Genomic DNA, 72,089 nt, shown 5'->3' on the forward strand with positions numbered 1-72,089 from the left:
ACAAATGAAAAGCATTATAGAGTCTTAACTAGGTTTTACAATAAAATGTCATATATAATATTAGGAAAAATTGAAGTTAAAGTTAAAATTATAATTGAATTAAATTACTATTTTGTCAATTTAAAATTACAATGAATTTTCACTTGTCAATACAATAACCATAAGGAGACTTAAGATTGTGTATCAGGAAGAAGCAAAAACAAGTTTCTAAATGGAAGGTGTGACAAGGAGTCCAATAGAAGATATATAAATGCAAGTTTATATGGCGTGAGTTACATTGATGTGGAAGTAAAACACGTGACACTTCTCTTTTAAAAAAATAACAAAGAGGAGTAACAACAATATACATCATAAAAAATGCTACTTCTTGTTGAGAATTTAACTGTGTAAGTAACTCAATTAATTTATAAAAAATAAAATAATGCTCATTGTTGAGAATTCTCTATGGTTTCCCGTTTATTAATTAAAATAAATAATACTAGTCATGGATAGTTGAATTGTGTAAATGCCCAACAATTAATTAAGTTGAAAAATAACTACTCTCATCTCAATACTCTATTGAAATCTACAAATAAAAATGATTGTTGGGTTGGCTTGCTGGTTGTAAAGAAATGAATTGTGTGCCCCAAAACAACAACTAATAAATATTAATTGAAAAAATAAAAATTGTGGGAACACTCTTGAGGGTGACTCTGAAAAGGGAATGACTGGGAACTCCTTGAGTTTCAACAACTTGTGTGGAATTTTGATTTATTTGGTTAAGGAGGTCTGTGAAGGAGTGTTCGACTTGGGTCAAGGGCTTGAAGAAAGTTATAAAATGTTGGTTTGACTAAGGCATGTAAGGCACTAAGAGAAAGAGAAGCACCAAGATACTTCTAGATTACTCAGGGGATCATTTTTGTGATGTGTAGACCATGGGTTTTCATATTTTGTTGTTTTAATAGGCCTCGAATTATCACTTGAAGTGAAAAATATCAAACTATGTATGTAAAGGAGAGAATGAAAATGAAACACTCAAGCTTGAGAAATTTTATTTGTTTACTTTTAATTGCCATGTGATTTTTCTAAAATGAGTGCATTGATATGGAATGATTATGTAATGCAATGATGATTCCTCTTAATTTTCTTTGTATGCAATTGAACCATATTAAATGATCGATTATGTGATGGTTTTGAAAAAAACAAGTGTGGTTGTTATAAATGATATATTGAAAGGGAATTTAAGCCTAAGAAACTAACATGTTGTGAATAAATGATAATGCATTTTGTAGCTAGAATTCCTTGGTTATAGCATGGGATGTAAGCTCGCAATGAAAGATGAAAATATCACCACCTACAAATAGCTAAGTACTATGAGAAGAGTTTGATTTTTTGTGAGACCTGGATTCTATATCAAGAAATTTTGTCCAAGAAAAATGTTATTTAAATTTTTGTGAGTATATCTCATGTAACTTGAATGTTGTGATATAGGTGAAATGATGTATCACTCATAAAAGGTAGATAAATTGTGAGAAATAGAGAGCTCTAGAACACGGAAAAAAAAGTGCCAATGGATACCATGAAATTTAAACCATGATAAGAGAAAGCCTATGGGATATTGTGACCATAAGAATATAAAAGTTCCTTCACTATTCCTATCAAGGAAAACTTTATTTAAGTATATTGCATGAAGAAGGGGATTGGTTGGACCTAAAATGGTGAGTGACTTCTAGAAAGGGGAGATTTGTTGCATACCCACTGGATCAAGAGTGTGGATCAACATGTTTGATGCAAACAATGAGTCGAGCTTGTTACCTCTGTCATCTTGATGAAGTGAAGGATAACTATAAATATAAGTATTATGGTTAAATAAATATTCTATCTAGATTTGTGAAAATTCACATGAAATCTTATGCTTGAACAAAGATTTTACCACACTTATTAAATGATAAATATTGTAGGAATGTAAAGGGTCTATAGGTGGCTAGACAATATTAACATAATGACAAAGAAAAATGGATGAAGAGGACCATGATGTTGTTGTAGATGAGGAACCATTGATGATCCCTAATATTGAAACAAGAATTATACAACTCCCAAGTCTATTGATATAAATTATCAACCCGAGGTTCGTACAAACTTAAAAGGGGTCGACATTGTATGTGCAATAGACATCTTCCTCTTCCTCGTCTAACTCCCTTTGATGCAAGTGAAAGAAGAAAATGAAACAACTTCAAATGAGAAAATATCTAGGTAAGCCGCCAATCCTAAGTTGCGAAAGGTAAGTAACCATAAGAAAACTACTTTTGCTCGAAAGTAAATGACAGAAAGGAAATCTATTCTATTTGAAAAAATGTAAAGCATAATGACAACTAAGTAAATATAATATGTCTTGCTGGAAAGGAAATGGAATTAAAGGAAAGTTATTCTATTTTACAGGAAATTAAAAGTCCTAGATTACTCTTGCAATAAAGAAATCCCACTTTGCTTAAAGTAAATTGTGGAAAGGAAATCTAAACTAATTGCAGAAATAAACATTCAAGAAGCAAGCAATGTAAGAGCTAAATGGTGATCTGAACAAGCCTCATATGAACCAAAGTGGTCTCAGATCATTCATAGGGTATAAATCTACTTCTAACATGAATTTGGAGTGAATTTGGGTAAGGAAGATTTCAAAAGCACATTGCTACGGGATTGATACAGGATTGCTACAAGATTGCCACTTCTCAATATAACTTGTCGAATGCCCAAGAAGATCAAATGAAAATGATATGGAGAATTATTTTTTTATTAATTAGGATGTCCTAGGACTTCATTCCAAGTGGAATAACTCAAAAATACCCCTATTAGCATGTGCTAAAAAATAGCAGAAAATTACTACTTTAAAAACCATAAATTCAAGAATTAGTGAGCTAGTTAACCTATCAAATGTCTAACATAATTAAGTTAAAATGATATGGGGTAACTTTGTTTACTAACTTGAATGTTTTTATGACTCAATACAAGTGGAATTAGCTCGAAAGGAGCTCATTAACATGTTCTAAAAATTAGCAGAAAATTATTACTATGTTGTTGCAAGAGCCAAGTTCTAGAAATTCTAGATTTGTGAGCTAGTAAACTAATCCAAGTATTTCAATGATGAGTATGATTTTTGAAAGTTTTTATAAGGATGCATCATGCTTTTGAATCTGTAAAGAACTTGCAAAACCACTTATTTCAATCATTTAAGTAATATGACCTACAACAAAAGAAGCATGAATAGTAAATGTTGAAATAAGAGATGCAAGTGAAAAAGACATTCAAAGGAAATAAAGAAATTGTACAAGAGGGGTCTAAGGCTCCTGGGATGGCTAAGCCCAAGGAAAATCAAATTTTTATGAAGGAAACCAAGCCTCAGAAGCTGAAAATGACACCAAAATTCATTGTTTGAATCAATCCAAGTACATCCCTGCTAGAAATGGAAGTGGAGCTGTTAAATAACAAGTTTTCTCCACAAGAAGACTAAGGAATACATGCCCCCTAGAGGTAAATTCAAATTAGTACTTACACAAAGTGTTGAGGAAACATTTCCCTTGAAAGGAGGTAGATTTCCCCTTCAAAATCACTCAAAAAGTGGATTTGGTTCCCAACACTAAGAATCTTCATTAAATGGCATGGAGCACATTCCTAGATTTTCTCAATCACTGGAGCTCCAAAATTTGTGCAATAATTTCATAATATATTTTTCATTTATTATCCAATATTGTTCCATCCTGTAGTAGGGAGAAAGTCCGTAGATTATATCGACCTCCAAATCTTCATAATCTGCCCAATATTCTTACAATATTCTACAAAAATCAATAATGCTAGGCACATAATATGAAGTTATCTCTAACCCTTCCTAATGAACATATTAAAGTTAAAAAGATGTAATATACTGCAAAACTAGAGGTTTAATGTGTTGAATGATGGTCATATGGGCCTTAATTTATGTCTAATTTGGAGGCCCATCATACCCCCTACTGAAAGTGTTACTCATCCTCTGAGCAACTTAGTGACCTAATTGTGCCCCATTCATGGCCATGGTTGCCTCACTCTTGTACATTTCTCAGTCCTTTCTCTTAAGAATCTTGGTTGTACGTTCTCTATTGCATTCACACCATCTCTTTTGACACCTTCATTCCATTTTCACTCACTTTCCAAAACTGTTTGTGCATAGAAAGAGACCATTAGTCTATGTTTTTCCCTTTGTGCAAGATGGGTTCTTGAATATTTCTAGTTTTGGTAAGGTATTCCACATCCTTTTCCAACCTCCTACTACCTTTTTCCACCATTTTACCACCTTTGGAATCCTCAAAACACCCTTAGATGCAATCATGTAGCCATACAGAGCATCCTGTAACATCATGTAGCAAACATGTAACATCCTTTAGCAGACCTCTAATATCTTGTAGCACCTCACAACATCCATCGAAACTTGACTATAATTTCCCCTCAAGCCTAATTTTTTCATCTTACACTTCTATAACATCTTCTAGGGCTTGGATACAACCTGGATGAGATCAAGACCCCTTGGAAAACCTCTTTTAATCACTTTGGTTTTATTTCTACGGTTATGGTTATATACTTTGATGGTGAATGCCTACTTCTTCTTGGTTGTGGGCTTTCTATCATTAAATCCACCCCTCATAGTCTTCATTACAACTTTGAAAGTTGGAAAGGAAATTCCCCCTTTCTACTATAAGTTTTAGAGATTTTTGTGCAATGAGGGTTTTTGAGACAGATATAAAAGGAACAGTTTTCTTGTTGCTTGGAAGAGGGAAAATTTCATACTCAACTCAAAATAATTTCAATTTCCCTTCTTATCATATCTAATTCAAAAGAAACATCCATACTTCATCTTCCTTTCATTCTCAAACTTCTATCAGAAATTGCTATAGGATGTATTGTTGAAATACTAAAATATTTTATAGGCTTTTTGTTCAAAAGGGGCAAGGAAAAATGTGTAATTACTTCCATTTTGATGCTCCTCGTTATAATTCCAGGGTTTTCGTGACAAATTTGCTCAAAATCACAATTTTTGCAGCTCTTTGGACTCTTTTGTACCACATCGTTTTATCTTGTAGAAAATTTGTCCCTTCTTATAGCAACATTTTTTCTCATGTAGCAAGGAAATTTGTGCTTTAAGTTGCTTAGTTGTGGTTTCTATAGTGGCAGGTATTATCATGGGTGTCAAGGTTTGTTTACCTTTATCTTTAGGGGAGGTGACACCCTCAATTTTCCATTCCCCTGACCCTAATTATTTTTTCCTGGTCCCTAGTTGACTCTTCAATTTTGATTGGGACTGTTGAAGGAGGATGAGGCTTCCCTTGCTTGATCCTAGTTCTCTTTTGAATTTTAAAGTACAAGGGGCCCTACTTGGGCTTCCTTCTCTTGGGCTTGACATGTGTGCTAAGTGTGGCCAAGGTAGCATCCACCTCTTGCTTTGTGTTTCGTGGTGAGAGGCTTATTTGTTTCCCCTATTTTCCTGTCTTCTAAGATCTAGAGGGCTCTCCATGGGTCTCTTATTCTAGTTTTTTTGTTCCTTCTTCTTCTTTCCTTTCTTCTTATTCTTCCGTATTTTCTCCTTCCTTTTCCTCTTCTACTTCTTCTTCATCTTCTTGCCTACCTTCGACACTAGATTTTGGTGTTTCTTCTTGTTGTGTTGTGGTAAGGGCTTGTCTCTCATTTAAGGAATCATGTTTAGTTAGAGAGGGAGAATAATTATATCCCCTGATTCAAGAAAAACTACCTATACTCCCACTCTGCCTTTCTTATGTAAGAAAATAAATTTTCAAAGAAATTTAACTCTACAGGGGTTTGTTACAAGATCCCTGTAGCAGGCATAATTTTACTCACAATTACATGGAGAATGCATGGGGCATTCACTCAATGAACTTCTGACATATCACGTGCATTCATGGAATATTAAAAATACCCTTAATTTGATTGCGTATTGGAAATTCTAAAAATCACATTATTTAACCCCCTACCAATACGAACCCAATACACCTTCCCAATTTAAAAACCGCTACTTTCACTAGATATTGTAGGTATCCATTTTTTCATTAAAAATTTTATACCCCTTTATATTTTTTCATTAACTTCGCGCCCCATTTTTTATACCTACCAAAATAAAAACCCTCTACCCTGTATATATCCCCCAATACATTATGTAATTTTTTTCCTCAATAAATATCACCCAATATGAACCCATGTGGTATGGTATTTCTCCCCCATTGATTCCCCCGTGGGAGAATGAGGAGAAAATATGCCACTTACCCCTTTAGGGATGAATTATTTATGTTTGAGGAGTTTTGGAGGAAGGTTCTCAATGTTTTGTACCCCTTTTCACCTCTCAACCCAATCTTATAGCATCTCCCCTGCGATCATGTAGCAGTTCTGGTATTCCTATAGTAACACCTGCAAATTAATTTTGTATCTCTTATGTAGCACCCTAGACAATCCCTGGTAGCATCTAACTCGACCTTTGACGCCTTAATCAGCCTCTCTAACTATTTTGGGAATGAGCATTGGTACAACTAAAGTTGATCCTTGTCATTATATTTCTTTTTGTGGTAGTGGGCTTGGTATGCTTGGTGATATGGCCTCTACATGTATTTCCTTTTTAAATCGTTGTCCCCACTCCTTGTAATTATCACTTTCCCCACTTTGAATTTTCCACGTTGCATGGGTGGATGAGTAGACTGCAATTTATTATTTGAAGGTGGCTGAGACTATTGAACCATATTTAGCTTATAAAACATCATCTCTCATGCAGTGATAATAATTTTTTAACCATAATACACTCAAGAGGAGAGGTAAAAAATAATGCATACATGTGCCTACCTGGAGGCTTCTTACTGATGGTGTTGATCTTGTGGTACTTGCATGACATTTTTTGGACATGGAACAAGTTGTTCTTGAGTGTCTTCTGAGAGATCATTTCCATTGCATGCCACTTCAGGAATAACAGTTGATTTATTGACTCCTTGAGGTGTTATCTTACCATGCTTTTTGTTTCATGCATTGGTCCTTCCTCTGAACAAAATATTTTTGTAGATATTCTCTGATAGGTGTTTGACTGATGAAGTCTTTTTTGTGTAGGTTCTTCCAGTGTTCCATTTGTTGTTGTTGGAGTGGGTTGGTCACATTGTAGCTTCCTCTCAGGGATGGTGCATCTTCCTTAAATCTCAAGGATTGCCTCTTGATGCTAAAGGGTGGCCAAATATTCATTTTGGATTTGCAACGGTCCTTTGCTTATGGTTTTGTTGGATTTGTGCACGTTGCTACACGATTGGTCTCCTTCCCGTAGCAGTCACAAAGTTCCTTCCCAAAACTTCATATTGCTTCTTGCACTGCATTCAGTGACTTGGATAAATCATGATGAGCCCAAGGATAGGAATGGGTGCTCTGGTGGAGGTGAAAGCTTGTGAATAACGGGTGAAGGCAATGTCTCTACTTTTCTGTTTCTCGTTTTTTATTATTAGGAACAAAGGTGGAATTTTGAGGAGGTTGGTTAAATGGAGTGGATGAGAGGTTAAGGAGGATTGATGAACCCCTCCTTAAATTTCCCAAGGAAAAAACATAAGTTTTTGACCCCTTTTCCTAAGCAAATCTAAATCTTGTAGTAAATCTCGACAATCTTGTAGCAATACAGGACAATCCTATAAAAAAATTGTTTAATCCATATCTCTCAAATGCTAGATTAGATTCACCTGAAATTTTTGAGCATGTTTCCATAATCGTTATTCACCTCCCCATACAAAATCTTGGCTAATGGATGCACGAACCTTGAGAAAAATAAAAAGTTGTTGTAGGTGATGGAGGCTAATTGCTCGAAAATTGTGCACTAGCATTTGCTAAAAAAATTTGAGCATGTTACCATCATTCTTATGCATCTCCTGGTAGAGTCTCCAAAATGTATTCAAAATATCATCCGCTTTCACCTTTATCACCACCATTTCGCTCACATGTCACAACTCCATGACCATATAACCTTTCATTAGCCTCCATTTTCATAATTATATGGGTTACCTTTGTGTTTTCCAAACGTTAATGATTTCTAGTATTATAGGTGAATTAAATGGTTAAAAGTTAGAAAAATGATGTATACTTGCTAATACTTAAAAGTGTCTTGAGTTTCATGACATGTGTAGGTCATTTGGAAGCTTCCAAGGAACCTTTGTGTGGCCTCCAATCCTCAAATTAGAATTTCCTTGAAGATGTGGAAGAAGATTTGGATAAAGGTCAGAGAGGATATGCGTCTCATCATTACCTATTTGAGTTGTAACTCTATGATATTTTCTAGGGATCTAGGGAGAGAATAATGGACCTCCATTAATGAGGCAGTTTCTTATGCTTTTGTATAAATGGGAGAGCCTCCTCCTTCCAAAGGCATGTGTAAAGTTGGGGAAATGCTCATGTTTTTAATATAGAATTTGGATTTGGCACCATGCTCATGAGTGATGTTCACATTGATTTGGTTATTCTTGCATTTGGAGCCTCTCAACTTGCCATCTCTCATACCTTTGGATTGGCCACCTACAATGTGTGAGATTTATTGTTTTTCATAGATTAATATTTATTGCTTTCATAGATTAAGATTTATTTATTTCATATCTTTTCCTGTGTGAGAGGTTAAGAGTGATTGTTTTTATTTTCTTTCTACCTAAAAGTTAAGAGCAATTGTTTTTATTTGCTTTCATATCTTTTCCTATGTGATATGTTAAGAGTGATTGTTTTTATTTGCTTTGCACCTAGAAGTTAAGAGCATTTGTTTTATTTTCTTTCATATCTTTTCCTGTGAGAGAGGTTAAGAATGATTGTTTTTGCTTTCATTTCTGAAAGAGTGGTGTGCTTTTCAATTCCTGCAAGATTTAAAGATTGAGATTTCAATTCCGCGCACTGTACTATAAGTGTACTATAATTTCTTTTGAGTTGATTGTTGAACTAGAATAGGTGAATTTGGTTTGTCATTATTTGGTTTCGTAGTTAGATTGATCTAAATTGAAAGTTAATTTCTAACATAAACAGTGCATGCACGCTTCGCAAGTTTTACGAAACCCCCAAATCGACAATTAAATGATAGGTAATTAATTTGCCTCAATATTTTGGCGTCGTTGCCGAGGAAGTGTGCATAGGAACTAGCTTTCAGTCTAGAGTTAATATTTTTTTTTCATTTTTTTCCTAGATGCATGATTAAAGCATGTAGATGCATAAATCAATTAGCTGCATATCATTAAAAAAAAAACCAATACTAACCATTTATGGACAAAGGATCTACAATGCAGATAAAATATTCTTTGGAGCACAAAGACTACATTGAGGAATGGTATCGAAACGCAATTGTGCCACGACATTCATCCGTTCTTCAAGAGATCTTTGCGACAAATCTAAAGGTTAAAATGATTTCTCATGTCCTCATGCACAATCAGGTACATTTCGCAAATTTGGATATGAATATTTTAGAAAGTTTAATCCGTAAATGGCTCCATTGGAAACATTAATATACTTAAAAATAAAATAAAAAAATTTCTTTCAAGTAGATAAGTTAGGAAAAAAAAAATCAAGCTTGATTGCATTTTTTTTTTAAGTTTTTAGAACTTAAAATCTTTTAGAATTTTATTTGTTTTCTTGCATTTTTTTCACTAACATCACAAATATTTTCAATAAAAATGTCATGTTTTAATTCTAAAAAAAAATTAAAAAAATATATAAAAAAATCACGTTAGATTTTCAATAAAAAAAAAATAAAAATAAAAAATCATTTTTTTAATAAGGGAAATGTAAATTTTTAAATAAAAATGTAAATTCTTTTTTTAAGAAGAATTGACAAATTGATAACTGGCTCTCATGCGACCTGTAAAAAAAATAAATTCAATTGCATTAACTTAAAAATCAAAATCCAAAATTCATCATTAAAAAAAAAAAAAAGATCTTGCTTTAAATTGCTGCATATCTATTACATTTTGAAGAGTTACAGAAACGACTCGTTTCTACAGCCGAACTTGATTTAATTCCAATGCATCCATCACGATCCTGGATCTTTCCCAAAGTGAACTCCTCGCTTTAAGGATCTCTTCTTCCCATGGCTTTAGAATCAAAAACACTGGATCTCTTGTCAAAGAAGCGATGAACGAGAGACATGCCTACAAAGAATATCCACTCTACCATAATCAAGAATTGGAAAATTGATAATGCAAATATCAGATAAGCATTTCTTCTTAGTTTTGAATAACGAAAGGATTTGATGGACGTGTTACAATTGAATCCAATTAACCATCAAAATAATGTAGGCACACTCCATTCACAACCTGTTTAGTGTTAGCAAGAAAAAAAATATACTTTTTCATGTCTCTGGTTGCTACCGTTGTGCCATTCACTTCCCAGAGATTCATTAATATCTTCAATACAATTTCTTTCAACCTTTGGCCTCGAATTCTTGAATGATGACTCTGTTGTGCCAAATCATTTACAGGATATTGTGGTTGATAATACTTGAGCAGGTTATTACTTGAGTCAATATTGACAAATATTGAGGCTATTTGAAATTACGTCTCTACATTGCTCTCTATTTAAGCCTTTGCCATGGTCTGCCTCTTCATCTGGTCCTGATGATGAATCACACTTGTTGGTTCGAAACAAATCGGCCAAAAAATTCTCTCATGTCATTTCTACCGAAAAACTTTGTTTAATTCATTATGGATCACAGAAGCTTGAATACAGAAACATTGTGACGATCAAATTCGTTTCAAGGAATGGTACCTTCACCGAAATAGGCCATTCATGTAAGAAAATAGCCTCCATGTTCCACTAAGAATTCTCCCTTGTTTTAAGATCTTCATTCAACTCAGCAACCCGTTTTCCTAACATTGTAACCTATCTCTTATCTAGCTCTGTCAAAAACTGTGAAAATCGAGATTCTGCTAAATGAATCGATGCTTCACTCGCATTTGGTGAAGCTTGAACTTTGGACAGTTTCAACCTAACATCTTCCAACTCCTCAATGTATTTCTTTCCAACAGAGGCTGAGCTTTGTGCTTCATAGCAGCTTGAGATTGGCAGGAGAAGCAACAACCATTATTTAATTTCCAGACTCAGCAGTTACCTAAGCATTTGCCAGAAATGCATAGTAGCTTAAAAACATCAGTTTTAAAACACAATTTCTAGCCAAATGAGAATGAATTTATAAAAAAACAAACATGGGTTTTTCTCAAAATAGGGTCAATTATAAAACCCAGAAACTATTTTAGCAAATTTGTAACCGATTGGGAGATATTTTGGGTTCTCTGGAGCCTTATTTGGCAAATTGCATGAGAAAAAACGATTTTTGATTAATGCACAGAGACAATTGCGGCCATGCAAGGATCAAATCCAGTTTTGAATGCTATAACTGTTTAAAAAATCAAATTTGTGATTTTCTTAACCTAAATCTATGGATTGGTTGCAGGGCGATCTCCTTAATTCCTCCACTGAGGCAAGCTCTTCTACTCGTTTGAGAGCTTCTGCATGTTGCAAGCATCACCCAGCTTATGACATGGATAACTGAAAGGGCCATACCCACATATTTTTTTTGATGTTGTGATTAGCCAACAAGACTTGTTGGATACATATCAACCGTTGTTCAAGAGCTATGTGCAGGAAGGGTGTGTCAGTGGTATCATGTGTTCTTACAACAGCCTTAATGGAGTCCCAACGTGTGCTGATTTTAACCTTCTCAACAAGGCCGTGAGAACTGACTGGGGACTTCAAGGTTATATTACATCAAATTGTAGCATTTTCTACCTTGTTTACACTGCTCATCAGTATGCTCAGATTGCAGATTTCAGTTTTGGCTGATTTTCTGAACGCGATTGTTGTACACAATTCTGTTTGATTTCCTTCAAATTCACAGCTCCAGCGTTATCACAAGGAGCAGGAGGAGAAGAAACAATAGGGCATAAAGAAACCTTGGTGAAGAAATGTATTAGAAATAAGAGGATCGAATGTCTACCATGCCCAATACACAAAAAAACGTTTTTACATGGCAAATTTTGTTTTTTTTTCATTTTTGTTATGTTTTTTTTTTTTTAATGTTACGTTGTGTTTTTTAGAGTGTTTTGTTATGTTTTATTATAAGTTTTTTTTAAGAATGTTTTTGTAATGTTTATATATGTGTTTTATATATTTATATATGTTATGTTTTATGAAAAAGAATTTTTATATATTGATTGTATATATAATATTTTTCTTTGTATATATTTTATTTTGTGAATATTTCTTTAATTTTTTTTAGATTGTATATTTTATTGTTTTTCAAGAAACTTGCCATGAGAAAAATTGTCGAAAAATTTTGATGCAAAATATGGAGAAAATTGAGAAAAAGATTGTTTTGATGGTCCACTCAAACACACATGTCGAAACAAGAAATAATATATATATATATATATATATATATATATATATAAAGAAAACAATTCTATTTGCTAATTTTTTGGGAAGAAGTATTAATCAATTTGAAGATTGGGTTGGTTATTTGTTCATAACAAAAATGCATAGATGTGTGTACTTAACTATTTGTTCAAGATTTTAGCTACAAAAACTGCAGAATTCTGCAGTTGAACCACACTTTTGCAGCTGAAAAACAATTCTGCAACTATGTATTTAACTCAATGATCTATTAATCATCAATGCATTCTAATCATAAAATCATGATCAAAATTTATTGGTTTTGTCTAATTATTATGTTTTCAAGCATGATGCAGGAAAGAAGAAGAATTATGAAGGCGCTTTATCTGCAAGATCGATTGATGAACTTTTTATTGAGGATTCTTTTGCAGGAATCATTAAGCATTCACAAATAAAATTCCTTTATCTTTATGAAATGCTATGATTCAAACATAAGTTGAGGAAATTGTTTTCTTTTAGAAATTGGATTTATTATCACAATTGCGAAATTGGACTAACTATTGTTGGCATTATGATTCAGGTGTTGTCCTTGATGGCAAACTCATTCAGGTGATAAATCAAGAAGGACGCAGAAAATATGTTCAGCAAGTGCGTCCCCGCAGGTAGACCATGCAGAACCCGCGTCCAGGGACGCAGGCCAGCCGTTCAGGAGGTGCGTCCGCCCAGTGCACACATTTCAAGGCAGAGAAAAGCACGTGGGGGTTTCTTGTGTGGTATCTAGCCGACGGTTTTGTGTTTCTATGGTGTCGGCTCGTGGTATTGTTCCACGCTTTGGGGAGAAGCTTGCCTATATAAAGCAAAGGAGTTCATTTGGATTAAGCACCATCTTTGTTGAATATCTTTTGGTGAGATCTAGTCCAGATCTATGAAGGCGAATCTTCTAATGGACTATGATCGCTATGGCGCACGATCAGATCTGTAGATATGACTGTTTGGGTTAGTCTTGAAGTCTTTATATCTTTCATATCTAAAGAGACGCAGGTGCAGTAAGGGTTCAGGTGCGTCCGGGACGCAGGAGCGAACCGGTTCAGGTGCGCCGGACGCAGGCGCAGAAGGGTTCAGGTGCACCGAGACGCAGGCAGTTCAAAAGACTCAGAGCGAGGGACGCAGGCTAGCAGTTGAGCAGAGTGCGTCCGGGACGCGGGCTAGCAGTTGAACAGGGTGCGTCCAGGGACTCAGGCCAGCAGTTGAGCAGGGTGAGTCCGGGACTCAGGCTAGCAGTTGAGCAGGGTGAGTCCGGACTCAGGCTAGCAGTTGAGCAGGGTGCTTCCTTCTCTTAAAATCTTTGTTTATCATTGTTGCATCCTGGGTTTGGTCCTATTATTGTTGATCTAGTTACTACAGTTGATTGGGTGTTTCAGAAAGTTGTTTGAGCTTCAATGTTGTTGTTCAGTGTATCCAGTATGAAAATTGATGAAACGTGGTACATGAAGGAGAGAAGATTGTAGGCCGGCGCCTACGTACTAGTATCTAAGCTAGTACAAGAGCTAAAGGAAATCTTTGGAGTATTGTAGCAGGTAGTAGCCTGCGTACTAGTAAATGGATCGGCTAGTACAAGAGCAAAGGGGGTTGTAGCTCCCGTACTGGTATAAGGCTGCACCAGTACAAATATTGTAAAAGAATTTTCTTATTAAGAAGAAGATTGAGATGACTTACAGCAGGTGGTTTTCTCCCGCATTGGGTTTCCACCTTACATCATTGTGTTCATATGTGTGCCTTATGTGTGATGATCTACTTTATGTTACTGCATCTGTTAACTGATAATATGGTTGATAATGTTCTAATGCACTCATTGAAGATCGATTAACTTAATCATAAGAAGTTGTGGAAGTAGCATATATGAATCTGATTATGGAAATGAAAAAGTTTTATTAATATGATAATACTGATTCACCCCCCCTCTCAGTATTATTTCCAACAATTGGTATCAGAGCAGGTCCTTTGATAGAAGCTTGATCGCTTGAAGGAGATCCGTGGAACAATGGGAAAGAAGCTTAAGAAGAAAGCTAATAAGAAAAAGAAGTCATCTCAGAAGAACTATGATAGTGGAAGAATCGATTGGGGATTAGGCATAAGAAGCTCTTCAGATTCAGAATCAGATTCAGAATCAGTATCAGGTATGAATGTGTTATCCTCTGATGTTCCAGCTATATTTCCTTGTGAAAGAGATGAAAGTGATAGCGAAACTATTGAATTTGCTCTTATGGGTGAACAAGAAAGATATCAAATAGAGGCAGAATTTAAAAAGCTGACAGACAAAATTAGAGATCAACAAAATCTATTGAACAAAAGGGAATGTGATTTCAAAGAAGAAGCTACCAAACTAAGGGCCCAACTAGAAGAAGGAAACAAGGTAAGAAAGCTACTCAAGGACAAGGAAGACCAATGTCAAAAATTGCAGCATGAAGTGACATCATTAAGAAAAGAAGTCAACGAAAGAAGCACAACCATCAAGAAACTCAAAGATAGATCCAGCTACTATGAAAATCTTGAAGCTACAATCCTCTCACTAAAAGGAGATCTTGAAGAATCAAAGAAGCAGAATACAGATCTACTCCAAGCTATTGCAAAACAAGAAAACGAAGTCACCAGCTTAAAATCTCAACTGGAATGTGCCTTCCGAGTTCGTCAAATGCAGCAGGATCTGTATGAAGAACAAGAAAAAGAAATTCTCAAACTAAGGGAACAAATGGAAGAAGGAAGGAAAGCTGAAGAAGTTTTGAAAAAGAAATCTCTTGAAAAGGAAGAACAGCTTCAGGTTGAGGTAAATATCTTGAAAGGTAAACTAGAAGAAAAGGATAAGCTTTTACGATTTCAAGATAGCTCTAAAGTATTGGATGATATTCTTAGTAGTCAAAGGTCCCCTGCTATAAAGACTGGTCTTGGTTTCCATGAATCTGTTGAAGGTGAATCTAGTTCACAAGGTGAGGCAAGAAACTCTAAAAGGAAATCTAAAGTGATCAACGAAGAAGTGAAAGATCAATCTCATCATCAACCAAGGAAAGAGATTCCTCAAAGAAAATCCTTTACTCCTCCTATGAATAATGTTGAATGTTATGTATGTCATAATCTTGGACATGTTGCAGCTAGATGTAGAAGAAGAAGAGTTCAAGACCATTATGCAGAAAGGTCATCTCAATCAAGGTACTTTTATGGATATTGCTTTGCTTGCAATATGTTTGGTCACAAAGCTACTGATTGTTACAGGAGGAATATGAAACATGTAAGATGTTATGCATGTAACAAGCTTGGACATATAGCCAAGGAATGCAGGAACAAAGTTTGGGCACCATATCAAAAGGAGAAAATGTCATCATCACGCTTGAAGATATGGAGAAGCATGAGCATAGGGGGAGCATACCCTTTGCCCTTGATGTCAAAGGGGGAGAATGATGAAGCTGAAGATTATGTGGTTGCCATCAAGTCCAAAGGGGGAGTTTGTTGGCATTATGATTCAGGTGTTGTCCTTGATGGCAAACTCATTCAGGTGATAAATCAAGAAGGACGCAGAAAATATGTTCAGCAAGTGCGTCCCCGCAGGTAGACCATGCAGAACCCGCGTCCAGGGACGCAGGCCAGCCGTTCAGGAGGTGCGTCCGCCCAGTGCACACATTTCAAGGCAGAGAAAAGCACGTGGGGGTTTCTTGTGTGGTATCTAGCCGACGGTTTTGTGTTTCTATGGTGTTGGCTCGTGGTATTGTTCCACGCTTTGGGGAGAAGCTTGCCTATATAAAGCAAAGGAGTTCATTTGGATTAAGCACCATCTTTGTTGAATATCTTTTGGTGAGATCTAGTCCAGATCTATGAAGGCGAATCTTCTAATGGACTATGATCGCTATGGCGCACGATCAGATCTGTAGATATGACTGTTTGGGTTAGTCTTGAAGTCTTTATATCTTTCATATCTAAAGAGACGCAGGTGCAGTAAGGGTTCAGGTGCGTCCGGGACGCAGGAGCGAACCGGTTCAGGTGCGCCGGACGCAGGCGCAGAAGGGTTCAGGTGCGCCGAGACGCAGGCAGTTCAAAAGACTCAGAGCGAGGGACGCAGGCTAGCAGTTGAGCAGAGTGCGTCCGGAACGCGGGCTAGCAGTTGAACAGGGTGCGTCCAGGGACTCAGGCCAGCAGTTGAGCAGGGTGAGTCCGGGACTCAGGCTAGCAGTTGAGCAGGGTGAGTCCGGACTCAGGCTAGCAGTTGAGCAGGGTGCTTCCTTCTCTTAAAATCTTTGTTTATCATTGTTGCATCCTGGGTTTGGTCCTATTATTGTTGATCTAGTTACTACAGTTGATTGGGTGTTTCAGAAAGTTGTTTGAGCTTCAATGTTGTTGTTGTATCCAGTATGAAAATTGATGAAACGTGGTACATGAAGGAGAGAAGATTGTAGGCCGGCGCCTACGTACTAGTATCTAAGCTAGTACAAGAGCTAAAGGAAATCTTTGGAGTATTGTAGCAGGTAGTAGCCTGCGTACTAGTAAATGGATCGGCTAGTACAAGAGCAAAGGGGGTTGTAGCTCCCGTACTGGTATAAGGCTGCACCAGTACAAATATTGTAAAAGAATTTTCTTATTAAGAAGAAGATTGAGATGACTTGCAGCAGGTGGTTTTCTCCCGCATTGGGTTTCCACCTTACATCATTGTGTTCATATGTGTGCCTTATGTGTGATGATCTACTTTATGTTACTGCATCTGTTAACTGATAATATGGTTGATAATGTTCTAATGCACTCATTGAAGATCGATTAACTTAATCATAAGAAGTTGTGGAAGTAGCATATATGAATCTGATTATGGAAATGAAAAAGTTTTATTAATATGATAATACTGATTCACCCCCCCTCTCAGTATTATTTCCAACAACTATTTGAAATAAAATCATGTCATGAACTTGTCAATTATGAAAATTTTTTGTATGTACCTAAAGAAATTGATCACTTATCTTTGAACACACTCACGTTTGTTGCAATGTTAGTGCCATGTTTGTTTTCAGGTTCTAGGGCAATTAGAGAATTGAAGGAAGCCAATTTATGCATGGTTGGTTTTCTACGACCAATTTCAAGAAACATGAACCAATTGAATCCATTTCTATCCTCCATAAATGTCATCATTTTTCCTCTCCAAACTCACAAGATATTCAAGCATTTTTGCTAAGTATCGTCATCACCATTTTCCTTGCAAAGAGTCACATGATTCCTTTACATTTTCCATTCACATTTTCCATAATTTCCATTCATTAACCCATTAATAGAGACATTCATCTCGCTTACATGATGATTTGTCCTTTTGCTTTCCGTTCGCTTGTTTATCCTCTTGTCATTTTCCTTTCCATTAAATAAACCTTGATTCACTATAAAAAATTTCATTCATAGTCCTTCCGAAATCATCATTTCATACTCACGTTATATGATGGAGGATTCATTAAGGCCTCCTTTCTAACAGGTCTTGGCCTATCGATATCAGCACATTATCTAGGTTCAGGGCTAGAGTCCTTATTAGTACCTTGAGGCTTGTATGCATCAATGACAAGTTCTCTCGCTAACAATCATGGGAATACATCAATGTCCCTTGATCGTTAGATCTTTCAAGTGGCTCGACATCAGCTCACCTATTCGCATTTTGCAAGATGTACTTAGGTAGCTTGGCACTCATTGACATTAATGGCAAGTTTGCCTCGCATTGGTTAATGACATTCATCAATGGTCGGTAATCTAATAACTTCTCTTCATGCTCGACAACAACACATTCATTCGCATGACTAGAATAGTACCATCGGGTTTTGTAGCAGGTGAAGACTATATCATTCAGCATTTTGCAGCAGATACATCAGATTTAGCAACAACAATAAAGAATCCACTTTCACCACCTCATCAACTATTTATGCAACCAAGAAGCAGATGAAATTCTACATTCTATTCCATGATCTAGCAGCAGCTACAACTTCTCCACATATGCACAGTTTGTCCACTTCCTAGGTAAGTAAAGGTATGCTATTTTCTAGCTTTTAATCATAAAATTCCTTGAATACTGAAGTTATAATTTTGGGAAAATACTTCATCATATTTCCTTTCTCATTTGAAAAAATCATAAACACCTTTAATTGGGGGCAAGGGACATCCATTTATTATCACATCCATATCACTTCATTCCATTTCACTTCATTTCATCCTAACATACTTGTCCTAATCATTATGATTGCATCATGGTTCAAAAGTTATGTGATTTGCAAATAAATGCCTAAATGATGAGCATATTATATGGCTGATTTATGCATTCTTAAACATGTTCAATGAATCTTGCTGCAACAAAAAAAAACAAGGCATTGAAACACAAGAACCAATACCAATTAAGATTTGGTTTTCACACAAGAACCAACCAAACATGTTGCAATTCAATGTATGACAAGGAATACTTTGCAAAACGAAATAAAATTGTCAAATACTATCAAATGCAAAGTTTAAGGACATATGATATAAGCCAAGCTCATTCAAAAGAAAATCATGATTAAGCAATGTAGTAGATTGCATGAGGACATGCAATAACATCAGTTGGGGGGAATGTAGAGTCTCCAAAATGTATTCAAAATATCATCCACTTTCACCTTTATCACCACCATTTCACTCACATGTCACAACTCCATGACCATATAACATTTCATTAGCCTCCATTTTCATAATTATATGGGTTACCTTTGTGTTTTCTAAAAGTTAATGATTTCTAGTATTATAAGTGAATTAAATTGTTAAAATTTAGAAAAATGACATATACTTGCTAATACTTAAAAGTGGCTTGAGTTTCATGACATGTGTAGGTCATTTGGAAGCTTCCAAGGAACCCTTATGTGGCCTCCAATGCTCAAATTCGAATTTCCTTGAAGATGTGGAAGAAGATTTGGATAAAGGTCAAAGAGGATATGTGTCTCATCATTACCTATTTGAGTTGTAACTCTATGATATTTTCTAGGGATCTAGGGAGAGAATAGTGGACCTCCATTAATGAGGTAGTTTCTTATGTTTTTGTATAAATAGGAGAGCCTCCTCCTTCCAAAGGCATGTGTAAAGTTGGGAAAATGCTCATGTTTTTAATATAGAATTTGGATTTGGCACCATGCTCATAAGTGATGTTGACCTTGATTTGGTTATGCTTGCATTTGAAGCCTCTCAACTTGCCATCTAAAATACTTTTGGATTGGCCACCTACAATGTGTGAGATTTATTGTTTTTCATAGATTAATATTTATTTCTTTCATAGATTAAGATTTATTTATTTCATATCTTTTCCTATGTGAGAGGTTAAGAGTGACTGTTTTTATTTTCTTTCTACCTAGAAGTTAAAAGCAATTGTTTTTATTTGCGTTCATATCTTTTCCTATGTGAGAGGTTAAGAGTGATTGTTTTTATTTGCTTTGTACCTAGAAGTTAAGAGCATTTGTTTTTATTTGCTTTCATATATTTTCCTGTGTGAGAGGTTAAGAATGATTGTTTTTGCTTTCATTTCTGAAAGAGTGGTGTGCTTTTCAATTCCTGCAAGATTTAAAGATTAAGATTTCAATTTCGCGCGTTGTACTATAATTGTGCTATAATTTCTTTTGAGTTGATTGTTGAATTATAATAGGTGAATTTGGTTTGTTATTATTTGGTTTCATAGTTAGATTGATCTAAATTGAAAGTTCATTTCTAGCATATACAGTGCATGCACACTTCACAAGTTTTACGAAACCCTTGGGTTGACAATTAAATGATAGGTAATTAGTTTGCCTCAACACTCCCCATGAAACAAATTGGAAAAAAGATGAATATTTTTTTAGATATGGTCAAAACAATTTATGCCATGTGTATATTTTCAATCTTGTAGCAAGATAGAACTTTCTTGTAGCACTTCAGGAAAACAAGAAAAATGTGTGGGAAAGGCTTGGAAATGATGAGAAATGTCATGGACATGGATGAGGGTGATGGATTGACATGGCCTTGGTCTAGTTGGAGCATTTGGGTGTTGGGTAAAAGCCTAAGTTTGACTTCCTTTCACTAGATTTTTTATCAACTTTTTATTTTGGTGCTAACTTATTCTTGTTTCTTGCAAAGGTTGGAGAACATCTACATTCATCAAAAAGAGATATATGGAACAAATAATTTTTTCTTTCCATTTTTTTCATTTTTTCCTTTTTTATTAGGCATACTAGATGTCTCAATGAGGTTTTCAAATAGTAGGTCTGTGTAGGCACCTCAAAGGAGGTTTTCACCTAGGATATTTTCCTTTTTTTTTCACTTTTTTATTTCCAACCCATCGATAGCCTCAAGTGGGTTTTCAATTAGTGAGCCAATTGCTAGTGCCTTAAAGGAAGTTTTCACCTAATATTTTATTTTTTCCTCTTATTTTATTTTCCTCTTTTTCATTTTTTTTATTTTATTCCTTTATCCTACTCTACTTGAAAAAAAATAGCTTTCAAGTATAGGAATAATTCCAATGGAAACATGTGCATAAAAATTTGACAGGTAAATCATGTGTAGGCTCGAAACATATTCTTTGACATGTACCTGAATATGAGAGACCAATTTCTTTGACTTGTATGATGTCAAACATTGTTGAAGATGTTGGCATTATGATACAAGTGTTGTCATTGATGGCAACTCACTCAGAGGTACGATACAGGTGATGGTAACTCAATCAGAGGACAGATCTTAGTACAACAGGTTAAGTGAGATATATATGCAGGTTCATCGTGACCAAGCCGCGTATACACGCGGGTTAGATGTTCCAAAGACGCGTATGCGTATACACGCACTTTCACGCAAGGAAAGGCGCTTACATGTTGAAAAACTAAGTTTTGGTCCATGGTATTTTGGTATTGGTCCGAAGTGTTGATCCCAGGTATTGGGTCCAAGGTATTGTTTCTACATGCTTTTGGACCATGGTATTGAGAGAAGCCTAAACCTATACAAGGAGAAGATCATTAGGCAAAGGGGAATGAGCAAGTAATGAATGTCTGACAAAGTGTGAAGATCTAGTATGTTGGTTATGGGTTTGTGATGCTTCGCTCAAGTTGGAAATGGCAGCGAAGGTATAAGTAATTATCTTTAGATCTGTACGCGGGTTCTCTCTGGTGAAAGTGCGTATACACGCGGTTTTGATATAGTCACGTATCGTATGCATTATGAGATTTGGTGTTTCAGGTTGTTGTTTGGTTCTAGTGGTTGTTGCAGAGTTCTGGGCTCTGATCTGTGTTTTGGTAACTGTGTTTGGATGACAGGGTTTCAGTGATTCAGTATTGGGTGATTGAGAGATTTATGATTGTATTGCAGCAGTGATTGTTTTGTATTTATGGATCCAGTCTGAAAATTTATGAAACGTTGTCCCTGGAAGAAAAGAGAAGGTTGTATTCTTCTGTAGGCCAGCACCTACGTACTAGTACTTCAGCTAGTACAAGAGCTAAGGGGGTTGTAGCTCCCTTCTAGGAGAGTCTGGAGAATGAGAGAAGGTTGTAGCCTTCTGCGGGTAGAAACTTGCGTACTGGTATAAGACTACACCAGTACTATTGTAAAAAGAAGTTTCTTATTAAAGAAATATAGAGACGAATTGCAGCAGGTGGTTTTCACCCACATTGGGTTTCCACCTTATATCATGGTGTTCATGTGTGCTCCTTATGTGTGATGATCTGTTCTGTTTTACTGCACCCGTTTACTATTAATATGGTTAATTATGTTCTAATGCACTCATTGAAGATCAACTAACTGAATCATAAGTTTACTGGATATACGCTAGTTGCATTAAACACAGTTGCGTATATACGTGGGTATCCTTAACTGAAGTAGCGTATATGAACATTAATATGGAAATGAAAAAGTTTTATTGATTTGATAATACTGATTCACCCCCCCCCCCCCCCCCTCTCAGTATTATTTCCAACAATTGGTATCAGAGCAGGTTCTTCAGAAGAAGCTTGACCGCTTGAAGGAAGATCTATCATCATGGGCAGCTACGAGAAAGAGGCATCGATCAGGCCACCAATTTTTGATGGGAGCAACTTTTTCCACTGGAAGATAAGAACCACAGCATATCTACAATCACTTGGAACGGATGTTTGGGGAATCGTGGAAGGAGGATACACATATCCATCAGCAATTCCTACAGATACAGCAAAGAGAAAGCAATATGAACTCAATGCCAAAGTTGTTACTGTCTTATTGGGAAGTTTGTCACAATCAGAATTTATGAAGGTCATGCATTTCAAATCAGCCAAAGAAATTTGCGACAAAATCATTCTAAGCTATGAAGGAGATGAACAGGTAAAACGAGCAAAGCTTCAAACTCTCAGAATACGGTATGAAAAGCTTAAATGCATAGTAATGAAAGCGTAGCTAATTACTTTCTGTGTATAGATGAGATTGTCAATTGTATGAGGAATTTGGGTGAACAATTTAAGGAAGTTGTCTTAGTTGAAAAGGTTTTAAGATCCCTGTCTGCTAAATTTGATTCCAAAGTTTCTGCCATAGAAGAAAAGGAGGATCTACAGAAAATCACTATATCACAGCTTCACGGAATCTTAATTGCTTATGAGATGAGAAAAGTAGGACCATCAGATATGAGAGAAGCCGCATTCAAAGTATCAGCAAATGAATCAGGATATATTTCAAAAGGAGAAGATGAGGTAAATTTTGTCAAGAATCTTGAACGAGGATCTAGAGTGTTCCAAGGTAAGCTACCTTTCAAATGCTTTTCATGTGGTAGAGTTGGTCACTACGTTGCTAGATGCCCTCATAACAAAGGAAAGATGTCTGAAGTAGGTAATATAAGTTATTATACCCATGTTAAAAGTAATGACTCATCCAACAGTGATGAAGACATTAGACTTCTCATGGCATATGAAAAGAAGGACATAGAAACAGAAGAAGTTACCAGATTAAAAGAACAATTGGAGTCAGTAACCAGAGTAAGGGAGAAATTGCAGGATGTAGTAAAAGATCAGAGCATAACAATTCAGAGACTTGAATCAAAGATCCTCTCTCTAAAGAAAGATCTTAAAGAATCAAAGAAGCAGAATAGAGAAGCTCTTGAAGAACAAGAACATGAAGTGATCGAATTAAGGCAACAAGTGGAAGAAGGAAGAAAAGCTTGAGAAAACATAAGGAAGCAGTATCTAGAAAAGGAAGAACACCATCAGGTTGAGGTAAATATCTTGAAAAGTAAATTAGAAGAAAAGGATAAATTGTTACGATTTCAAGATAGTACTAAGATTTTGGATGACATTCTTGGTAGTCAAACACACCCTACTATCAAAACTGGTCTTGGCTTTTATGAATCAATTGAAGGTGAATCTAGCTCACAAGGTGAGGCAAGGAACTCTAATAAGAATTTTGAAATGCTCAACAAGGAGATGAGAGGACAACCTCATCAACAGCCAAGGAAATAAATTACTCAAAGAAAATCCTTTACTCCTAACTATGGACGTGATAGACAATTATTTCCTCCATTGGATAATGTTGAATGTTATGTATGTCATAATCTTGGACATGTTGCAGCCATATGCAGAAGTAGAATGGTTCAAGACCATCACACAAGATCATCACATTCCAGGTACTTCAAAGGATATTGTTTTGCTTGCAATATGTTTGGCCACAAAGCAATTGATTGCAATGGAAGGAACATAAATCATGTAATATGTTATGCATGTAACAAGTTTGTACATAAAGCAAGGGAATGCAGGAGCAAAATTCAAACTCCAAAGCAAGAGGATTATACATCATCACAACTCTAGGTATTGAAGAAGACAGAATTAGAGACAGAAAGGTGTGACATAACTCAATTAGCTAACATAACAAACACAGGGGAAACTGAAAGTGAAGACCTTCAGTATTCCATTTTGCATACACTGATATAATGAAGATAAGTCGCGTATATACGCGATCTAGAGGTTGCAGAGTCGCGTATATGGAGCTCAGAAGAAAAAGGCAGCAGAACGGACTCAGGAAATGGTTCGGCCATGGTATATGATGGTTGGCACAGGCTCAGGGGGATCATATTGTTACACTAAAAAATGTCACCATGACTATTTACAGTTAGTATGGCTCTATCAACAGTCATGCTATCCTCCTGGGCAAGTCTTATGCCTCTGCTCTCCATGTCAAACTCCAAAAAGAGAGAAAGACTTTATAAATGTATTTATCTCTGGGTACGCAGGTTCTCTCAACCTTACCTGCGGGTACGCACCCAATGTTCACAAAAGTTGCGTACTTGTACGCTCTGTATGTAAAGGGGCAGGTGCGTCCCCCTGTAAAGGTCAAAATGCACAAGTTTCATCTTCAAAAAGTTACTTGTGGTCATTTCTAGAGCATTCTAGAAGGTTGTTCGACGTGTATTGAGTGCCTCCAGATGGTTCATGTACCCCTATCAAAGAGGAACTTATCCCATCAATAAGGGAGCTATCCCATCCAAAGAGGGGATTATCCCATTGATGGTGGACCTGAATAACTTCCTCTAGACCACTATAAATATAGGCATTGGGCCAGAAGGAGGGGAGGTTGGAAGCTAAACATTTCTAAGGGTAAATGCTGCTGGAATTAGGACTCCCATTTAGAAGCTTGTGAGGAGAGATTGCCATCTTTGCTTGTTCTATTTGGAAGTGGGTGAGCTTTGTCAAAGTAAAGGAGAACTCTTGATGGACCCTGGGAGGGACTTGCACAACACCAAGGCTCAGGTTGTAATTTTTCCTTTTGTTTCCTATTAATGCAAATGAGTCCATTCTTCTCAATAACTTGTTATTTATGAGTTGTTTCATGTACTCCTTGGTCTATGTGTTAAATATGTTTTATTCTATGAGATTATCAAGTGCTATTTAATCGTTTGATTGTTAGTGGATGCAGGTTTCAAAGTGAAGGAGGAGCTCATCCGGATCAGCGGAGCTAGACTGCTACAACAGCGTTGGACTACAGGTAGGATCTAAACACTTGATTTCTTATATAGTAAATGCATATTTAGAGAAGGATTGCTCTTGTTTGTCTTGTTTGTCACTAGAGAGTCTTAGGCTCCTAGGGAGGTTGGTTGTGTCCGCACTATCGACTCTTTCCGCCTGACAAAATGGCGACTCCGCTGGGGACTCCATTGATGTGAAAGTCTTTTCCTTTGTATGCAACTTTGATCTGAGAAAAGTCATTTCTTTTCTGGTTTTTGGCTCTGTGACTTTGTTTTTGGGTGGGTTAGCTTAGGGTTAGATTCAATTTAGTTTTTCTTGGTTTTTCCAGTAGGACGCACCCTCTGAGTATTGCACAGTGCGTCCTTGTACGCACTGTTGCTGTGTGCACAGAGCGGGCCCGCACCTGGCTTAACTGGTTGCCTGCGTCCCCTGCTAAAAATTAAGAAATTTCCATTTTTTGCATTTTTTCTCTTAGATTTTTCTTTTTCTTAGTTTTTACTGCCCAGATCCATTAGTCTCTTGTCAAAGATCTTCACCTGAACTTGTTTCGATAGCATTGAGTGTTTTAGTGGATTTCATAGAAGTTTAAGCCCTAGGGTTTGATTTTTGAGTAGGTCTTGTAGTGACTTTGGCGGTAGAAGTTGTCAAGCCTTAGATCTCTCTGGTTTTGTCAGCATTCTTAGAAGTCAGACCTGTCATAAAGTCTACCTATGAGAGCAACTTACCTTTGAGTTGTCTCTTTGGCAAATTTCGAAGTACTTGTTGATTGAGTATTGAATTCCATTTTACAAAAAGAACAAAAAGATTTGAGTTTTGTTTTGACTGGTCTTTTGATTCTGCATTAGCTGGTCCTTGACTTGATTGTGGTCAAGTAAAACAACCTAGAATCATCCTTGTAGGCTTTTGCCTCGTTAGGTTTGCTTAGAGTAAATTTCTTTTTGATTTGCTTGTGAGTCAAGTTTTCATAGATTTTATAACTTTTGGGATTGATTTTCGTTAAAATAGATTTATATGCTTTATTAAATAAGAGAAAAAACAAAAACATCTCCTTTGAAAAGCTTTGTTTCAAGTAGCTTTGAAGAGTTTTGAAAGAAAAAGAGTTTTTCATGCACGTAGGGAGTGGTCATGTTTGTATGCTTGGAAAGATAAAGAGAATTGTTTCTTTGATTGTCTTTACTATGAAAGTTGTTTTCTATAAAATTTGCATTTCTCAACTCTCTTAGTTAGGAATTTCATTGAAAGAGAAAAGTAGCGTAAATCATCTTAGGTGCATCTTTGTAGTGGTTTGAGTCGAGTCTACACACCATTGGTTTCACTTCCGCTACCTTTTGTCTTTAAGAAAAACCATAAAATTAACGCTTAAAGTAAAATCAACGTAGTAACTTTTATTTACTAGGGCTCTGAAACACCAATTTAGATCAGGCTAGTGTCTTGGAGTAGGAGAGTAATTAACTCTCCAAGTCAACAAAACCAAACAAGTAGCTTATCTTGTGATAGAATAAATCCAATTGTCTCATTTGTACTCTGGGAAAGCTCCTCTTAAAGGAGAAGCACGAGCTCGTGTCCGAACCAGTGAGGGGATCAATCCCCCTCGTTGGGAATGACGCCAGACACGCACATATTACAAACGGTAAACCTCGGATTAACCATTGTCGAGGAGCCAGGGGTCACTTGCCGGTAAACCTTGGATTATTGACAAGGAACCGGTAAGGGGATTGAGCTTGATACTCTGCCCTTGCGTGCTGTCGGAGTGTAGACTGTTCCCCCAGGTGCATTTGTTGCGGTTGGTAACCTTAGTGACCATTATCTTTAGGATTCTACCGAGGTGACGGTGGAGGGAAGATCCCACTGTACCTGGAGCAGACGTCGGCTAGACTCACTTGGATTTTTCGGGGGGTTCACTTCACTCGAGACGGTTAAAGTGGAGGAACTTGTGCCGGTCTATTCATTAAGCAGGTTGCCGGGGTAACTGTTCCACCCGCCACTTCTGTACTGAATCCGGCGATGTTGGGTTTCATCTCCAACTAGCGTTTTTGGTCTGGAAGGCTACTGTTTGTGCTTGGTTTGACGCCCTAGATTCTTTAGGCGTGTGATTCAAATTTGTTTGGTTCTTTAGAGACTTTAGGTGGTTTGATTTGAGATTTTATTTTGTTTTCGTGTGTAGTAGTTAAAAGTTTTTAGCTGTGGCGTAATTACCGAGACAGTCCCGTAGACTTCGGGGCCAGTCTCCTGAAGTTGTTTCTGTGGCCGAATTGTTGAGAAGATCCCGTAGACTTAGGGGTGAACCTCCTCGAGACGACCCCAGTAATCTAGAAGGTTTGAAGGTCCTTGTAACTCCTCCTAGTGGCAGTAGAGTAGGTTCACTTGAAGAAGGAGAATCTTCCTTGGTAGTCCATTCAGATTACCAAGGCCTAAAGACAGGTTATAATCCTGAAGTTGTTACAGTTTCTGAGCTTGTTGGTAGTTTTTCGTCTGCTAGTGATACAGGCGAAGAACCTGAAATATCTGAACCTGTTACTCCGACTTCTAGTGTTCCGGATTCACCAAGAGTAGAACGAGTTATCACCGAAAATCTTCCTACTGGTCTGATTTTTATCGAAGAACTTGCTCCAGAGGAAGAAATAGGCTTCTCTAACCTTGAAGATCAACTTACTATTGAGCTCAGGGAGCGTGAATCTATCTTTTACAGTCCTCCTAGAAGTACTACTTGGTACCTTTCGTTAACCAATTATTTAGACAACTCAGGGGTAGGTTTTTCTACACCTCGTACTCCCTTTCCACCTAGAGGTATTTATACTCCTGTAAATATGTCTGGTCAGTCGTCCGTGTTCACTCAAACTCCTGAATCTTTTTTACACGACGGTCCTTCTGTTCCCACTGGGTATCAATCACTTTCTGGTACCTTTGCGGGGGCATCTCCTCAACCCATTGATCATGGGTTATTAGCTGGAAACAATGGTAATATACCATTGGGTGTAGGAGACATTTACATGATGTCAGGTTCAGTTCCCGTTTCCCAACCTCAAGGTGGCCAATTACCGCCTGTGGGGCAACCTCAAGGTACACAAATCGTGTCTGGGGGGCAACCTCAAGGTCAGTATGTACCTATGGTGCAATACATGCCTCAAGGTCAACCCCAGCCTCAATATGTACCCGAGGGTCAACCTCAGTATCAACCTCAAGGGTACCAACCCCAAGGATGGCAACCTCAAGGGTATCAACCCCAAGGGTATCAACCTCAAGGGTATCAACCTCAAGGTCAAGGTCAACCCCAGTATCCGTATTTACCTCAAGGTTATCAACCTCAAAGTCAATACTCGAGTCAAGGTTATCAACCACCTCAAGGTCAGTCATATGTTCAAGGTATGGGAACTGCACCTTTCAATTATCAATCCTATCCTCAATCCGGTTACGGATCTCAGTATCCTCAACCTGTTACAGGTCAATACCCCGGAATGTTAGTATGGGATCCATCACAGGGTCAACAGGTGTTGCAGCCAAGTATACAGTTGGTACCTCAAGCTGGAAAACCCGTAGTTTCTGGTCCACCCTAGCAACCGCAACCTGTCAAGTCAAATGTTCAAACTTCTGTAACTTCGGTAGTTACTCAGCCGCCAATTGCACCTAGTACTCCATCTCAAACGGCTGCTGCAACTACCGCTACATCTGCCACACTTACTTCTGGAGTATCGACAGCTCCGGTTTCTACTGTCTCTGCAACCACTCCTCAGACATCTTTACCATTGTCTGGATCTACGATTCAAACCACGGTCCAGATGCCTACAGGTCAGCCTGGTATAAGTACGGTTGTCACTACTCAACCTGAATTTGTTCATCAACCGTACCAGGGACAGTACCAACATGGGCAAGCTGTCCAAAAACCGGTTTACCAGTATCAACCGTATCCTGGGTATACTTATCAACAACCTCAACAACCCCAGTACGGTCCGGTTAATCCTGGTTTTCCAGGAGGGTATAATATCCCTAATGCGACTCCTGTCCCTAGTTATCCTGGATATCCTCCTCCTGGGACTGGTCTTGTGACCCAGACTTTTAGAGATCCTAACCGGCAGTTACCGTTTATCGCAACTTTGGATTTACCAGACTTGACGCGCCTAACGAACGATCCAATTCAATATCTTCCGTTCTGGCCGCCAATGCCAAATAAGTTGCCCAGTGATATACCCAAGTTCGAAGGTAAGTCTGGAGAGGATCCGTCCAATCATGTGATGACTTACCATCTCTGGTGTGCTTCCAATTCTATCTCGGATGATTCGATCCGCTTACGTCTGTTCCAGCGTACACTCATTGGTCTCGCAGCCAAGTGGTACATTGAATTACCACGGGCCTCTTTTTACAATTTCAGCCAGTTAGCTACCTCGTTCTTAACTCATTTTCAGTTGTCGGTCAGATACGATAACGGCACGGAATTATTAACTTCACTAAAACAATCGACGTCCACGTATATTTCTGATCACATTCATGAGTGGAGACGTCGAAGAAGGTTAGTGAAAGTTTTTATCCCGGACCAAATCTTAGCTGAATGGTTTGTTAAATCATTATTACCGAAGATTACTGAAGATGTAGCTAAGGCCGGAGTAGTTACTGAGGAGCAAGTCATTGCTCAGGTGCAGTACCTTGACTTAGTTTACACTCAGTCGGGTATGTTACACGAGAAGATTCCAGATCTTCCAAAATCGAATCAAATCGTTGCTGCTCCTTCGGGATCTCATGCCGCTGATGGTATGATTGGCATCGTGAATACAAAGAGTAAGAAGAAATCCTCCAAGACTTCTACTACTCCTATAATCACTTTGCCTGATTCCCCGACAGGAGAATCTTCTCCTGAACTTTCCGCCGATATTCACGCTGTAGAGTCATCTACGGCCAAATCAAAAAACGGTGGAAAGAAGAAAGGAAAGAAGAAGGCTAAAGCAGACAAGGCTCCGAAGGAGAAAACGGAAAAGTCGGAAACCAATGACGAAAAGCGCAAACCTCGATACCCTTGTCTTATTTGTGAAGAGGATCATTTTACAAGAGATTGCCCTCATCGGGCCGAGGTTGTGAAAATAGTCAAAGGTTCTCCCACTCCTGCTGTGTTAAAAAATCCATTTCCAGAGCAAGAGAATAAGATGATAGGTTCTTCCTCGACTGCCAGTGAAGAACCCATTTTGATGATGTCTCATGTGAGGATTGCGACTCGATCGCAAGATTATGGTAGTAAGAATCATGTTGATGGTAAAGCAGCAGAATCTTCTCATTCTAATCCATCAACCTCAGCTCCTGGTTCCGATCCACTACAGATCGAGAAACCTAACCCGGATCTAGTAATAAAACCGCCCGCCAAGGGTGTACTTCGAAGGTGTGCTTTCAATCCACATGCGAGAGCAGCCCAGAATTACAACATTGTTGAGGACTTAGTTGTTTCACCCTCAGCAATGTCGGCTTTAGAAGTGTTGCAATCATGCCCAGCACAACGAAAATTACTTTTGTCGGCTATCGGAGCTGTTGATGTTTAGGACCCGAACCTGATAATCTTCGATCTAGAAAATAGTACACCGCGTCTACCCCATCAAATGGCTTTCCAAATTCCAGTGATAGTCAAAAACAGGCCTATTCATCGGACTGTGATTGATGAGGGAGCTTCTACGTGTATTATGTCGATTCAATGTTGGAGATCGCTTGGTTCTCCTTCGTTGAACCAATCCCCGACCATCCTTAAGGCCTTTGATGGCCGTGGGTTCCGTCCGTTTGGTATTCTACAGGAATTGCCTATAGGGGTAGAAGGTAAAACCGTTAGTCTGGATGTGGAGGTGGTTGATGCCCCTCTAGACTACAACCTTCTTTTGGGTCGAAGTTGGTCATATGCTATGACAGTGATCGTTTCATCGGTCTTCAGAGTAATTAAGTTTCCACATAACGGTAAGATCGTGACGATTGATCAGCTGACATACTTTTCATCCGACCCAGCCTCTTCAGAGAGTATCCAGCATGTCGGTAAGACGACAATCCCTTATAGGGACGTTGGCGTAGGTTTAGTTAAAGATTCCGGTTTACTGGGAACTTTTCCTTTCCCTCCAATCAACGCAGACCCTTCATTTGCATCAATTCATATGATTACATCAGAAAACATTATTTATGATGATCCTTGGATCGTCCCATCTGAATCTGAGATAGACTCATTCGGTGATGCTATGCCTTTGAGTCCATATGAAATTGCTTATGAAGCCGTCATGTCTTTTACCGACTCGCGTTCAACCGAGATCGACCAAATGAATGTGGTCAGTGAAGAATCACTTTTCACATCAACCTTAGAACGGATAGCGTTTCCCGAAGTCGTGTCATCTGATGAACAACTTCACGAAATCCTAAGTGTAGACGATCTACCATGGGAAGATCTCCATCACAGATCTTCGTTTTTACCTAAGGATGATGCTTTTGAAAATGATTTTTCATCTATCTTTACCGCTGAATATGTCAAAGACGCTCAGAATCCAACGAAACATTCTGATTCAGAGTTGAATTTAGGGAATATTTCTCGCACTATTCCCATTGATATTTCAGTGAAGCCCGGAATTGAGGAAAACATTCATATAGGTGCCTCATGTACAGAAGATGAAATCCAAACTTACAAGGCCCTATTCCAAGAATTCTGAGATGTGTTTGCCTGGCCTTACGAGGAAATGCCGGGAATCGACCCTGCCATTGTTGTTCATGAGATAAAGACCTACCCGGATGCTAAACCCGTCCGGCAACGGTTGCGTCAGATTCACCCTCGGAAAGCGGCTGCGATTAAAGCAGAAGTCGAGAAGCTGTTGAAAGCAGGTTTCATTTATCCAATCCCGTTCACGGATTGGGTATCGAATATTGTTTCGGTCAACAAGAAACAAGGAACAATAAGAATCTGTATCGACTATAGGGATATAAATCGAGCTTGTCCAAAAGACAACTATCCTACGCCTTATATCGATCAAATTATTGATGATTGTGCCGGAAGTGAAATGTTTTCCTTCATGGATGGTTTTTCGGGCTATAATCAAATCAATATTCTACCTGCCGACCAACCAAAAACGGCATTCATTTGTCCATGGGGGACATTTGCTTATTTCAAATTACCTTTTGGGCTTAAGAATGTCGGGGCCACTTTTCAACGGGCGACGTCTTATGCATTTCATGACATCAAGCACATTGTGCAACCGTACCTCGATGATTTGCCTGCTCATTCTTTACATCGAGCTGATCACCTTGTCCACTTACGAGCAATCTTTATGAGGTGTAGGCATTATCGAATACGGTTGAATCCCCACAAGTGTGTTTTCTGCATAGAGACGGGTCGATTGCTGGGATTTGTTGTTTCAAAAGCCAGCATTCGCTTCGATCCCTCGAAGGTCGAAGCTATCATCAAATTGCCTCCTCCTTCGAGTTTGCGCCAACTCCAAAGTTTGCAGTGGAAAGCAAACTGTTTACGCCGATTCATTTCAAACTACGTCGAGGTCACTAAAAGTTTTACACGGTTGTTGAAACAGAACGCTCAATTCTTTTGGGACGAGATTGCCCAACAATCTTTTGATGCACTCAAACACGCGTTGACCCATGCACCGTTGTTGCATCCTCCCAACTACAACCAGGACTACTTCTTATACCTCGCAGCTTCTCATTCCACCATTGGAATGGTGTTAGTTCAAGAAGATGAATTCGGAGTGGAACATGTGATATATTATCTTAGTAGGACATCAAACCCCACTGAGCTAAAATATTCGCATGTGGAGAAATTGGCCCTGGCAGCCGTTCAAGCTGTCCAGCGTTTTCGTCACTACATTCTTCTCCATAAAACTATAGTCATTTCGGATTGCAACCCTATGATTTATATTTTGACAAAACAATTGCTAGGGGGCAAGTACTCTAAATGGATCGTTATCCTGCAAGAGTTCGACTTGGAGTTTGAAAAGTCCAAGTCTAAGAAATCCTTAGTTTTTGCGGAATTGATGTGTGATTTCCCGCATGCTGACACAGAAACTGTGGCAGAGGAGTCCATTGCGGACGAATCTTTGTTTCTTATCAGTACTTTAGATCCGTGGTACGGAGATATAATCATCTATCTCCAAACCCAAACCTTTCGGCTTGAAGCTTCAAAGTCGGAACGTCGAAAAATTCGGTTTCAATCCCAGCAATACAAGATTATTGGAGATACACTTTATCGCCGGGGAGCAGACTTAGTTTTTCGACGTTGTTTAACTCACGAAGAGGCTGAGAGGGTTTTAAATGATTGTCACTCTGGAGCATGTGGCGGTCATATGTCTGGGTATGCCACAGCTCAGAAGGTGTTGCGCGCTGGCTATTTCTGGCCGTCCATGTTTAAAGATTGTATCATTGCAGTCCGGAAGTGCCACAACTATCAAGTGTTTGATCGCAAGATGCGCGCACCACCTGCTCCTCTCCACCCTATAATTGCCGTTGGTCCATTCGCCAAATGGGGTATCGATTTTATTACTTGTAACCCTCACTCGGCCGGGGGGCATGCGTATATCATCCTCGAGGTTGATTATTTTACTAAATGGGCCGAGGCGATGCCTACATTCGATGCAAGCGGCAAAATAGCTGCAGTTTTCATATTCAATCATATTATAACTAGGTTTGGTGTCCCACAAGCAATCATCACTGACCATGGGAGCCATTTCCGAAACATCATGATGACTGAGCTTACAAGCCAGCTTGGTTTGCGCCACGATAGCTCTACTCCTTATTATCCGCAAGCCAACGGTTTGGTTTAATCTATCAACAAAGTTCTAGTTATCATGATCCGACGAACCATTGGTATTCATCGGTCGAATTGGCACAACATGTTATTTTCAGCGCTATGGGCATATCGAACCTCAGTGAAAACTTCAACAGGGTTCACTCCTTTCCAACTAGTTTATGGCTTGGAAGCTGTGTTACCCATTGAATGCGAAATCCCATCACTTCAAATGGCTGTCGAATTACTTCCAGCTACTTCCGAAGAGGAGAAGCGTTTATTATACTTAGCTAAACTAGATGAGACTCGACGTGACGCTGCATTGGCAATCGAGACTCACGCGAAGCGAATGAAAGCTCAGTATGATAGAAATGTGACCCCTCGAAGTTTTTCAGAGGGAGACCTAGTGCTATTATATGATCAAGCTAACGATAAGCTAGGTGCTGGAAAATTCGTTCCTATGTGGCATGGACCCTACATTGTAAAGCGAAAGCTAGCAAAAGGGGCTTATGAGCTGGTAGATTTTGATGGGGACTCTTTGGGTAAACCCAGAAATGGACTTTACCTAAAGAGGTATTATGCTTAAACGCTGGGTATGGAGAATTTTTAGTTAGGTTAGGTTTTCTTTCTAGCTAGTATGTTTGTTAGTTTAGTTAGTGTGCTTAGCTTAGAGAGTGTGTTTTTCGTCGTTATTCTGGCTTATCTTGGTTTTACTCTTGATATTGCAGATGTCGACGCCTCTCCAAAACATACATTGGGTTTGCTGATGGTGCTTGTCGTAGTACACAGAATATCTCTTCCGCAGCTTGGGTTATCTATTCGCCCTCTGACGAGCTAGTTTCTATGCATGGGGTAAGCCTCGGTCAAACGACGAACAACATTGCAGAATACAGTGCAGTCGTTGAATTATTATCTGAATCTATTTCATTTGGAATTCGACGTTTGATAGTGAGGTTAGATTCTGAACTTGTTGTATTACAGCTTAATAGAGTATATGCCATTAGAAATCCTGTGTTATTAAGGTTGTTTTTGAGAGTGCGTCTCTTGGAACGTGAATTTGATTACATTGAATATCAGCATATTCCAAGGTCTTTAAATACATTAGCAGATGCAATTGCTTCTCGAATGTTGGACAGAAATTTACAATAATCATGCAAGTAAATTTAAAAACATTTCATCGCATATGTTAAACAAGATAAGCCGGTAATAATGATATATATATATATAGGAGTGTGTCAAAAAATATACATCGTCTTCGATCATAGGTTGAAAAACACCTTATGATCGGCAAAAATGATAAGTACAAAAAGCCAAAAATGTCATATGTGTCTACAAAAGTGACTAGCCAATCATTGGTGGTGCTCTCTATATGAAACCACTGCCCGCGCTACCCTACACAAGAACCTCCTAAAAGGTCCTGGGACTGCGACCACATAGCGCTGAAGTCGAATGGGAATGTCATCTATGGTGGTCTCTGGTATATCTGCCGTTAGACGCTCTAGATCCTGTTCCAGCTCGGCTAAGGTCTCTGCGGCCGCATCCTGTGGGGGTGGTGCTGGTACAGCTGGTACTCTCCTCTCAAAAGGCCGGAGGTTGCCTGGCCGCTGTGGACCAACATCTGCATTTTGAAAATTTGTACTGTCAGTTTTGAGAAGATATATAAAAAACAAAAAATATATATAATTTGAAAACTTGTGAAAAATAAAGTACCTCTGTCGTCCCATTGTTCTCCCTGTGGAAGAACCATGTCCGGATCACCTCGAAAATCTACTCCGGCATACGGAAAGTCCTGGATCGCAAAAACCTGGTCCTCTAACCAGTGAAAATAACCATCAGGGAATCGAACAACTGCCACGCCCTCGTCAGGATGCCGGGCCATCACCATAACCCATCGTATCAGCTTTGGCTCCCGAGGACCCAAGATATCAACAGTGAGTTGCTGAGGGATCAGCATCGGAACTCTCTCTAAGGCAAAGCTCACAACTAGAGGCCCATATCCAAAGGTCTTCAATTGTCTGTTCTTTGCCCTAGTCAGTTGGCCCTTCATATTGGCCGACACAGCATCGCACCAATTGAAGATGGTGCCTCGGAAACAGTCAATCGCCATCCGCATTTGGGACCCGGTGGCAATATGTAAAGCGGCTACACCGCAAATTCTGGTAACCGTGAAAGCTATAACCTTGAGTTCACGCCGAGAGATGTATTTGATTTCTACGCCTTTCGCATGGTTTTGATTGGGTATGCACCAGTCTACCCGGAGACTAGCAAGGGATTGGCCACCCGGCCTAGTCCCGGCTAGATTGAGTTGCTCGCCCCTATTTGGCAAGCCAGTGAGAAAGTATATGTCAGAGGGCTCTATCTCGAGCTGGTGCCCTCCGATGTAAAAGCATTGCTCATGAATGTTCCATCTCTCAACCAGCCACTCCAAGAATCTCACCTGAGCCCTCATGCCAGGTATGGCCCAGTATTTATATAATCTGCATGCTTTTAAGGCATCAATGGAAGGTTGGTGATTAATTGCGGCTAAATCAACGTCCTCGTGCTCTCTTTCTCTCCAATCCAACATGGTGAGTGCCCTACACACCAAGAAATAAAGATTAGAATTAGTTTGGGAAACTTTAAATGGTTATTTTTGGGGTTTGGGGTTTCAAATTCCGCCCTTCACGGGGGACGCACCCCGCGTTTAGGACACAGAGCGCCGGGACGCAGCTGGCCTGAAGGTGGGCTGCGTACCTCGACCTTTTTCCTGTGTGGGAAAAGGTCGGGGGACGCAGGTCACCCTTAGGGCACCTGCGTACCCCACAGAGCGGATTTTAAAACCTAAAACCCCCCAAAAACCAAAACTAAAACCTAAAACAAAATTTTAATCGGATGAAATTGAAAAGGAGGATGTTGTGAAATACCTGGAAGAGACGGCGTTTGATTCTGACGGTCGGATTCTCCGCAACGACCACAGGAAGTTTCTTGCCAAAAGCTCTTTTTTCAACCGCAACAGTAAAATGGTAAAAATGACATGGTAAAAAGTCTTTTTATAGTTTTTTTGGATGAATGAATGCTAGGTTTGTTCATTTTTCACCATGGAAGGATATTTTTCAATGTATTTTTGTCTATCTTAAACAGGTATGAGTAATGTGTCGTTTTTGTGCAGGACAAAGGGATTTAGAGGGAAAATTGTCATTTTTCACGAACCAAAATATCAGAGTCATCTTTTAAGCCCTTTTCTGACTCCTAAAATATGAAAATATTGCCGAGCGTTTCTTTTACACTCGTTAAAACGAAATTAAAAGACGGTCCCCTTATAGCCCTTTTCTGACCGTAAAAACAGGAAAAGGTTGCCGGGTTTTTGTCGTTTCAAACTCGATACTGGAAATAAAATGACGTGTCCTTGATCGCTTTTTACTTTTCAGGTCGGTGACACTAATTATGAAAGTACTCCTTGGTCGCAAGATCAAGCGGTTCCCCCAGGTATTATTTTATACTTTTTCGGGCTTGAGGGACACAAATCTACGAAAAAGTTCAACTTGGAGTCTTCTTAAGTTTTTCAGACTCTCTAAAATTGAAAAACGCCGAGTTTCTCCTATACTGGACTCGTTAAAATTTCACAGTAAAGGGCCTGTTCAATTACAAACAGGAACGAACCACTCCTTCCTAGGGTTCGAATCAAAACTAGGTTGGACTCATCCGAAGGATGAGCTTATAATCAAGCATATGTTATCCTCCTCAAGCTTGTTAAAAATAAAGAGGTACTTGCCAGAAATGGTGGGGGAAAAGAGAGAAGAATGAGCCTATTTGTTATCTTTTGTCTCAGAAGAAACTTTATTACCACTCTTGGACACGACACTTTTCGTTCACCTGGGTTGGGAAATCCTTTACCTCACAGTTGATCAAACCACTTTGAAAGTCTTCAGCCGGGTTCCGGGGATTAACTTTGAGTCATTTATCACCAAGCCATCTGTTGTGTCGTTATGTGTTCAAGAGGTCTGCAAGCAAAACTTTCATCTGCAAAATACTTGTCATCCGTTTGACCATCCCTGAGTCAGTCCTTACAGGAACATTTCTTCAACTTGAACAATGATTTCGTGTTGTGGGCTTCCCTGCAACGGGTCGCTTTCTATCGACATCAACACATTATCTAGAGAGATGACTTAGGAATCGTCAGTACCTTGAAGTCTGCATGCATCAATGGCAGGTTTCTCGCCTTTGACGTCAGTTTACATCATTGACTTTCGATCGAAGGACTCCGTGAAATGTTCGACATCAACTCATTCATTCACATCTCATGGATTTTACTGGGTACTTTGAGAACCATTGACATTACTGGTGATCTCTCTCACACTTGTTAATAGTTTACATCATCGACTGGTAATCAAGTGGTTTCTACCATGTTCGACATCAACTCATTTATTCGCATGGATAGAATCGTACCAATTCGGGAAGTAGAAATGAAGACGTTGGATCTAGTTTCCACCATCCAGGCTGCAAGGAGTTTTGTATTCATTATCTAAGTAGACTAATCATAAACAGATGGTTGTGCCCATACTGTGTCTACAAAAGTCTATGATTATGATGTACTGCAAGATCATTCTTGTATCAGAGTAGTTAGTCTGTTAGTTAAAGATTTGATCTGAGTATGGGAATGCCTACCTCAGTGATGATATAATCTTATACATGTATTTTGTGTTGAAAATTGCAGGTTCTGACCAGGCTCTCCACGAGATAATCCTTGAAATGATAAAGCGCTTCACCCTTCCTAGATAATACAAAACCCTAATCTATTACAGGCTTCGCACTTTAGGGGGCAATCTGTTACACTAAAAAATGTCACCATGACTATTTACAGTTAGTATGGCTCTATCAACAGTCATGCTATCCTCCTGGGCAAGTATTATGCCTCTGCTCTCCATGTCAAACTCCAAAAAGAGAGAAAGTCTTTATAAATGTATTTATCTCTGGGTACGCAGGTTCTCTCAACCTTACCTGCGGGTACACACCCAATGTTCACAAAAGCTGCGTACTTGTACGCTCTGTATGTAAAGGGGCAGGTGCGTCCCCCTGTAAAGGTCAAAATGCGCAAGTTTCATCTTCAAAAAGTTACTTGTGGTCATTTCTAGAGCATTCTAGAAGGTTGTTCGACGTGTATTGAGCGCCTCCAGATGGTTCATGTACCCCTATCAAAGAGGAACTTATCCCATCAATAAGGGAGCTATCCCATCCAAAGAGGGGATTATCCCATTGATGGTGGACCTGAATAACTTCCTCTAGACCACTATAAATACAGGCATTGGGCCAGAAGGAGGGGAGGTTGGAAGCTAAACATTTCTAAGGGTAAATGCTGCTAGAATTAGGACTCCCATTTAGAAGCTTGTGAGGAGAGATTTCCATCTTTGCTTGTTCTATTTGGAAGTGGGTGAGCTTTTTCAAAGTAAAGGAGAACTCTTGATGGACCCTGGGAGGGACTTGCACAACACCAAGGCTCAGGTTGTAATTGTTCCTTTTGTTTCCTATTAATGCAAATGAGTCCATTCTTCTCAATAACTTGTTATTTATGAGTTGTTTCATGTACTCCTTGGTCTATGTGTTAAATATGTTTTATTCTATGAGATTATCAAGTGCTATTTAATCATTTGATTGTTAGTGGATGTAGGTTTCAAAGTGAAGGAGGAGCTCATCCGGATCAGCGGAGCTGGACTGCTACAACAGCGTTGGACTACAGGTAGGATCTAAACACTTGATTTCTTATATAGTAAATGCATGTTTAGAGAAGGATTGCTCTTGTTTGTCTTGTTTGTCACTAGAGAGTCTTAGGCTCCTAGGGAGGTTGGTTGTGTCCGCACTATCGACTCTTTCCGCCTGACACATATACTTCAAATAATGCATTGTTGGCATTATGGTAAGAAGTCTTTTGTGATGAAGCTTATGAGGCTAAATGATACATCTTGTTAGTTGATCAAAGGAATGGTAGTGCAAGTTTGGATGTTGATACTTATGGTGCAAATCATATATGATGTATGATAGTGGCTAATTACTATCATGGTCTTGAATGGATTGTTGGTCTTTGAACGTGCATGTGCTCAGGGGGAGCATGGATGGATTGATACATCTTGACATATACAAAGGGGGAGCCCAATCAGAGATTTCAACAGGTACTCAGGGGGAGTATGGACAGTAGAGGGAGAGAACTTCTTGGTCTGCCCTTTGCCCTTGATGTCAAAGGGGGAGAGTGACTTGGTGTGGTGGTTGCCATCAAGTCCAAAAGGGGAGATTGTTGGAATTATGATACAAGTGTTGTCCTTTATGGCAACTCACTCAGAGGTATGATACAGGTGATGGTAACTCAATCAAAGGACAGATCTTAGTACAGCAGGTCAAGTGAGATATATACGCAGGTTCATCGTGACCAAGCCACGTATACACGCAGTTTAGATGTTCCAAAGATGCGTATGTGTATACATGCACTTTCACGCAAGGAAAGGCGCGTACATGTTGAAAAAATAAGTTTTGGTCTGTGGTATTTGTTCCATGGTATTTAGGTATTGGTCCGTGGTATTTAGTCCGAAGTGTTGATCCCAGGTATTGGGTCCAAGGTATTTTTTCTACATGGTTTTGGACCATGGTATTGAGAGAAGCCTAAACCTATACAAGGAGAAGATCATTAGGCAAAGGGGAATGAGAAAGTAATGAATGTCTGACGAAGTGTGAAGATCTAGTATGTTGGTTATGGGTTTGTGATGCTTGGCTCAAGTTGGAAATGGCATCGAAGGTATAACTAATTATCTTTAGATCTGTATGCGGGTTCTCTCTGGTGAAAGTGCGTATACACGCAGTTTTGATATAGTCAAGTATCATATGCATTATGAGATTTGGTGTTTCAGGTTGTTGTTTGGTCCTAGTGGTTGTTGCATAGTTCTGGGCTTTGGTCTATGTTCTGGTAACTGTGTTTTGATGACAGGTTTTCAGTGATTCAGTATTGGGTGATTTATAGATTTATGATTGTATTGCAGCAATGATTGGTTTGTATTTATGGATCCAGTCTGAAAATTTATGAAACGTGGTCCCTGGAAGAAAAGAGAAGGTTGTAGTCTTTTGTAGGCCAGCACCTACGTACTAGTACTTCAGCTAGTACAAGAGCTAAGGGGGTTGTAGCTCCCTTCCAGGAGAGTCTGGAGAATGAGAGAAGGTTGTAGCCTTCTGCAGGTAGAAGTGTGCGTACTGGTATAAGGCTGCACCAGTACTATTGTAAAAAGAAGTTTCTTATTAAAGAAAGATAGAGACGAATTGCAGCAGGTGGTTTTCACCCACATTGGTGTTCATGTGTGCTCCTTATGTGTGATGATATATTCTGTTTTACTGCACCCGTTTACTGTTAATATGGTTAATTATGTTCTGATGCACTCATTGGAGATCAACTAACTAAATCATAAGTTTACTGGATATACGCTAGTTGCATTAAACATAGTTGCATATATACACGGGCATCCTTAACTGAAGTAGCATATATTAATATTAATATGGAAATGAAAAAGTTTTATTGATTTGATAATACTGATTCACCCCCCCCCCCTCTCAGTATTATTTCCAACAGAAGAGAGTGGTGCTCCTGCCCAATGATTGCCAGGAACCAAAGTTCAATATAGCTATGATTCCCTTGGTTCACTTTCTCATATGGATCATTGTGTATGCCTTCTTCCATGCCATTCAAATCTTCTACCATTTTCTAATTATTCCCTTGAACACATAAAGGATCAATGATAAGCATAGCCGAAATTCTTCAATCTTAGGCTCTAATGCTCTCCATTGAAGGTGGTCCATGACTCTTTATTCTCCTTTGGATATTCTTCTTCTTGATGTTGTTCTTTAATGATAACAGAGGAGTCTTATTTTTGGATTACTCTTCTTGATATAAGATGAATATCATTTAGATCAAGAGGATCCTTTTGGATATTTTCAATCTCAACATTATAAGGGGGCTGAGGCACTTTATTATTGGGTTTGGAAATGGTTGGGTAGATATTTGAGTTGGATTGGGTCTTTGAAATGGTTGTTGTTGAGGATGTCGCTATGGTGGAGGTGGATGGGATGGACAGACCTGAGTTTGGTATGGAGGATATTGAGGATGTTGAGGGAAATATGGATCACCCCATTGAGGAGGTTGGTGTTGATATGCATGAAAAGGAGGAATGACACACTAGGGAGGATAAGACCATGACGATGGAGGAAAATATGGATCACCCCATGGGTGATGATATGGGTGAAAATAAGGAATGACACAAGACCCCTGATGTGGTTGAAAAGGTTGCGGAGGATAATAGCCTTGTTGATATGGGTTGAAAAAGTAGAGTTACTCCATGCATTCTTCTAACTTATCTACCACATCTTCTTCTACTACCTACACATGATTGAGTGGGGGGGTCTATGCTATTGAAGAATACAATTTTTTGGTTTTTCTAAAACACTTGAATGAGAATCCTATGCAATGAGAGATGTCTAATGCATTTGTTTTGTTTTTATAGAAAATATGAATGCAGAAAAGAAGGAACGAATCATTCCAATAATAAGAGAGTGTTTACTTTGACACCCTCCCCAACAACGACATCAAAAAGTGATGAGTCCAATATTTCAACAAGAATAATACAACTCCCAAGGTTATCGACTTAAATTATCAACCAGGGTTTCGTACAAACTTAAGAGGGACAAAATACACCTCCCTCTTCCTAGTCTGACTCCCTTTGATGCAAGTGAAAGAACACAATGAAACAAATTCAAATGAGCAAAGATCTAGGTAAGTCACCAATCCTAAGTTGCAAAAGTTAAATAACCATAAGCAAACCTATTCTACTTCTTCTTGAAAGTAAATGGTAGAAAGGAAATCTATTATATTTGCAAAAATGTAAAGCATAATGACAACTAAGAAAATCTAATGTATCTTACTGGAAAGGAAAAGACATTAAAGGAAATATATTCTATTTTTTAGGAAAGGAAAAGTCCTAGATTACTCTTACAAGAAGGAAATCACACTTTTCTTAAAGTAAATAGCGGAAAGGAAACATAATCTAATCGCAGAAATCAACATTCAAGAAGCAAGAAATGTAAGAGCTAAATGGAAACCTAACCATGCCTCATCTCAACCAAAGTGGTCTCAGAGAATACATGGGCTATAAATCTACTTATACCATGAATTTGGAGTGAATTTGGGTAGGGAAGATCTCAAAAACACATTTCTACGGGATTGATACAAGATTGCTACAAGATTGACAAGATTGCTACAAGATTTTTATTTCTCAAGAAAACTTGCCGAATGCCCAATAATATCAAATGAAAATGAGATGGGAATTTTTTATTAATTAATTAAGATGTCCTAGGACTTCATTTCAAGTGGAATCACTCAAAAATAACCCTATTAACATGTGCTAAAAAATAGCAGAAAATTACTAGTCTAAAAGCCAAATTTTCAAGAATTACTGAGCTAGTTAACCTATCAAATGTGTACCTTGATCAAGTGAAAATGATATGGGGTAGCTTTTTTATTATATTTAATTTTTTTATCACTCAATCCAAGTCGAATCAGCTCTAAATGAGCTCATTAAAATGTTCTAAAAATTAACAGAAAATTACTACTATGTTGTTGCAAGATCCAAGTGTTGATGGAAATGCAACTAGGTTCGGTCTTCATAAATGTACTTTTGATATTTGTATTTATTCAAGAAAAGAAATATTATTTTTATAATAGATGTAGATGATTTTCTTTCTCATTGAAATAGGTCTAGCACATGTTAAATTGTTATAAGTGAGTCAAAGAGTCAAATGAATTATGTTGAAGACCGTAAGGACATGTTACAGTAGGTATAATTATGTATTAGAGTCAAAGAAGACACCTCCAAGAAAAGTCAAGTCTACTCCAAGTATGTAGCACCATCAAAGGAAGCAATCTAAATTATATATGTCATGTCAGTCTATTGTCCTCTAGTCAGCCTAAAGGAGGGATAGACCTTTATATATAGAGGTTGTCCACTCCCTCAAAAGACAATGCAACAACCTCTGAAATCAGTGAAGTAAGAGAGCTGAGGAAAGGGTGAAAAAAGTCGAATAGAAGGAGCCTCTAATGTAGTGAAGAAGGAGAAGACAAGACCTAAGTTGTGAGAGATGATGTAAGGGTAAAAACACAGCCACATGTGCATGAAAAGAGGCCTCTCTATGGTCTTAACAACAGTAGTATATCAGCACCACCTCTCACATCGTTTGGGCTAGAAATATATGCCTAAAGGGCCTCCCACTCAAGCAAATAAAGAAGGAATAAAAGTGAAGGTAATAGGGTTGTTCTAAATCCTGTTATAGTCACACGTATGAGGAGAAGGAGGATATATCTGCTGTCAGGACATCCCTCCCATTACAATCATACAAGTTCCTTGGTTGGTAAAGAGAATGAAGGGATCATCATAAGGAAAAGGTATCATCAAAGTTATCTCTTCTAGAGTAAGTGCAACAAGATCTAACAACAATTGGACGGAGAACAAAGTGTCAAAAGAAGGAAGTGTCAGGGAACAAAGTGCAGAAAGGAGGAAGGACTTGACTTGTGCTTGGAGGATATTATTGTCAAGGGTCTAGGGTTTGGCATTGATCAATAAGAAGCTTCAATAAGAGAAATTTACAGGGTGTTCCTCTCAAGATAAGATAGGTTTTGGCCCTGGCAGAGAGCCAACATCTTGTGTTCTTGTTCTTATGTTTTTGGTAGCATTTTGATGAAGTACACACACATTCATTAATAATAATAAGAAGAAGATTAAGCTAACAAGACAAAGTAAAAACACTCCACAAATTGTTATCAAGTCAAGAATAATCACACTACACCAATCTTCCCTTGATTCTTCAACATGGTATCAAAGGTAAGGTGACACATCAAGGAAATGGCATCTCAAGAACACTCTTCAAGAAAGGACATCTACAAAAGATGAAGCAGCAAGTTAAGAAGTCTCAATCACTTCAAGAACAAGAAGATCTGCCATCTATCATTCATCAAGGAAGACTAGAAAGAAAAAATAAAATCCTTATATAAAGGTACCTACAAGAGGAGTAAATCAAAGAAGTACCTACATCATCTACAAGCCATCAGACACATCTCATCATCAAGCAAGTCCACTTGGAGAAAGCAGCTTCAAGAACATTAAGATCTAAGGAAGGCAAGCCATCAAGTCTTCAAGGAGAAAGTAAGTCCACGACATCTCAAAATATATCAAGTAAGTATATGTTCCCTTCTGAATATACATCAATTTTTTTTTGCAAGGAAAGCAACAAATTGGTAGGTACCAAAAACTTTCTTGCATGGAAGAAGAGGATTGATTTACTTCTCGAGAATGAACTTCTAGAACACATCAAAGGGAATATCACTATACCTATTAAGGAACAAGCTCAAGCCTTACCCAAGTATAATAAGGATGAGACAAGAGCTTAAAGGATTCTAATAGAATCTAACAAGGAATCTCTCATTCCTTATGTCTCTAAACTTGAAACATCAAAAGAAATCTATGCAAAACTAATAGAGCCATTCTCGGTAAGCACAACTGGAGAAGTGATATCTCTACGAAATGAATTGTACAAGATGAAGATATCAAAGGAACGAATATCTCCCTACTGCATGAAGATCTTTGAGATGAGGGATCAACTTTAAGAGCTAGGGGAAGTCATCTCTAACAGAGAAATGACAATTGCAATAGTCAATGCTCTACCTAAGGATTGGGGCAACTTCACATCAACCATTTATGCTAAGTGTTGGTGGCTAGAATTGTCCTATTTTTTGGTTTCTATCCTATCCCAAACATACCACCTTAACCCCTGTTTTAACCCAAAAGACCTATCTATTCCTGTAATTTGTCCCAATTGCACACATTCCTGCACTCTTATGTTTTTTCATATTCAAAGATTATATATGTACTTAATCATTAAATTACAAGTTTTATATATCTTAAAATGCCTTTGTAACTAATATATTCCTTTCCTAAGTAATTCAATGGAACCAAAGTGTTAATCTATGTGGAATATTGGGTTGGTACAGGAATCGTGCTTGTACCGGTCAGTGTTCCTGCACTTTCTAGGCAGTTGCCAATTCCTTGTTTGAATCATTGTTTATGGATGAGACATCTCAGTAGACCGCACGGATTTCTTGCCAAGAGATCAGTTTCTTTACTCAGCTCAACATTTAGAGAAGAAGGAAGGATATGAAGGTTGGACTTCGGCTGAAAAACCCTTGTTTAGACTTTCTGCGAATAGCTAAAAGGCTTAATATGTCATGTTGTTATATTTCTTGTCGTGGCCAAGAGCCGAAGTATGTATTTAATAAGGTTTGTCTGTATATGTTAGGGAGCGATGATGTATCAAACCTTTGCTACTATTCGTAATTTTTTTGTATCGACATCTTTGGGCTGGATCAGGGGATACACATGTGTATTTTATATTTTTGAAGTTTAATACAAAGGAACATGCCTATTGTGAAGTTCTATGTTTTGATATCATTCTGATGCTTCATTTGAGCGTTTGAAGTTTACATTTCATTACAGGGAAACGAGTTGGTATGCTAGGGCCCAGCCAACCCAACGTGTTCTCCCTTTGTTAAAGGTGTGTCAGATTTATTTTTTATGCAAGGTTAATGAAGAAGATCATGTTTGGATTCTTTATAGCTAATGAACTTTAATTTCTTGCAAGTTGTGTGATCTGGATCCAAGTTTGTGCGTGGTTCATTTGTATTCACTTCTATTTCCCTTCCATTATTTCCTACAAATGTGTGTTGACTTTCTCTTTACTAAGAAAAAACACATTTAAGGTTCCTGCACTAGTGTGTTTTCATTTCAACAAGATTGAAAAGATTCCTTTATTCATTGCGGCCAATCATTCTTGTTTCTGCAGTTTTATTATCATTTTGCAAATAGTGTTTTGTTTATTTTTTTTAGTGAAGCATATTCTAATATTCAAATTTGATTTCGGATTTGATTAATGTCTATAAGCCTTCACTAAAATATTGTTACATTATTTGGGTTCTTACCTACACTCGTTTACTAGATTTAATATTGAATGTGTCAAAAGGATTCCCTAAGTTAAAATGATTGTTTGTATAAGGTTGTAAATATAATGTATTCAATAAATAGTCATCTCAGAAATAGCTTGCTCGTGTTTAAGTCAAAGTAGTTTCCAAGTGAGACGGTTTCTTATTCCAATAGAAATTTCCTTTGGCTATGAAATCACTTTTTTATTTCCGAGCATGAGATTAGTTAATAGTTCATTTTTCTTATCGAATTTCACTTTACAATTTTGTTTTCACCTTGCATTTATTTTCCTTACTTAACATGCTTTTATTTATTTCAAACAATTTGGAAAGCATGTACAGGAACTCTGGTTTCCTAGTATAGGAACCTATGTTCTACTACAGGAATCAACATTCTGAGTACACGAACAGAGTGCTCTAGTACAAAGGCTCAGAGCTCTTGTATGTAGGTCAAGATCTTCAGTAAGGGCCCAATATACATACTTCCAGTATAGAAGCTTCGCTCTAGTATAGGAACAACGTTCCAGTACAGGAACCCTGTTGTGGTATAGGAACAACAACTTGCTGCATGAAGGAAAATCTTAAGGAAGATAGGTATTCTGATTAGTTTGATTATTCTTCTGTCTTACAACCATACTGGAGAGAATCTCAAATAGTTATTTTATCGATTCAAATTGTTTATGATAAATTGAGAGTTTCCTTTGCTTTGGATTTATGTAGAACACATTCTTTTCATTCAGCACCAGAGTTTTTCTTGGTATTCATTGTCGTGTGATCTATCCTTTTGATTCTGCAATTTGTAATTGAAGAAGTAGGAATACAATTAGAGAAGGTTCATATCATTTCTTGGCATTTCCTATGCTACACCTCGAAGTGTACAAAACCCCGAGTTGACAAATTAAGTGTTGAAAGGAGCTTTCTTAACTACAATTCCTGCACCCAACATTTTGGCACCATTGTCGGGGAGGCGTTTCTAAAGATTGGTAAGAACTTTCTTGTTTTCTTTCCTTTGTAGTAGGGGTAAGTCTGCTCTTATTTTTTCTGCAATGTGCTTCTATCATTGAAGGATTTCATAGTGTCGATTTATTTATTCATTTGCGGCATTTTATTTAGCATTCTTTTTTGGTAAATTTAAAAGTTTTGTCATTTTTTGGATTTTATTTTAAGATGAAAGCCTAAAAGGGGTAGAGGACCGAAGCCCAATAAGGGTCGAGGGAACACTGATAAATCTGAAACTTGTTCTCATATTGGACCTTCTTTTGCAGGCAGAAAGTCCAAATGGACACAAACTCATCACGTAGGAACTGTCAACTTGGATTTTGGAAACATGAGTTCAGGTGTGACACAACCCAAGAAGGGGAAGAAGGAAAACGGGAGTGGTTTGATCAAGGGAAAAAAAATGGCAGTGCACGAGGATCATGCTAAGGGGACTGGTGAGAATCAGGTAATTGATGAAAAATCCAAATTTGGATTTCCAATAGTGGATCCCGAAATAATTACTCAAATGAAGAACTTTCTGCCTTCGGCTCTCCCTCATTTCTATGGTAAGGTGCACGAAGATCCTGATTCTTTTCTTTTTGACATTGACATCCTATGTAGAAGCTATGATTACTCTTCAGATGCCTAGAAATTAGAGTTATTCCCTGCCACTCTCAAGGAGTCAGTGTTGCACTGGTTCATGGGACTAAGAGGGAGAACTATAACTTCTTGGGACCAAATGAAGAGGGTGTTTTTGACTAAATACAAGGAATATTGTAAAAATAGAGAAATGCAGGACAAGATATTTACCATTGTGCAAGGTGATGATGAGACCTTGGGGGCTTACTTAGAGAGATTTGTATACATCCTCTAGAGGTTGAAACATAAATTTGACATAAGTACTATCAGGACCTTGTTCTTGCGTGGGCTTACTGAAGATTCTAGGCATAATGAATTTACTAGGACAAGAGGATATTGCTCAGAAAGCTTTTGATCAAATTTGTGACTTTTGCAGGAAATTTTCAAGGAATCAATCTAGATCCAATATAGGAAATCAAGATTAAACTAGTAAACTTGGATATAAATATGCTATGATTATTGGTTTGGAGAACAAAATGGACAATATGAAAATTTAAATAATTAATATTGTTGGCAAGCAAATAAACTCTTTAAAAATTTAGCAGAAATTGGTAGATGAACAAGAGTCTTTGTTTATTTTTTGTCCTAAATGTAGGAAAAATCATTTTTTAAGAGAATGTCCTGCTAATTTTAAATGTGTGATTTGTGCAAAGAACCATGCCACCGAGAAATGCCCCTCCATACTAGGATTAAAAATTGTATTTGAAGGGATAATTCTGAACCTAAACCATTACATGCTATGGGAGCACGAAGAAATTTTCCTCAGGTAGGTGCAAGTATGGCTCCTAAACCTTCACCACATTGTTTTGGTCATAATGCACATCCATATTCCTATTATAACACTCAACACTCTCAACCCTGGTAGAATGGGAACCATTATCAGTATGGGCAACCCCCTCAATCCTAGCAACAAGGATAGAGAGGGTTGAACCATTCACGTTAGTCCTATCTTGCACAAATGTCGTCATATCCTCCTACATATGCACCGCACCATATGTCACAACCATCCTTTCCTCCCCTACCTCAACAAAGTCAATCAATGCCACCATTACCTTTACCACAACCTTTTCGACCACCCAAACTGCCAGCTCATCTGGTACCAAATCCAAATAATAATGTGGTGCAATCGATCTATTCTATTGAGTCGTCCCCTTCTCCTATTCATCAAGCCTTGCCGATTGGGATACATGAGTTTCAATTGAGATCAAGAGGGGTAGTTAAACCATAAAAACAAAAACAACCCATGGTGACGATTGAGGATAAAAATGAGGAGGAAACTCCTAGTCATTCGAAGAACATTGACACCATTCAGCCCATTCACGCACCATTAGAGTTACCTTCTTCAAACGACCTCCCTACCCAGAGAGGCTAGTTATGGAGAGGAGTGACCTCGAGTCCAATCTAGCTTCTGAGCTGAGGAATATTGCATAAGGGTACCTTTGCTTCAGGCTATTAGAGAGATCCCCATCTGCACAAACATCATTAGGGAACTCTGTCTCAAAAATCCAAGGAGGAAGAGAGAAGAACCTCAGACCATTCAATTTGTTGGCCGAGCAACCGAGTTAATGACAGGATGTGCACAAATGGAAAAGTATACCGATCCTAGAAACCTGATTGTCTCTGTTCAAATAGGTGGTATCCTTGTCCCCAATGTGTTAATAGACTTGGGTGCGGCCATCAATGTCATGACTAGGCAAACCATGGATCAGCTTGGGTTGGTCCATATTCGTCCTACCCCTACTATGCTTGAACTTACAGATAGATCAAAAATCAAGCTAGAAGGTGTATTGGATGATGTGGTTGTCTCCATAGACTCTTGGGAATACCCCGTAGATTTTATTTTCCTTCAGCCAAAAAATCTTGTGGGTGGACATCCCTTGATTCTGGGGTGACCATGGCTTGCCACAGCCGATGCTTACATTGGATGTTGCTCTGGTGATATGTATATTTCACATGGAGACTCTAGGAATAAAGTCACCTTATACCTACGTGCTAGATCTATTCAGGAGCTTAAGGACACTTTGTGGTTAGATTATGACAACAGTAATGAGGAGGCTCAACCTGTTTCTTTGATCCACCATCATACAAAGTCTACCCAAGAGGGTGAATTACAAGATTTCTTGAATAATCTGGACACAATGCCTAATTTTGACATGTTTCGTCAAATCTTTAGTCCATATTTTCAAGAAAATTTTGATTCTCAACCCTCATCATCACCGGTATTAGTCGCATTTTCATGCACTCTTGAGCTCGATAATACTCTTGTTGAAACTACTCCAGGAAAATCCTTACATATCATTTCATACCTAGACTCATCTCAATCAGAGTAGCTTGTTTATTTGTTGTGTGATCACCATGATGCCTTTGCATGGAGTTACAAGGACATGAAAGGTATACCTCTTGAAACCTGTACTCACCATATTCATATTTAGGAGGGTGCCCGACTTCTTCGTCAACCACAAAGGCACATGAACCCTGCGCTAAGAGATGTTGTGAAAGAATAATTACAAAAACTCTTATACGCTAACTTTATATATCCTATATCCGATAACCAGTGGGTCTCCCTATTGGTAATAGTCCCGAAAGATGGGAGATGTCGCATCTGCATTGATTGTCGAGAATTTAATAAAGCCACTCTCAAGGATTATTTTCCCATTCGTTTTATTGATCAAGTGCTAGATACCCTTGCTAGTAAAAAGTACTTTTCATTTTTTGATGTCTTCAGTGGGTACAACCAAATCCAGATCGCACTCGAAGATCAAGATAAGACCACCTTTACATGTCCATGGGGTACATTTTCTTACTAATTTCTTCCCTTTGGACTATGTATGCCCCAACCACCTTTAAAAGGGTTGTGCTGACCAATTTTGTTGATCTCTAGTGTGTTGATATCTATATGGATGATTTTTCAGTGTTTGGTAACTCATTCCAAGAAGCCCTCAAAAACTTAGAAAAAGTGCTTTTACATTGCCAAGAGGCTCACCTTGCTTTGAGTGATAAAAAGTGTAGATTAATGTGCAAAGCAGGAGTAGTCCTTGGACATTTGGTTTCCGACAAAGGTATATAGATAGACCTGACCAAAATAGAAGTTATATTGTGTCTTCCTGCACCCAAAATGCAAAGGGAAGTAAGAGGATTCCTGGGACATGCGGGCTGTTACAAGAGGTTCAGTGAGAACTTTTTTAGGATAGCTACCTCCCTTTTCCGATTTTTAGCTAAGGATAGTGAGTTTCTCTGGTCCACATCTTGCCAATAGTCTTTTGAGACATTAAAGGAAAAATTAGTGCAGGCACCAGTTTTGAGAGGTCCCAACTAGTCCCTTCCATTCCACATTTCCTCTGATGCCTCAGATACTTCCATTGGCACAACTTTAGGACAAGAAGAAAACAAACAATCCTATGTTATTTACTTCATCAGTAAAAATTTGTCACCCGCTGAATTGAACTATACAGTGACTGAGAAAGAGTTTTTAGCCATAATTTTTTCTATCAATAAATTTAGACACTACATCACAGGATATGAAGTCTTTGTGCATACTGATCATTCTACGATAAAATATTTAATGAATAAACCATTTACTAGTGGTAAAGTGGCTAGGTGGTTACTATTGTTACAGTAATTTAATGTTACTTTTGTTGATAGACCAGGAAAATCTAATGTTGTAGTTGACTATCTTTCTAGATTGAATAATCCTGGTGAAGTAATTCCTGTTGATGATGATTTCCCTTATGAACATCTTTTTGTTGTGTCAACAAAGTCTCCATGGTTTGCTGACATAGCTAACTATTTAGTCACCAGAAAAACACCACCTCACTTATCTGCTCGTGAAAAGCGGAATATCATATTAAAAAGTGTTGCATATTCTTGGGTCCAAGGAGACCTCTTTTACATTGGACCAGATCTTATCATTCATAGATGTGTAAGAGAGGAAGAAGTGTTTGATATACTAAAATCTGCCCATGATGAACCTTGTGGTGGTCACTTCGCTGATAAGAGAACTGCATATAAAATCTTACGCACTAGATACTTTTGGCCTTCTTTGTTTAAGGATGCCAAACAGTATGTCAAGCGATGCAATAGCTGTCAGCGAATGGGTCAACATGTTCAAGCCAATGAAATGCCTTTATGTCCTCATATTATGATTGAGCCCTTTGAAAAATGGGCTATCAATTTCGTAGGACCAATAAATCCAACATCTATGAATAAAAAGCATATATTGGTTTGCACTGATTTTGTTACAAAATGGGTAGAGGCTAAAGCTATTTCTTTTGCTATAGAAAAAGTTGTTGTTGAATTTTTGTTTAGTGAATTTTTTACTAGATTTGGTGTTCCTAGAGAGATTGTTACTGACAATGGACCACAGTTTATTTCTAATCTGGTACAGGAAGTCATGGATCAATACAAAATTCAACATAGAAAGTCCACTCCGTATCACCCACAAGCAAACGGCCAGGTGGAGTCTACAAACAAGGTGATCGAATCCATCCTCACCAAAACAATAAATCTGCATAGGAAGGATTAGGCCAGCAGGTTACCTGAAGCCTTATGGGTTTATCAAACCACTTGGCGGAATAGCATAGGACATACACCATATGAGTTGGTATATGGGAAACAAGTTCTTTTGTTGATAGAGTTCCAGATAAAAACCTTTCGAACAACGATTCAGTTGGGATTAGATCTCTCATAAGCATAGAAACAACATCTATTATAGTTAAATGAGTTAAATGAATTTCGAAGAGATTTTGTTCAACAAAATGTGTTAGTACAACAGCAACGCAAAAGGTGGCATGACAAGTCTATCATGGAAGAAGTTGTTCCAACCAGGTGATTGGGTACTTCTTTATGACTCTAGATTTAAACATTTCAAAGGAAAATTCCATACATGCTGGATGGGACCTTATGAAGTAGTCAGAATTTTCGAGAATGGGGCTATAGAGATCAAAACTATTGATGGGAAAAATTTAGTATTCCTTGTGAACAGGCATAGACTCAAGGTATATTTTCAACCCCTCACAAAGGAGGAATTCATGCAGCAAGTGTAGCAGCAACCTAAGCTATAGATGGTAGATGTCCATGCCAACCTATTACAGATACGATTCTCTCTTTTCAAAACAAAACAAAACAAAAATAATAATTTTTTTTTTTTTGACAAAAACTAAAAATAAAACAAAAACAAAAAAAATATTTCTTGTGATTGTGAAAATCAGTTTGTTGACAAGGTCACAAAAGGATCAGCTTAAAAACCAGCATGCTGATAGGAAGATCGAAATTTTATTAAAATGGGAATGTTGCTTGATCTTTATATGTGCTAATTTTCACCAAGAAGAAGCAGGTTTTTAAGTGTAGGAACTGAGCCCTTATCCAAGTTTGGGATAGCTGACATAGAAATTTTTATGCAAGAAACACTCAATTCCCATTGCATTTACTTTTGGTTTGGCACTATCCAGGCAGATTTTTGAGGTGAAATTTTTCCCTTCTTCTATTTCCTTTTTCGTAAATTCCCTTCTATTTTTTTTCCTTCTTCTTCGTCCTATGAAAATGAACCTTCCCTTTCTTCCAAAGAAACTGCCCCTATCCAACTTTGATTTTCCCTCTTTTCCCCTGAAATTATTTTCCCTTTCCCTTTTTCCATACACCCTCTCGGTGGTTTCACACTTGAATTCCCTGTTGAATTTCCTGCCCATTATGAAATTTACTCCTTTCCTGCTTCTTTTCTCCCTCATGGATTGTATTGCAGGATCTAATTAATTCATGGATTAGATCAAAAGGCATGTATCACTACCAAGAAACTGGCGAATAAAACATCCTTTGGAAATTTCGCAAATATTTCAAGATTCAACCCACAGATTGTATTTTTTTAGAAACCTTTTTCAGATTTTCCGCAACTTCAGTTAGTGAAGGAACAGTGATGTCCTTTGGTACAAGAATGTACGTTCTAGTGCAAGAACAGTAAATTTCAGGTGCAGGAACACGCACTGTTGTGTGCCTCGAGCACAAGACATGTGCGCAATGCAAGAACAATAGTAGTCTTCATTGCAGGAATGTATGTTCGAAGTGCAGGAATGTATGTTCAAGTGCAGGAACTAACAATTCCTTTAGTGCAAGAATGTATGTTATGGTAAAGGAATGCCTAGTACAGGAATGCATGCTTGAAGCCAAAGTTTAGTCCACAGATAAAAAGGAATTTATTTTTTATGTTTGGTACAATTGCGCTCAAGCACAACTAACTGCACTACTTTATGATGATGTCATGCAATGATTTTCTTTCGTAGATGATTAGACTTTGTTCATCGTTTCTAATTAGGAAATATTCTTTTAAGTACATGGACATTTAATTATGAAAACCTATCTTTATTTAAGTTAACATGTGTTCCTTGTATGAAATCATGAGTTGATCAAAGGATGTGTGTAAAAATCTCCGTGAATCCAACGTTCATTTTTTAAAAGCTTGTTGTTAATTAAATAATGACCACTCATATATACCACCTCGCATTTTATCTGTCACCGCCTCCCACCACCAATCATTGTTATTGCATACATTATTAGATCACGCCGTATCATATCATTTCCCAAGAACTGAGATTTTCATGAGTGTGGCCATTAAAGAAAAGATTAATATAGCAGTGTCCAATTCATTCTGTAATTCCAAATTTCTTTGTCCTAAACCTCTTCTAATTAACTCTCCTAATTCTAGGTATTTGAGCGAATTCGAACAAGAAATAGCACCTGTCCGAATTGAACCATGTTATGTGAAGGAAGTAGAGCAAACAGCGGAGCACAAGAATAGTTTGTCCATGATGAAGGAAGCAGGATTTCTCTCGTTCCTGCTAAAATTTGATGGTTTTGATTCAGCTGTGGCATTAGAGTTTTCCTGAACCTTTGATGGGCAAAGAGCCACAGTGGGGTCTTTAGAGTTTGAAGTGATAGGGCAGACTATTTCATAGGCTAAAGGGTTGGCAGCCACAGGAAAACAGTGGTTTAAGAAAGGAGAGCTCGAAAAAGCGGCTTGGCGTAGGTTTGTAGTCAATAAAAAGCAGAAAGTGGACTGGAAGAAAGGGATACAACAAACTACTATGATCGAGAAATGGAGGCACCTGTTGTACATTCTGCAAAAGTTTCTCACCTATGAGGGATGATATTCCCTAGCCTTCCTATATCACATCTGCTTGTTGTTACACTTTGAGTCTGGTAAGTTGATTAATTTTCCTTACTTCTTGCTTAAAAGTTTGGAAAAAATGTCGAAGGGTGTTCAGAAAAGTCAAGAGAGTCAGTTTGGGTTCAAGCTATATCATTACGGGTTGATCTCAATTCTGGTTAGGAAGGAATTAGAGAGTAAAAATGTGACCTGGGAAGGGTTTTTGAAGGAGTTACAAGGAGGAAACATAGTGGAGTCACCCGGGAAGAAGGGTAGAAATAGGAAGGAAGAATCTGGTCCGACAGATAAAACCCTCACCTCGCATACTAGTAAGAGGAAAAATACCTTGCCTAAGGAAACAGTGCAAGAAGAGAAACAAGCATCCATAACCGATACCCTCGCCCTTTGAAGAGAATAACTAGAAGTTATGTTAAGAAGAGGTTTGCCTCTTCGAGAGAGGGCCATATTCAGTCAACCTCTCCAATAAATATAGATGACTCCCAGCCTAGCTCGTCGAATGAGAATAATATTTCGCTCCTTGCGGATGTTATAGTTCACGTGGTGTTTAGTGCAGGATACCTCGAAGAGGAAGATTTTACTCCTCTGTCAGTATTAGTTGGAAAGATGAAAAAGAGGAAGAAATCTAAGACACCAGATGTTAGTGCAGAGAAGGGTCTAGCAAAGGGTTAGGGTAATGAAGTGCAATGTAATGTTGAATAACAGGGAGATGAGATACAATGTGATGACAAAGTGCAGGAAGACGAAACATAATGTGATGATGAAATGCAGGGTGATGAGACACCCTATGATGTTGAAATGCCGGATACTAATATGAAGGATGATATTAGTCTTGATGACACTTGATTTGAGTCAAATGCCAAGAATATTCTGACGCAGGAGGAATTCGTTAAGGAGGAATCCACTCTCAATAGTCAAATCAAGGAGCTGAAGCAACGTATTTATGGACTCGAAATTCTAAATTGGGCCATGAAGGAATAGGGTGTAGTGTTGAAGAATAAGAATGTTGAATTGGAAGGGGAACTTCAAGAACGAAAACGACAGGAAAGAGAGTGTAAGTTCCAAGCTTCGAAATGCTATGGTCGACTCAGGAAATTAGTCAAATGGGTCAAGAAGGCTTGAACTAAGAATCAGAGGACGTTGAATACAGGAATTAGCGTATGGATACAAGACTGAAGGGAGGTCTCCATGTGTTTTTTACAGAGGTAAGGGTTAGGTTGTGTGAGGAGACACAACAAGATAGGGATGGGATGATGTTGGTGGCTAGAATTGTCCTACTTTTTGGTTTCTATCCTATCCCAAACATACAACCTTAACCCTTATTTTAACCCAAAAGGCCTATCTATTCCTATACTTTTTCCCAATTACACACATTCTTGCACTCCTCTTATTTTTTTTCATATTCAAAGGTTATATATGTACTTAATCATTAAATTATAGGTTTTATATATCTTAAAATGTCTTTGTAACAAATATATTCTCCTTTCCTAAGTAATTCAATGGAGCCAAAGTGTTAATATATGTGGAAGATTGGGTTGGTGCAAGAATCATGCTTGTAATGGTCAGTGTTCCTACACTTTCGAGGCAGTTGTCAATTCCTTGTTTGACTCACCATTTATAGATGAGACAACTCAATAGACCGTGCAAATTTATTGCCAAGAGATCAGTTTCTTTATTGGGCTTGGCGTTTAGAGAAGAAGGTGGGATATGAAGGTTGGACTTCAGCTACAAAACCCCTGTTTAGACTTTTTGCAAACAGCCAAAAGGCTGAATATGTGATGTTGTTATATTTATTGTTGTCGCCAAGGCCTGAAGTATGTATTTAATAGGGTTTCTTTGTAGATGTTAGGGAGCGATGTTGTATCAAACCTTTGCTACTATTCATAATTTTTTAATATCGCCATCTCTGGGCTGGACCAGGGGATCCACAATGTGTATTTGCTATTTTTGAAGTTTAATACAAAGGAACATGCCAGTTGTGAAGTTCTCTATTTTGATATCGTTGTGATGCTCCATTTGAGCTTTTGAAGTTTCCATTTCATTACAGGGAAATGAGTTGGTTGGCTAGGGCCCAGCTAACCCAACTCATTCTCCCTTTGTTAAAGTTGTGTTAGATTTATTTTTTATGCAAGGTTAATGAGGCATATCATGTTCGGATTCTTTATAGCTAATGAAATTTAATTTCTTGCAAGTTGTTTGATCTGGATCCAGGTGTGTGCGTGGTTCATTTTCATTCACTTTTATTTCCCTTCCATTATTTCTTGCAAATGCGTGTTGCCTTTTTCTTTACTAAGAAAACATACATTTAAGGTTCCTGCACTGGTGTGTTTTCATTTCAGCAAGATCGAAAAGATCCTTTTATTCATTGCAGCCAGTCATTCTTGTTTCTGCGAGTTTATTATCATTTTCGCAAATAGTGTTTGGTTTCTTTTTTTTAGTGAATCATATTATAATATTCAAGTTTGATTTTAGATTTGATTAATGTATATAAGCCTTTGCTAAAACACAATTACATTATTTGGGTTTGTACCTGCACTCGTTTGCTGGATTTAATATTGAATGTATCAGAAGGATTCCATGAGTTAAAATTATTGTTTTTATAAGGTTATAGATCTAATTTATTCAATTAATTGTCATCTCAAGAAAGAGATTGTTGATGCTTAAGTCAAAGTAGTTTCCAAGTGAGACAGTTTCTTATTCCAATAGAAATTTCCTTCGGCTATGAAAGCACTTTTTATTTCTGAGTATGAGATTAGTTAATGGTTCATTTTTCTTATAGAAGTTCACTTTACAGCTTTGTTTTCACCTTGCATTTATTTTCCTTATTTAACACGCTTTTATTTCTTGCAAACAATTTGGAAAACAAGTACAGGAACTCTGGTTTCCTAGTAGAGGAACCTCTGTTCTAGTACAGGAATCGACATTCCAAGTACACGAACATAGTGCTCTAGTACAAAGGCTTAGATCTCTTGTATGCAGGTCAAGATCTTCAGTAAGGGCCCAATATACATACTTCTAGTATAGAAGCTTCGCTCTAGTACAGGAATAGCATTCCAGTACAGGAACCTTGTTGCAGTACAGGAACAACAACTTGGTGCAGGAAGGAAAATCTTAAGGAAGACAGGTATTCTGATTAGTTGGATTATTCTTCTGTCTTACAACCATACTGGAGAGAATCTCAAATAGTTATCTTATCGATTCAAATTGTTTATGATAAATTGAGAGTTTCCTTTACTTTGGATTTCTGCAAAGCACATTCTTTTCATTCAGCACCAAATTTTTTCTTGGTATTCATTGTCATGTGATCTATCCTTTCGATTATGCAATTTGTAATTGAAGAAGTAGGAATAAATTAGAGAAGGTTCATATCATTTCTTGGCATTTCCTGTGCTACGTCTTGAAGTGTACGAAACCTCAGGTTGACAGATTAAGTGTTGAAAGGAGCTTGCTTAACTGCAATTCCTACACCCAACACCAAGAAGGAAGCTACCCCAATAAGTGAAATGTGGTCTCTATACAAGATAGAGGAAACAAGAATCAAAGAAAAGGAATATGTGGGATCAAATGATCAAGATTTTTCTACCACGACCAAGAGAAAGGGAAAATTTGGTCCACGAAGAACAAACAACAAAGAAATTTCCAAAATCCAATGCTATGGATGCCAAGAATATGGACATTACAAGAGGAATTGTCCTCAAATGAAGAAGGAGAAAAACAACAAAAGAAAAAGGGAAGAAGCTCATGTGACTCAAGAAATGAAAGAAGAAGACAAGAAGGAAAAGAAGGAAGATCCTCCAGATCTTTACTATGACTAAGTCTACTTCTTTACTTAAAGTCTTCTTTCAAAGTTTTGAGTAGTATAGGAGCATGTAGGAATAGAATAAAATTTCATGGCTAGAAACATCTTCTAGAATCGAGAAACATGATGTACATAGAGTTGAAAATACTCATGTAGAAGGAGCATTTATAATATAACAAAATGCATGGTTAGATATATCTTCTAGAATATAGGAGCATGGTAGATATAGCTCAAGATATTCATGTAGAAGGAGCATACCTAGAATAGGACCTCATCCACAGTGAGAGAAAATTGTTCATGATTAAGAATCTTAGAAGACCTTCGTCATCAAAAAGAAAGAAACATTTTCAAGATAAGGGTCTTCAAAATCCCATGATGGAATCTTCAAAAGAAGATTCATAATCAAAAGCAGATGTCTCATTGGGAATCCCATTCATGGGATTCAAGAAAAGGATGATATGCAGAAAACCTAAGATGAATCAAGAAGGGACACACGAAGGACAACCAAATGAAGCTAATATGATCAAAATAGAATCAAGATGAGGTATGTATGCATCAAACTTTAGTCATGTTATCATATGTATATTATTGAGTCATGGGAATAGTTTTATGACATGATCAAGTATGAAAGAATATATTTCACCAATGACATGCTCAAAGGCATATACTACAATGCAATGTAGGTCAACAAAAGGAAATACTCACATAAGGATTATAAGATTGTTGACTAAGAAGCAAGTGAAGAAGAAATGTTGACTAGTCCTAGAAGCAAGCAATGAAGAAGTGCTCCCACAAGGAGAATAAAGTGGTTAACTAATATATCCAAGAAGAATCAAATGAAGAAATAGATCATGTATGTGAAGAATGCCATGATAAAAAATAATCACTATCTGACAATGACCCTTTGAAGACATCTCCCAAAATAAGGAAGGATAACTCTGACTAAGAAAGGAAAAGATTAAAGGACCCTTGACACCTATGAAGGCCTTAAAGATATGAAAGGTGTAGATAATTGCTTCTACTCTAAGAAGAAGTCATGATGAAGAATCCATCCAAAAATATCACCATTTAATGTTGAAGCAATATTAGGATGAAGTCATGAAGGCATACTAGATTGAAGCATGTAAACAAGCAAGTACAATAGAGAATCCATGAGAAGAGTATTATGAAGCATGGAAAGATGATAAAGGAGTAGCTAGATGAAAAGAGAACTTGATATATGACAAGAAGGCCACTTTCCATGAAAGAAGCAATGACATGACAAACCAAGAAGGAAAGTGATCGATGGATGGTGCCCTACCAAGAAGAAGTTCAAACAAAAACTTTATGACATCAAAGGAAAGAAGGAGATCAAGTAGCTGGAGGACCCACGAAGAAGAATTTTTTGATGAATGAACAAGTCCCTAGCTAAGAGAGAGTTATAAAAAGTTCCCAATTACAAAGGAACTTGGACAAGGACCTTGTCAGAGGATACTTGGGCATGTCTTCCTCAATTGAGAGGAAGAGGTAGACACAACATTCTTGTCTTCACTTGGGAAGAAAGAATGGGAGGATTGGGTAATAATCTAGCATCTGATATTCTTTGAGGATGTGTAGGGCATCCAAGACAAGAGTAGTAAAGAGGACCAATATACTTTGGGGTTTGGGAACCCAATATAAGAATAGTCCTAGAAGGTCATACTTAGTGAACACCCAAGTGGGTATGTACCTTGAGAGACAATGACTAAGGTGTCTATAAGTCATTAGTCTTGCCAAGATTGTGCTCTGATCTATTGAGAGATAGATATTTTAGTCAAGGCCTTGCTGTGGAAACAATGTTGGTTACTATGATGCTATAAAATATGGATTTGCAATCCAATTTCTCTTATGTGAACTCTTCAAGATTGAAAAATATCCAAACACCTTGTAATGATGTATGAATACCTCCCTAGTTAAGAGGGAGTGTTGAAGGAAATGTAACTAGGTTTGGTCTTTGTAAATGTGTTTTTGATATTTGTATTTATTAAAGAAAATAAATATTATTTTAATAATATATTTCAATGAGTTTCTTACTCATTGAAATAGGTCTAGCACATGTTAAAGTGTTATAGGTGAGTCAAAGAGTCAAAATAATGATGTTTAAGACCTTAAGGGCATGTTAAACTAGGTATAATTATGTATTAGAGTCAAAGAAGAAACTCCCAAGAAAATTCAAGTCTCCTCCAAGCATGTAGCACCATCAAAAGAAGCAATATGAATTATATATGTCAAGTCAGCCTATTATCCACTAGTCAATCTCAAGTCAGCCTAAAGGAGGGACATACCTTTATATATAGAGGTTGTCCACTCCCTCAAAAGAAAACACAACAACCTATGAAATCAATGAAGTAAGAGAGTCGAGGAAAGGGTGAAAAAATTTGAATAGAAGGAGCCTCTAGTGCAACAACGAAGGAGAAGACAAGACCAAAGTTGTGAGAGCTGATCTAAGGGTAAAAACATAGTCACACATGTGAGAAAAGAGGCCTCTCTGTGGTCATAACATCAAAAGTATATCAACACCACCTCTCACATCATTTGGTCTAGAAATATAGGCCTAAAGAGCCTCCCACTCAAGTGAAGAAACAAGGAATAAAAGTGAAGATAATAGGGTTGTTCGAAAGCCTATTATAGTCACACGTGCAAGGAGAAGGAGGTTGTCTCTGATGTCAGAAAAACCATCCCATTACAGTCATACAATTTCGTTGGTTGGTGAAGAGAAGGAAGGGATCATCATAAGGAAAAGGTCTCATCAAAGGTATCTCTTCTAGAGTAAGTGCAACAATATCTAACAACAGTTGGAAGGAGGACGAAGTGTTGGGAAACGAAGTGCCGAAAGAAGGAAGTGTCGGGGAACAAAGTGCAGAAAGGAGGAAGGACTTGACTTGTGCTTGGAGGATATTCTTGTCTAAGGTTTAGCATTGATCAATAAGAAGCTTCAATAAGAGAAATTTACCAAAGGTTTTTCCTCTCAAGAGAAGAGAGGTCTTGGCCATGGCAGAGAGCCAACATCTTGTGTTCTTGTTCTTATGTTTTTGGTAGCAGTTTGATGAAGTACACAGACATGCATTAATAAGAACAAGAAGAATATTAAGCTAACAAGAAAAATTAAAAATACTCCAAAAATTGTTATCAAGTCAAGAAGAATCACACTACACCTAATTTCCCTTGATTCTTCAACACCAAGTTCTAGAAATTCTATATTTGTGAACTAGTAAACCAATCCAAGTATTTCAACGATGAATATTATTTTTGAAAGTTACTATAAGGAGGCATCATGCTTGTGAATCTTTAAATAACCTTCAAAACCACTTATTTCAATCATTTAACCAATATGACCTGCAAGAAAAGAAGCATGAATAGTAAATGTAGAAATAAAAGATGCAAGTGAAAAATACATTCAAAGGATAAAGAAATTATACAAGAGGGCTCTGAGGCTCCTGGGATGGCCAAGCCCAAGGATAATTAGAGTCCTATGAAGGAAACCAAGCCTTGGAAGCTTAAAATGACACCAAACTTCATTATTTGAATCAATCCAAGTACATCCTTGCTAGAAATGAATGTGGAGCTACTAGATAACAAGTTTTCTCTGCAAGAAGACTAAGAAATATGTGCCCCCTAGAGGAAAATTCGAATTAATACTTACACAAAGTGATGAGGAAGCATTCTCCTTTAAAGGAGGTAGATTTCCCCTCCAAAATCCCTCAAAAAGTGGATCTGGTTCCCAACACTAGGAATCTTCATTAAATGACAGGGAGCACATTCCTAGATTTTCTCAATCACTGGAGCTCCATAATTTGTGCAATAATTTCATAATATATTGTTCATTTATTATCTAATATGGGTCCATCTTGTAGCAAGGAGAAATTCCCTAGATTATCTCAGCCTACAAATCTTCATAATCTACCCAATATTCTACAAAAATAAATAATATTAGGCACATAATATGCAATTATCTCTAAACCTTCCTAATGAACATATTAAAGTTAGAAATATGTCATCTAATGCAAGAGGTTTAATGTGTTGAAGGATGGTCAGATGGGCCTTAATTTATGTCTAAGTTAGGGACCCATCAAGCATTGAGGAAAATTGTTGCAATGAAATAAAGAACTTAAAATGTTGTAATGTTTCTAAATATGACACATGAGAGTATGTAACACTGAGGATAATGTTCCCTTAAGGGGGAGGGGACTGTAACACCCCCAATAATTAATGGAAACCCTTGATATGTTAATTGTAAGTAATTATGGTATTGATCCATGCATGTGCATATTAATGTAAACGGACAAAAAACCAAAAAAATGTAATTGTAAATTAATAACAACTAATGAAGAGGTGAATCCTTGATATGGACTATGAGAAGCCATGAGGAGGGGGGAGGAAAACAAAGGGAATTTTGTGAATTAATCATTTCCCATGAATTATTGGCTACATCAAAGGCTCATGAATTATAATATTGTCAAACTTACCCCAACTATATTATCCAAGATATGGGAATTGCAACACTAGAAAAAAATTGAGTTATGAACATAAGTTTATGATCTAATCATAGGATAAACCTAATAGGAATAATATCAAAGAATATGACCCATGAAAGAGAAGAAAAGATGACGAAATGAGTGTAAGAAGCACTTGTGCTTGTGAAGAAGAATGAATGTTTCAAGGAAGAAGCACTAGTGCATGCCTCAAGCATGAGAAATCAAGAATGAGCATTCATGAAAAAAATGCACCCATGGAAGAAAACAAACAAGTGAGGAGATGAGAGAGATATAGAGAGAGGCATATAGAATGCAAGAGAAGACCAACACTCGTTTGAGTGTAGGATCATATGATAAGAAGAAAGACAAACAGGTAGAAGGCTAATGAGTTGATTGGATGAAGGAGAATAGTCTTCATGAATTCACCCTATGTTGTAATTGCGACATTGATTGAGGAGGTTAGTGAATAAACATTCAATCTAGATCAAGTGCTTGAAGGAAATTTTGAAATGTTGGTTTGACGAAGACACAGTAAGGCACTAAGAGAAGGAGAAGTGCTAAGGGAGTGTAAGATCAATGAGGGGATTTTGCTTGTGCTCTATAGGCCATCTGTGGCCATATTTTGTTGTATTAATATTTCTTGACTTAGAACTTGAAGTGAAAAATCCTAATTCATTATATGTGAGGGGTAGAGTGAAAATGAAACTCTCAGCCTCAAGCAATTTTATTTCTTTTCATGAAAATATTGATTGTCATATGATTTTTTCTAAAATGAGTGTACTGATATGAAATTATTATGTAGTTAAATGATGTTTCCTTTTAATTTTCTTGGGATGAAGTTGAAAATTATTAAATGATTGATTATGTGATGCTTTTGAAAAGCGTTGTGTGGTTGTTGTAAATGATATATCCATAGGGATTTTATTCCTAAGAAACTAGCATAGTGTGGTTAAATGAGAGTGTAATTTGCAACTAGAGTACCTCGAGTATGATATGGGATGTAAACCAAAAATGAAATCTAAAAATACCATCACATGCAAATAGCTAAGAAAAATGAGAAGAGTCTCGTATTTTTAAGATATGGCTTGTGTATGAAGCAAGTTTGGAACATAAAGTGATTCCTCGAAAGAGGAGACTGGTCACACACACATCAGATCGAGAGTGTGGATGGATGCATTCCATGCAAATAGTGAGATGAGATTGTTACCCATGGTAGGTTGATGAAGCAAAGGATAACCATACAAATAAGTATTATGGTTAAATAAATATTTCATCTAGGTTTGTCAAAATTCATGGAAACAATTATGCATAAATAAATATTGTAATACACTTATTCACTAATATGTGTTGTAATAATGCTAAAGATTTGGAGATGGCTAGAAAACGCTAACATAATGACAATGAAGAACAGATGAAGAGGATTTTGTTACTAGTGTAAATGAGGAAGCTCTAAGGAGCATTGATGTAGTGAAACAAATAACCTGAAATGGTGTAATGTTGTTAAAAATAACACCCAAAAAGGTGTGAATGCTTAGGATGGTGTTCATTTAGGGGGGAGAGGATTATATCACCCATAGAAGTTAACCCATCTATTGATATTGTAATTTTGATTAATTATGTTATTGATCCTTGTATGGGCATATAAGTATAAATGGGAAGAAAGACCTAAAATAATTGTAATTAAAATTAAATAACAACCAATGAAGAGGTGAAGCCTTGATATGAACTTTGAGAACCCATGAGAACAAGGGATGGAAACAAAGGGGATTTGGTGAATTAATCATTTCCAATGAATTATTGGCTATTTCAAAATATCATGAGATCTAAGATTTTTAAAATTTCTTTGAGGAAAATATTTTGTGGGAATGTGCAGAACTTCCATATTTATGGAAGTTGCAGGGGTGTGCCCCAACTGTATTATCTAAGGTATGAGAATAATACCACTAGAATACATCTAAGGTCTAAAGATAATCTTCTTCTTTGAATGAAAGACTACCCTGATAGGAAATCTATCAGATAAGTTGAAACATCAAAGAGAAGAAAAGAAAAAGAAGTATGTGAAGGAAGCACTCATGTAGATGAAGGAAAATGAACCCTTAAAGGAAGAAGCATTGGCATTTCCCATAAGCATGCACAATCAAAAGGATAATTCATGAAAAAGAGTGCACTCCTGGAATAAAAGGAACAAGCGAGGAGACTAGAGAGAGAGAGAGAGAGAGAGAGAGAGAGAGGTGCAGAGAATGTAATAGAATACCAACGCTCATGGGAGTGCAGTAGTAGAAGATAGAAAGAGAGATATCTAGGTATAAGGCTGACGAGTTGATTGGATGAAGGAGAATGGCCTTCATGACTCTACCCTATCTGGTTGAGCAAGATATTCCCTCTTGGCTTCATGGTCTGGTACAGGGGTGGCTAAATACAAGAAATGTTGTAGTGCAATTGAGACTATTGTGGGGTGGAACGTGGCTCACTCTTCATCAATTGTAGGGAATTTTTTGTTATAATTAGATAATTTCCTTTAGGGAATTGAACCTATAATGTAAATAATATATAGTGAAATAGAAATTATGTTAACCAATTGTTTATCTATATGCTTACTTATTGAATGGATATTATGGCATTTGCATTATTTGTTTATGAGACAAGAGGGTAAATCAAGTTTTAATGGCTATGATGGTTGTGTAATAATCAATCCATGCGTACTTATATAACCTTATGTGCTCATATGTTGTGATCTCAAGAGAATAGGACTATTAGACTAATTTCCTGGCTATTGTGAATGTCTACAACTATTATAGACTATAATCAACTAAGAAGTAGGGTTGAGAAGATAGGGGAAATCAATCCTCATTCTCTTGGACAGACATGATGGCATGTTGGTTATGAGGAAATCTCAATGAGTTCAATGAGTATGATCAATCTATTCTAGATATACTAGAGGAGCCTTGTGACTGTTGGAGAGATTAAAAGGTCTAGTTAATGATTTGGACCCAGATTCAAGGAAAACAACCTGTTATCACTTGAGATTTCACCCTAGGCTGAGGAAGGTAAACCTTCAAGGCAACATCAAACCATTTCACCTCGTAGCTAGCCCTACGGGGTATGAGAAGGCTCTCTCCGGTCAAAATCGGTAGATCTTTCAATGGGATGAGCTGACCCAATTAGGAACACTGATATTAGGCTAGTAAACTGATAAGGAGGGTTTATTTAAAGTTTTTGGGGTTTTTGGTGGCAATTGGAGGATTTGCAATTTTAGGGTGCGGGGATTTGACACAGTTTCTGCAGGTGGGTCTTTGGGGCAAGGTAGGAGTTTGTGTTGATGCCTTTAGCTGAGATGGATGATCAAGGAAGAAAAAATAGAAGCTAAAGAGGGCAAACAATGACTTTGAATCCTCTCTAGACAGTGGAAAACATAAACATTAAACAAATTTGAAAGCTGAGCATGGCAAGCATGAATTCAAACTTTATCACTTCATTTGTTCAATAAGCTGCAGTAAAGAAAGAGATGGAACACATAAACACACTAACAATTACAATAAGAGAACACACCATCAACACAAGAGTCCACAAGAATCCCAATGATGTCTGCAAAACCCTGGTCTTCCTTTTCCTCAAATTGCAGAGATACAAGTAAAATATACAATAGGAGCTTCTCCCTCAAAAGTCCAACCATGAAAATGAGCAAGAGAAGGCATAATATAGATGATCTAACTCCTTTCCCCACCTCTAGGGGTCGAGCTCAGCTTCCTAGGAGCTGTTTCAACTAATTCTAAACTGAGCACTAGATAATAGGCAGTCAAAACAACTTGCCACTAAAACTTAGGTAATCTATCCATGCATTAAATATTCACTATTTACATCAAAGAAACTTCTAGAAGTGTCAAAGGAGATTAAATGTATCCAAGTGCTATGAAAATTACACAAAAATCCATCATTTACATGCCTCAAAAGTCAACCAAAGTAAAAACAGTGTTTTGCTGGCCGAACTGGTCAAAACAGTGAAATTTCCCTGAGTGGTCGCGCCCCTCACTTTGACTGGTCCCGCGCATTGAGAGCCTGTTTGAGGGCCTTCCCGGTGTCCAAATCAGTTGCAAAATAGCGCATTGGAAAGGTCTGTGAGTCTCCTTTCCAACCCCACTGGAATTTCTAAATTTGGAGTTGATTTGACCCCTCAAAAGTCATTTCTCCCAAGGCAGCTTTCTGCAACTCAAAAAAGGGGCAGAAAGTCAAAATTTGCATGTATTTTGAGCTTTTGGAAGCCCAAATCTTCATAAAATCTGAAACCCATCCATAGGCAAGTGTATTTTTGCATGAAAATTCCAAAAATGCAAAGTTTTCCTCGTTCTGAGTTGCCCCCATGTATGGTCGCGCGCGGGGTGAGGTCATTTCTCCCAAGGCAGCTTTCTGCAACTCAAAAAAGGGGCAGAAAGTCAAAATTTGCATGTATTTTGAGCTTTTGGAAGCCCAAATCTTCATAAAATCTGAAACCCATCCATAGGCAAGTGTATTTTTGCATGACAATTCCAAAAATGCAAAGTTTTCCCCGTTCTGAGTTGCCCCCATGTATGGTCGCGCGCGGGGTGAGACTAGTCAAATGGCCAAAACCTGTAAAATTCCCAAAAATGCCAAAAATGTTTCAAAACTCTCAAAATTTCTTAGGTTTGCTGCTAGGAGGATGCTAATGAGTATCATGGTGAGTGAGAGAGGCCTCAGCCAAGATACGGAGCGGGTTGGTCTTCTTCTTCCTCTTACGGGCCTCGGACAACCTCCTTTGGAACATCTTCATTTTCGCCTTGCAAACATGCATCCTCGCCCAATAGTGATTCTTCATGTTCCATAGCAACCTCTTGTCCTCGTTTGCCTTCTCTAACAGCCTCTGCAAGTGTGTATTCACACGGATAAGCATGGATTCCCTCTCCTTGGGAAGCAAGTCACCGGGCCTCCTACGGTTGATGACTCGGTCACTTCGAATCCTCCACAGCTCATCCAACTCTTTCTCATCCTCAAGTTGCTTGTTGCGCTGCTCAAGATATTTTATTGTCCATTGGGCCATGTCGAGCTTCTGCTGTAACAAGCGGTTTTCCGCCTCTCTTTGTCGGATGATCTCATGCAAATCTGAAGTGGGGGAGCGAGCATCAAGATTAATGATGTCAACCTATGTGTCACCGGCTCTCTCCTCCTCTGTCATGAGCTGTTTGCCCTCCCGTACTGTTGATGGAGAATGCGAGGCCCCTTCCACCTGCTGTGGAGAAAGTACTCGTCGAGCTGCTGCAAACAAGGTCCTGTGACCTCTCTGGTAGGTGCCCTGAGGTGAGGAAGCAACCTGTCTCGGAACAATGATCTCGGGCTGGTGAGATGGACCTCCCTCCTCATAAATGACCTCTGGCTCTGGGTGTAGCTGTGGTGGCACTGTAAAGAACTCATGAGAAATGAAGTCTGCCCATGGAATGCCCTGCTGACTCAATTGATGGGAAACAATGAGCTGGATGAGACCATGATGGCACAAAATCCTATACTGCTGAGCTGGGGACCGCCTCTGGAACACGGACACCATCCTCTGAATGCCCTGGAAGAAGAAAACCGGGATGTTCATCATCCTCACTCGGGTTAAGTGCATCAACAGGGAATGTGATAAGAGAAGACCTGTGAAAATCTCCCCTCACATGTGAAGTAATGCATGATAAGCCGCATGATCGGAGCATACTCCCCCTGGAGGAATCTGAAAGGAAAGAACCCCGACAAGTGGCTCATGAATGCTGGCCTGACATATGGCTCAAAATAAACATAATCCAGCATTTTGCGCTTGGGCCACACCTCACCCACATTTGGTATCCCGGTAGCCTCTGAAATCACCTCCGGAGATAGTACAAAATTCACCCCTGCAAGAGCGACCTGGCCATCATGAAGGTGCAAAACAAATAAGCGGGCCAACTCCCTGTGGTGCTGAATCTGGGCAAGCCTCTCACAGAACTGAAAACATGACATATAACGGAAACAATTCACTGCCATAGGACAGGCCTGCAATTCTGCCAAAGAGGTGGGTTCCTCTCTCCTATGATGACCACCTTTGCCACCCTTACGAGGCCTCTGCTGTACCTCGATCTCCGTGGAAGAAGACCGGTCATCACCTTGCTCGCAAACAAGGTCCTGTGACCTCTCTGGTAGGTGACCTGAGGTGAGGAAGCAACCTGTCTCGGAACAATGATCTCGGGCTGGTGAGATGGACCTCCCTCCTCATAAATGACCTCTGGCTCTGGGTGTAGCTGTGGTGGCACTGTAAAGAACTCATGAGAAATGAAGTCTGCCCATGGAATGCCCTGCTGACTCAATTGATGGGAAAAAATGAGCTGGATGAGACCATGATGGCACAAACTCCTATACTGCTGAGCTGGGGACCACCTCTGGAACACGGACACCATCCTCTGAATGTCCTGGAAGAAGAAAATCGGGATGTTCATCATCCTCACTCGGGTATAGTGCATCAACAGGCGAATGTGATAAGAGAAGACCTGTGAAAATCTCCCCTCACATGTGAAGTAATGCATGATAAGCCGCATGATCGGAGCATACTCCCCCCGGAGGAATCTGAAAGGAAAGAACCCCGACAAGTGGCTCATGAATGCTGGCCTGACATATGGCTCAAAATAAACATAATCCAGCATTTTGTGCTTGGGCCACACCTCACCCACATTTGGTATCCTGGTAGCCTCTGAAATCACCTCCGGAGATAGTACAAAATTCACCCCTGCAAGAGCGACCTGGCCATCATGAAGGTGCAAAACAAATAAGCGGGCCAACTCCCTGTGGTGCTGAATCTGGGCAAGCCTCTCACAGAACTGAAAACATGACATATAACGGAAACAATTCACTGCCATAGGACAGGCCTGCAATTCTGCCAAAGAGGTGGGTTCCTCTCTCCTATGATGACCACCTTTGCCACCCTTACGAGGCCTCTGCTGTACCTCGATCTCTGTGGAAGAAGACCGGTCATCACCTTGCTCATAGGTTTCAGTGGTTGACATGGTGCTTTTGAGCAAAGTGAAGCAAATAGATAGAGTAAACTGCTGCCCTTGCCTGCAAAAATGCTGAGAAGTATGCTGTTTTCAAGGGGGAAAAAATCATAAGGGAAATGTTAGGGGAGGGATTTTTAATAAGGAATGGGAAAATATGTAAAAACAGGGATTTTTAAGGGATAATTCACAAAATGTCAAACATATCATCTCATCTTCCATCATTAGGAAATCATTTGCAAAGAAATACTTTATTAGGGAAAATACGTATGATAGTCATCAAGGGAAAGGACATGCATTTGCAACAGGAGTATAGGACAGCATAGATAGCTTGCTCCTTTGAGTTTTTTGTTTTTTCAATGTACATCATAAGGTAAACAGTGTTTTTCAAAGGATTTTATGTACATTTAGTCATAGGGGAACAAGGCTTCTTTTACATCTTGTCATAAGGGAAAAGGGATCTTAATTGAACAGGATTTTAGGGAAGGGGTAGAGAGGAAAACAGGGCTTGGTTTTGGGGAGACACAACAATATTCTTTTTGTAAACAATATTTACAACAATATGTCCATTTTATACATATACACAGCTGCATTTTTCTTGTTTTTGCTATGGATATGCAACAGCAGTGTGTCTTCTATTTTCCAATGACTATGCACAACAACATCTTTTTTTTTTTTTTTTTTTTTGGTCATTTTGCCATATTATTGCTCTTTTCTCTTTTTACATAACATTTTTTATCCTTGCTGTTGTTCATTTATTTTCCTTGCCGTGTGGAGGGTATTAGGGTTTAGGTAGAATACATGAAAGGGCATTAGGGTTTTGTAAAGGGATTTGGAGGAGGGATAGGGTTTTTAGGAATTTTGGGATGAGAGATTTAGTTTTTATTGCAAATGAGATAAGATATAA

The sequence above is a fragment of the Pinus tabuliformis genome, chromosome 7, assembly GCF_031772625.1.
Source record: "Pinus tabuliformis cultivar Carrire ecotype Pingquan chromosome 7, CPIR1, whole genome shotgun sequence".
Lineage (NCBI taxonomy): Eukaryota > Viridiplantae > Streptophyta > Pinopsida > Pinales > Pinaceae > Pinus > Pinus tabuliformis.